The sequence below is a fragment of the Phascolarctos cinereus genome, unplaced genomic scaffold (assembly GCF_003287225.1).
Source record: "Phascolarctos cinereus isolate Bilbo 61053 unplaced genomic scaffold, phaCin_HiC Scaffold_9;HRSCAF=440, whole genome shotgun sequence".
NCBI classification, from domain to species: domain Eukaryota; kingdom Metazoa; phylum Chordata; class Mammalia; order Diprotodontia; family Phascolarctidae; genus Phascolarctos; species Phascolarctos cinereus.
The window spans coordinates 146,011,702-146,083,790 of NW_027556402.1; the positions used below are offsets into that span (position 1 = coordinate 146,011,702).

A 72,089-nucleotide genomic window follows, 5' to 3' on the forward strand; every position below is an offset into this window, starting at 1 on the left:
GCACATGGCAAACCACTGCAGTATCTTTGCCAAGAAAATCCCATGGATGCTATCCATTGGGTCACAGAGAGTTGGATATGACTGAACAACAATGACGATGTGATCTTGGAGAGATGACTTAACCCCTCCAGACTCAATTTCCTCAGATACAAAATAGTGATGATTATAATTGAACTCATTTTCTTCACAGAATTTGAGGGAAAGTGCTTGATAAACTTTAAAGTGCTATGAGGAAATGACATTATTATTCTCCTTCTTGCTGCTAACTCTGCCATCACTACAGTCTGACAGAAGAAAGGGAGTGGGTGGTGAGATGGCATGGGATGGGGGCAGTCCTGGCAGCAGCAAACCTTTTCTCACCCCTCCTACTGGGGGTAGTAAGGAACAGCTTTCTCTTTTCCACAGCAGAAGGGTTGTGAAGCCCCTGTTGCCAGGGCCTCTTGTAGGGCTGGGGAAAGAAAAGAGTACTGAGCTTTTTCTGACTGAGAAGCAGCAAAAAGCTAGGGCGTCCATGATGCCAGAGAGAAAGCAAACAAAGCCTTAGTTTGTCCAGGACCAGACATCGGGGGTGTCGCAGCTGCCCCAGTAGTCTTAGGCCATGTTTAAGAGCCCAACAGAACTATTTTGGGAAACAATTTGGAATTAAGTGAATGAAGGCAGCAAACTGTTCATACCATTTAACTCAGTGATCTCACTATTAGGTATAATATATCCCCAAAGAGATCAACGATGGATGGGAAAAGATTTGTATATATACCCCAATGTATTGATAGCAGCAGGTTTTCAAGGAAGCAAAAAATTGGAAACAAATGGAAAACCATCAACTGGGGAAATGGCTTTACAAGTTGTGCCAAATGAATATCATTGTGCAGTAAGAAATGACAAATATGAGGCTACTCAGAAGAAAATAGCATGTTAACTGCTGCAAAGTGAAATAAGAAGAACCAGGAAACGATATACACAATGACTATAACAATTCAAAAGGAAACAAGAAGAAAACAATTGAAAGTAAATCCTGAGAAATTATAATAACCAAGTTTTACCTTAAAGGACATATTTGAGAAGACTTCTCCATTCCACTGCACCACACACACACACACACACACACACACACACACACACACACACACACACATCACTCCCCACACCTGTTTCTTTGCAGAAATTGGAGACCATGATTATAGGATATTGAACATAGCATTAAATTTTTGAAATATATGTTGTTTAGGTTTTGTTAAGCTTCTTTTCCTCCTTCCTTCATACCTTATTATAAGGGACAGTTTTCTGAGAGTGAGGGATAGGAATATTACAGGAAATGCAGGTGACAAAAATACCCCAAGATATCAATAAAAATTTATTTTAAAAAATAACAGGTAAAATTTTTAAAAAACCGCTAATGACCAGGTGATAAAACACACCTCCCTTCTCTTAGCAGAGGAGTAGGGGATTACTGGTATGGCATATTGCTTACATAGTCACATATAGCCACTGTGTTGGTTGGTGGTATTTAACCGTGTTTTCAGTCTTGCAAGATAGAATTCAGTTGGGGTGGTGGATTATACTGGGAAAGAATTGTGAAGTAAAAACAAAACCAACAATAAAACTTAAAAAAAAAAATCCCACAAGCCCACTTCATCTTCCAGGTAATTATTGAGAGTAGTTTTGATAACTATGGACTGAAACAGCAAAAAGACCTTTGCAAAATTTTGCTTGAAGCCCCAGAATTTCAGATTATGTCACTCGAGCAAACTAGTCCCACCTATTTAATCTTTACTACTTTTGTAGTGAGAAATAGGCTGGCAATTGGATAAGGACTTACAGTTTGTGCCAAGTTTCCATAATCCAGATTTCATCTCAGAACACCAAACCACAGATCTGAAGACTGCTCTGTGAGTATGCCTACAGAATCAGGAACAAGTATGGCACTTTCAGATGGCCAAGGCCAAGCCCCCTCTAAGCATCCTCACTTCTAAATGAGGGCAGAAGGGATACTGCCCAACTTTCTTTCCATTAGGTTTTCACTACCTTCTTTTCTCTGCTTACACAAAATCCTAGCTTAATCAGAAAGTTTCCCAGTTACTTCAGAGAAAGTTTACATTCTCTTTTAATACTTTTTGCTTTGGTTGGTTGTAAGGAGGTAGGTTGAGGGAGAGGACGACAAGGTGCCTCTAATTTCCACAACTATCTGTTCTTGACCTGTGCTATGGAGTGCTGGTTCCAGCTTCAGGTGACTGGTTGACCAGAAGGATCCTTCCTATAGCCTATTAAGCATTCCAAAGACATGGGAGACCGTGGAAAAGTCATTTTTGTTTTTGTTGAGCAATCAAATATTTCTCTGACTAAATCACTACATATTACACTTATGTTTTTTACCTAGAGTGGACTCCCCATCCTCCCAGTATCAACCAGAATACCACAAACAAGCCAAGGAGAAAAAGAGCACAGATGAATAGTTAAGTGTTACATCCTGGCGATTACTGGCATATCAACGAAGACCACAGGCAGGTTTACCTAACTTAATGAAATTTACAGAGTACATTATTCAACCAGGATAGCACCTAAGACAAATAAAAAAGGAAGCTCCTCCCCCCTTAAAGAGTTAATTAATGCAGACGTATAACACTTGACCGAGCAGCCAATTCTCAGCCTAGGCACCAGACAGAATTCTGGAACCAATTCTACTTGGAGCAGTCGGCATGGAATGTAATGAAATTCAAAATAGACAGCATCCACATGCTGCAGAGGGAAGTCATTAATATCCATGAATAATGATATAGCAAAATACCATCTGCTAGGATAATGTGGCAAATCTTTTAAAAAGTCCAATTAGCCCACAAACCAGAAACATGGAGCAAATAGGCTCCCCGTGCCATGTGAGACCACGTATCCTTAATATCTCTATCAACTTTATCTGCAAGCGAAACCATTGGTGACAGAAACATTATCAATTTAGGAATACATTTTGGATAATGTATTCATTATTCATCAGTGCATGGGTGCTATTTATGGGTAGAACAGAATGTTATAGTTTGCTAATTAAGACCACATATGTATTTTCACATATACTGCGTTTGTAGAAAAAAAATAAATGTATCCATTATGAACACAGTATATTAATTTTGCTGTAACAATGTGGCTGGATTTGGGGCTGGATTTTATCTTGGGTGAATGAGATGAAGCATTTCTATTACCCTGATTATCCTGGGGAAAACTGTCTGGCTTGTGATGAGTTCACATATTTTAAGCCATTTCCTTGAGCTGTACTTTAAGGAGCATACAGCTATTAAAGTAATAAAGCCTGTGATTGTGACTATTGTTATCATTATTCTGAAAAGAAAAGGTTCTCATTTACAGAGATGTTGAATCGTTCCTCTTCAGGCAGACTGGCCCGTTGCTTCCTCCTTTGGGAATAAATCTATAAGGAAAGCAACTTCCTTTTGAGCAACATGTGTCATTATAGCCCTTAATGGATAGAAAGCAGAATGTGGAATCAAGAAGCCCTGGGTTCTAATCACGCCTCAGGTGCACAACTAGCTGCGTGACCGTAGACAAGTCATTTACTAGATTAGGCATCGGCACTAAGCAATAACTAGGCGGCAACCAGTTCCTCCCTCACTCTTACCCAGAACCACCATCGTCAATCCACAAGTTGCTCTCCCAGGCCAGTGGCCAACTAATCACACAGCAGGCATGTTCTGGCTACTTGGTGCCACCAAAATCCCCACCATCTCTCCCCCCTTGCCCATTGCTCTGCCTCTCAACTTCTGGAAGCTGGAGTCTGAAGAATTTGGAGATCACAGACAGCACTATAGTGACAAAGGTCACACTCTTGAAGGCAGAAGTTCTTAACTTGTCATCCAATGGATGCATAGATAGATTTCATGGGAGAAAGTAACATCTTTATTTTCTCTAAACTCTAAACTCTCATTTCCTTCAATCCTGAGAATGGGTCTACAGACTTCACCAGACTGCCAAAAAGATCTATGACCCCAAAGAGGTTAAGAACACTTGGTCTAGGGAATGGATTCTCCCTTCCTCCCCCATGATTGCACCTGAGTGTGTGAGGCTCTGTCTCACTGTCCTTCTAGTGGCCTTCCCAGCAGTGGTCCTAGGATGTTCTGAGATTTCCCCCACACCAACAGTGTCCCAGAACTTTGTTTTCTGAGGCCCAAGGTGTTACCCTCCCAATGGTCTCTTTCCTCCCCGTTTGCCACAGGAGCTAAAATTATCAATTACAGTTCTCAGTCAAAGGATATAGGTTCTAATCCACTTCTATTACTAGTACTCTTGGTGGCAGCTGACTTAAGATATCTATGCCCCAGTTTCTTCACCTATAAAAGACCTTCTCCACCTCTCTTGAAGGATTTAATGTGTTAATAGATGTGAAAACTCTCTGAGGACATTAAATGAAGTACAAAAGCTTGAGGTATTGAGACCAACGTATTGGAAAACACATGTTACCAAAGCATCAGCCGAAGAGGAGCAGATAAGCATCTGGATTCAGCCAAAAGAATCTCACTGAAAACTCCTGGAAAACTAAGTTGCTGGAAGCTTAAGCTCATTCAGTAGTGATTGAGTAGGAAGAAAGCAAGGTTCACAGTCAAGAGAGCCTTAGTCAGAGTACGTCATTTACTCCCTGGGGGACCTCAGGTAAGGCACCTGATTTCTCTGGGTCTCACTTCCTCACCTGTAAGGGGGTTAGACTAGAGGTCCTCAAAGGTACCTTCCAGCTCTATCCTATGAATGGAAACGAGCTATTATTTCTGTTTGTAATAGGCCAATGAGGCTTCTTTACAGGTCTCCTAACTACCTCGTCTGCTGTGTGAGCAGACTTCTACTGTGGGGATCACCCTCATTGTAAATGACCAGATTTGACTCACAAGCCATTTGTTCTATTTGCAGAAGAGCTTTTGGACTTGAACAATACGGTCACGTCTCATTTAGTCACAGGTGTAGTTAGTCAGATGATGCATGTGTCATTTAAAAAACCCATACAATCCAAGTCATTTGTTATTTGATTTTGGAATATTGTAGGACACCCAGATTCCTATGTCTAGATATTCACATAATCATCTCCTTGGTCAGCTGTGGCTCCTGCCTCAGGAGAGATGCCCTAAGTGTAAAACAAAAAATCTCATAAGTAATCAAGAATTTCATATAATTCAGATTTATATAGCACTTCAAGATTTATAGAGCTCTTTGCTCACAGTTCTGAGGTAGGTAGGTCATCCAACTACTGTCCCTGTTTTATAGAGGTAGTGAGTTGTCTATAGTGATAATATCCGGTGGAGCTGGGATTCCAACCCTAAGCTCCAAGTCTTGACTCCCAAGTTCAATATTCTTTCCACTGTACCAGTTCTGCTCACTTATGATAGTAAGTTATTTCTAAGGTTTCGATATCCATAAAAAGGTGCCTGAAATGGAGTTTTCACTGAGATGAGGGACTCTTCTTAGAAAGCTAAGTTGCATATGATCTTTGGGCCAAACTCTTATCCTTTAGAAAACCATCTCAATTCACAGGAGATGGTTCAGAGACCACCCCCAAATATCAGAAACTTGAAACTCTAGGCTGAGAGAAAAATCTTTATGGTTTTTAATCACTTAATCCCTAAAGAATTTTTAGGAACTAAATGAAGAGTTTTCTGTTCAATTGTTAAGAAAACAATTTCAGGGCCTAGTTAAAACTGAGCTTATTTTTCACCAGTAGCATTAAGATATGCAAAAGGGGATGGATCAGTCATCTACAAGTCCTGGGCGTAGACATGAAGTGACTTGGCTAGAGATCATAGCTAATAAATGTGAGAGGTGGGGTTTGAACCCAGGTCTCCTTGTCAGGACAATACGAATTATTCAATACGAATTCAATACATATTCAAATACAAACTATTTCATTCATTGTACCTAGCATAGTGCCTGGTACACAGTGGGCACTTAATAAATGCTTATTGATTCCTGACTCTAAGCCCAGCACCCAATCTGAAAAATCCCACTGCCTCCAAAGTTTAACATGTTACTTTGCAATTAATGTAACTTGCTTTAGAAAAATGAAGCTAGACTTTCACAATAGCTTTAAATTACATATCATTTATTGAAATATAAAGATCTGAATTTATACATTTTAAAACAAAATAAAAATGGGACATTTATATTGCATCTTATACTGGTAGTCTCTCCCAATCAAGTTTGCCCTCCTCACATAATACACCACACCATTGTTTTGGAAACACTTTTTTTTATTATTCTAAAATATAATTTTCGGACATTCAAAAGTGCAACAGTTAACGTGCCTGTGGGGTATATCACAGTCAAAAAATATAAACAAAGGCAGTGATACAGCTTGTCATAAATGTTTTGGCAGTATTCTCCGTCTACATAGAAATACATATATACATATGGATGTATAACATCACCTTATCTTACGTCCCTCTTCACAAAACAGGACCATTTTGTACAAGTTGTCAGACCACATTGTAAGGAAATCATTGACCATTAAAAACTCACAAGTCGCATTTCTTAGGCTAGCTTTTGATTGTCATCATACAAACGGAGAGCTGGTAGGATTGGCGATTTTCCTTCTGGTGGCTTCTCACAAGGAAGCCATAAAAAACAAACATACAAACAAACGTGCAATACACTGAAAACACACACAACAAAATATTGTTCCAAGCCACAAATTGGAAATTGTAGCCCTGTGGCTAAGCTTTTGACAAATGGGACTGGGAGCCAGTGGTCCAAGAGCTCAGTACATTTTGCCAAGAGACACGACTGTAGGTACAGAGCAAAAAACAAAAAAGCATCAATGGAAGAAGGCTACATGAGAATGAGTGATTGGTTGATAAACAGAGAAGGCTTAAACTGTGATTCTGGAAACACAAATGCATTTCAAGTCAGACTGGTTGTTCTAGAAACTCCAGTTACTTTGTCCTTTTTAACAGGCCTCTGTGGGCTCAGGCTTCAAGCTAGGAAGAGCACCCATGAAAGGAAGGGCTGATGCTGAGTACACACCAACCAGCAACCTAGTTGTTGCTTACACATCTTCCCACCAGATCACCACAGGCCATGTTTCATTCATACGGTGTCAGCCATTAAAAGATATTTTAAAGACAACTGGTTCAAATAGTTTAAACAGATTGACCATGTAACAAAAAAAAATGAGGCTACTTATTCCAAAATGCCTTAAAAAAAATAAAACAAACCATCCTATTTAAAATGTTGAATAGGATTGCATGAATGGCTTCATTTTACCCACTTTTTTTTGAACCCAAGGCCTAATCACAGTAACTGCTGTAGAAGGAAGAAGTAAATATACCACTGGAAGCTCCAGAAAAAAAAAAAACCTAAAAGTTAGCTTTCTTGGTATCAGCTAATATAGAAGAACTATACAAAGGAGACCAACTTGCCAGGTATGTGGTATGATTTGGTTAATGTGAAACTAAAAACTTTCAAAGGCAGCTAGTCTAACTCCAAATTGCAGGTTGCTTTTTTCTCCTATTCCTCAATTCAGTTTAATTTAACATTTATTAAGCATCTACTATGTGCAATGCATTGTGCTAGGCAGTGGGGATACACACACACCCACACACACACACACACACACACACCCACCCACACACACACACACACACACACACACACACACACACACCAAAAAACTCTGTCTCTGCCCTAAAGGAGCTCACATTTAACCTTAAATCAACTTCCTATAATCTGATGCATACCACACAGTTCCCCAACCAGCAATGCTATCTAGAAGGCTGAGGAGTTTTAGATTGTTTCCAGTTCAATTCAGGGTTTTAAGGTTTCTTCTGATTAAACATTTTGATTCTGGGAATTACATAATGACAACAGCCATGAATCCTCCTTGTTACTGATGATAGTATGTTCCATGAGAAGCCTGGCCAAGCATAGACTTGTCCATTTACATAGGTGGAACATTTACGGCTTTCTAAGTTTCATTACTTCAAGGGGAGTTATTTTTTTTTTAGTACAATTGATTAGACAATCTCTTCAGTACATGATTTTACAAAGAACAAAAACCCAGAACTTGGAACTGCCTGGGTGATGCTACATGGTTTTTTTTCTTCTATGTTCAACTAACTTTAATCTGCTACTGCTATTATCATCTTATATAGCCAAAGGTTATTCAATATAAATGCCCCAACTCAGTAACTTCATTACCTGTTTAGTACAGCTGATCTTCATTGTTGGATTTGTGTTGATGTTTCCAAATTGTGCTTTGTCTGAAGGGAAATGTGTTCTAAATGACACATTAAGAATTACTGATGACAGTAGTCATATTATTAATGTAGTTAGCAATACGTAAGACTTGTTAGGCTTCTAAACAGCCCAATTCTATCAAAAGAAGGTTTGTTAATGGTTATCTTTCTTCTTTTATTATTCAACACTAAAAAAAAAGGTAACATGCTATAGTACCAGTATCCTTGAAGTTTCAAAAGTGGTTTTGCACATACTTCCACGGTAGCCCAACAGCAGCTGACACAGGATGTTGTCAAGGGGGAAGTACACAAATGTTTTTAAGTGGTCTCTTCTGAAGTCCAGAGAATATATTCAATACAAATCTAAACACATCCTCAGATATTTATTTACATAATTACAGGATGGCGTTAGATGCAATGAAAATTCTGTTCATCAGAGTCATCAATGCCCTTGAAGCACAAAGTTGGTCTTGTACTGCCTTTCCTTTTGTCCATCCATCTGGAAAAAAGAAAAAACTCTGCAATCAATACTGAGATGCTACAGAAGTATTGCAAGGAGCAACACGAAAATGGTCCATTCCAACATATCTCACTCATTCGTATTCAGGATGGTCCCTGGGCCTTTGACTGGGAGATTCTCTTTAAAAAATGAAATCTCTTTGCATCATTTGCATTGCAATAAAGTGGTTTTCTGAAGGGTGTTCAGTCTTTAGACCGAATGGTGAGTATTTTTCTTTCCAGAAATGGAATACATCCACTACATGCTTGACCATTACAGGAAGCTGTCTTCAACCAGGTCTGAGGAGTCTATCCCAATGTCATCCATCATGTCGATGTCCTCAATGGTTTCATCCTCTCTCTTGATGAAGGTGGAGCTGCTGGAACCTGTCTCAATGGCACTTTCCTCAGATGTCTGGGAACTGGGGAAGAGCAAGAAAAAAGAAGGGAAACTGAGGCTCACAGTTAAACCTGCTGGGTTATAGTTACATAAGATATGCCCTTCTAGGATTTGTTAATACTACACTGGCTTCCCAGTTGGATTTGCTTTTATCAGAAAGCATTAGCAAACTGCTAATAATTAATTGGGATTACACAAATTAAATGAAATTGAAAAGCAATCTCCAAAGTCATTTTGTACATTCTTTTTACCTCTTATCTTCCTAAACTTTTCTTCATGGTGTTAAACAAGTTGCCATGGTGATGGATCCATTTCAGTAAATTCTACAACTACCCAACTCCAACCGCTTAGCTCTTGTAGAAATGAAAATGAGCATTGACATACCCCAAAGGAAGAAGGGTATCTAGAGAAGGGAGAGTCACTGCATATGTGTTGCATATCCCTGACTTACCAATACCTCCCTCCCCCAAACCAATAATAATCAAGCTGGAAACAAAGACCATCAATCTCTAGGCAGTTAGCTGTATGGAATATGATACTGGACAAATCACTTCCTTTCTCTGGGCCTCAATTTCTTCATCTGTAAAATGAATGAGCTGGAACAAACAGCCTTTCTGTCTTCCTCCATCCTCCTCAGCTCAAAATCCCCCATCACATAATAACATAGTCCATGGATGCCACCTACCTGTGTCTGTTTCTCTTGCCTAGGTCATCTTCAGGGATAGGGTCAATGTCAGGCAGAGGGATGATATAGCCACTGTCAGCACTCAACCTCTGTTCGTCATAGGTGCCTTCCCAGTCCTTTAACTTGTCTTCATTTTTGTAGGTGACACCAATGTAAGCGTTATCACACTCGACTCTCATGCGAGCAACAGCAGGATGGTCACTCTTCAAAAAGTCCAAGTGGATTTTCTCATAACTCTGCAAATATCAATTTTAACATTAATCACATGCTGCTGGCCTAATTGCAGAAAGAGAGAGCAAGGAGGGAAGGAAACCTTCATTTATGAAGCACCTACTATGCAAGAGGCACCCGGCTATGCACTTAGAAATTGTCATTTGATCCTCAGAAAAACCTTATAAATTAAGTAATTCCCATTTTATAGTTGAGGAAACAGGCAACCAGAGATTAAGTGACTTGCTCAGGGTCACCCAGCTAGGAAGTATCAAAGGCCAGATTTGGAGTCAGGTCTTCCTAACTCCAGGCCCAGCGTCCTACCCACTGTACCACAGAGCCAGATAGAAATAAAGAATGAATAAACTTAGAACAATCTTTCAGATTCATTTGTCACTCTCCTTACTTCCTGATAATTCATAAGGTAGAACCAAAGGCTAACGACACAGGAGATTATAGATCACAAAGAAACAAGGCACCCAAAATGTATAGTCTAGAAAGAAAAAAAAAAGACTCCCTTCTACTGGATCATGACACTTCAATTGGTAGATCTTGAAGACTGGCTGCCACCACACCCTCACTTCTCTTCTTGTGGCTTTCGAGGGCCCCTAATGTTATAGGGCAAATGACCTCTACCAAGACAATGGTACCCTCACTCCTCTCCATGACTCTTGGAAATTCCCAATAGAAAGGAAAAGTGATGGCAGTTCCTAATACTCTTAGCTCCTCCAGAATCCTCCTCCTGGCAATCAATCCTAAAATTTCATCGATGTCAGAAATAGAACTCCACCAGGAAATGCTCCCAGACTCTCTGGCTAAGTAAGGCTCATTCTGGACCACAGTTTCAAACTCTGACCTCATCATAGTTCTAGTTGAGCTAATAGCCGATAGTAGTACAGACCTGTCCCAGGTTCTTCCCTTTCTAGTTCCCCTAATCATCCTCCAATGCATAGCAAAAGCATTTGTTTAAAAGCATCTGTAATTTTCAGTCCATGAATGTCTAGAAAACTGGGGTAAAGGACAATGAGTATGAAGAATCCAAAAGCTGGATAATGAAACTAAATATTTGGGAGCTGAGTGAATAAGTATTTCTGTATTCTTCCTCAGCACTCATGAAGAGAGTTATTTCTTTCATATAAGTGGCATGTCATACTATTCCTTGAAATTTGCACTTGTTACTTTGGACAAAGCTGCCTATACTACAGAGAATCATCTGTGGTAACAGCAAGCCACAGACAAGTATTCCTCCAAGGCATTTGGTAAAAACCAGTTTTCGTGGATTTAAGTGGATTCAACTTAGCAGTTTAATGAAGTGTGTCTGCCCTGAGATAGCTAACCACACTGTCATTTCAAATACTCAAACATCTGGGGCATAAAGTATTTACAGGTGTTGCTAACAAAAGGAAAAAAGATGGAAGAGGAGTCCCACTGGAAATGGGAAGTTCTGCCTTCAGCAGAAGACTTGGGCTAAGCATTTCCACCTGAGACCTGAGGACCATCCTCTGAAGCCAGAAGCCTCTTCCCTTTCCACCATTTTGAAAAGATTCTTTTATTCTAGTGTCATCCCAAGGGAAGCTGCATCACTGGATTTGCCCCTAGCTTTCTGCCAGCTTTTCTCTTCTGCCCTTTCAAACTTTATACATAACAGATGCTTTAAAAATGTGATGCAACACAGTGTAGTGATTATAAAACTGGCCTTGGAGTCAGGAAGAGCTGAGTTCAATCTACCTCAGATACTTGCTAGTTGTATGACCATGGACGAGTCACCGAGCCTTGGTTTCCTTATAAATCAAATAGGGACAATAATACCTATAGTACTTACTTCAAAAGATCAAGTGTCTATAGTTGGAAGGGACTTTTTAAAGAAGTCATCTATTGAAACCCCCTTATTTTCATATGAGGGAACAAAAGCCCTTAGAGGTTAAGGAATTTTCCCAAGGTTACAAGTGTTTTAAAGCCAGGTTCTATGACTCTATACTTAGCCCTCTTCCCACTGTGGTTGGGAAAGCCAAGTGAAATAATATACCTGAGGTGCTTTACAAACCTTAACCCATTATAAAATGTCGGTTATCATTATGCTTGCTTGAATTTCCCTCCTTCCCCAATCCCCAAGGAGACCCACTCACAGCCTTCCCAGATTGCTGAGAGACGAACCTTCTTATACTGCCCAGGCAGCAGATTTTCCACAATCTCACTCAGGTGGTAAAAGGATGGTCTCTTCTCTGGCTCGCTGTTCCAGCACTTCACCATGATCTCATATCTGAAGAGGGAATGGAATCCAGTGTGAGAAGGAACAGAGCCAGTCCCCACCCCAGCTGCAGCACCACAAGCAAGAAGAGACACCCAACCACAGATTCAGAGAAAGCTTACACTTCACTGGTGGCATGGTCGGGTTTGGCCATCCGGTATCCACTTTTGATTTTATTATAGAAAGTAGAATCCACCATCATTCCAGGGTAGGGTGTGCCTCCTAAACACAAAAACATCCCCAAAATAACATTACCAAACAAGGATGTGAGGTATTAATTTAAGCATTGTAGGAAACAGTGGTGCTTACACAATAAATCACACTGGTGATGCTGGGTCTATACTGGGAACAAAACTGATCATATTCCAAGCTACGTGGAATTAAGTCAAATTTCCACTTCAAAAAATCCTAATTAAAGTAATGTGCCCCTGTAGCATAACTTAGCACTTAGCTAAATAAATAGCTCACTTGTTACGGAAACAACAGAAAGAAGAAAATGGTTTTAGAGATCTGGCCAATGAGAATGGTCCTAAAAGTGTCATAAGCAGCTGCAGACTGAGTGAACAGTAAATCAAATGATGTTCCTGTTTGGGCTTGGCATGAGCCCTTTGGGAATGTCATTGATGTCTAGGTTTGATCCCACAAGACCTGATGATGGCTCACATACTAGGTATGTAAGGAAAGGGAGAAAAATAATATGTGAATTTTCCTTTGACCTTTCAGAAGGGAAAGAAGGAGTAAGAAAGAAACTGAGAGGCCTCCAGTTTGTTGGCTCCTCTCAATCTTATTTGTGTTGGTGTGGACAGAGTTCTGACACTATCTAGCTATCAGTCCATGTGGTTACTCATGCCTACTTTGTAACTCTGAAATGACTGACTCAAGTAACCCTTAAACCCTAAAAGGCCAAAGGCAAAAAAATCACATCTTCAAGAAAAGTGTTCTAATGATAATCATTTTGAAAGGTATCCCAACATGATATATTATTTGGTTTACATTTGTAGAATCAAATGGAGAACTAAAAAAATAATTTGAATAAGGAGGAAAAAAAATTTTCACCTAAAATTTTCAGGTAATTAAAGAAAGTAGGATTTAAGCCTTGAATGGTTTCCATCCTGCCTCAATTCTCTGCTTTCATCAGTAGACACAGCCAGAAGCTGCACTACCCAGGTTGTCCAAGATAAACTGGCATTGTTAGATACTACCATGCATTATGTTAGAGGAGAAGTAGGGTAATTTGGGTAACTGAGGGAAGAGAAAGCTAACTTTCACCATTCTATTAGAATAACATGGGAATCTGTGAGAATTCCTACATTTTTATGCCACTCACCTTTCAAGGCCCAATTCAAATGGTCCATGACTGACTATTCTAGCCTTCAGCCATTCCTTCATTTTTTGAATAACACCCTCATTTTTAATCAATAGCAGAAATTAAGCTCTTGAGGACAAAAACTGTTTCATTTCTGTCTTTTGTAACCTGAGCACTGAACACAGTCCAAAGACACAGTAAGTACTTAATGTTTATTGTATCAGTACCATCGAGTGCACTGGCCTGTTCCACATTTCTTTCATGTGGCTTAATCTTATCTAAATTGTACCTCTTTGAGGTCAAGGAACGTGACAATAACATGGTACCGAGTAGATACTGGGCTCATGACAGAAATTCCATATCTACTGACTAAGAAGTATTTACCACAAAATGTTGAAGAGGAAAGTGAATCAAAACCTTCCACTCTCCTATCCCCTGATGTTCCACAGTTGGCAAGTTGTCAAAAGACCTAGGGTCTAATCCTATTATCTGTCACTCACTGGGTGACCATAGGCACTCCCTGGAACTATTTCCTCATCTATAAAATGAGAAGACTGAAGTGGGTGACCTCTAAGGTGCCTTTCCAGTTCTAGTGCTGTATCAGTCTCCTACAAAGAAAGAAAGAGACAGCTGTCCCCATGAGAGCCCCACTCAACTCAAAAGTCAACAGCAAAATGGTAACTGAATAGATACGGTCAGGGGTGTGACTAGTAGGAGAGTAGAGTAGATAGTTTCCTAGCGTGTACCACAAGAGGGGGGAAATTAGGCAAAAAGTGGGGATACCTTTCCACATATTATTACTAAGAACATTCTCCTACCATCTGGTTAGGTGTCTCTCTCAGGAACATGGTGTGCAGGAATGTGGAACCTAGTAGCACTAACTATGTAGTGTCTTAGTGGTCTGAGGGGTGTTCTGAGGAGCAACTTGCTTCTTTTTTCTCATCTACATGAAGCCTGGACCCACTCCTTAGGAAAGGGCTTCAGATGACAACCTTTGCTCCAATTTATCATGATTGCCCATCTTGTATTTGTAACACCCTGATACTCTCCTGCTGAACTGCCTCAAGGACGGAAGGACTAGTTGGAATTACAAGTTCATTAATGAGTCGTTTCAGGCACATACCAAGGGAGAAAATCTCCCACAGCAGGATGCCATAAGACCAGACGTCGCTCAGCGTGGTATACAGATTGTCAAAGATACTTTCAGGAGCCATCCACTTCACTGGGAGAAAAGTCTGCATCAAAGGAAGGCAAGGCAAAGAGATATATACATGTTTTTTTTTAAAAAAAAAAGCACATGACCATGTTTTTACTACCAGAGATGAAGATGAAGGACAATAACAAAAACAAGATTTCTTCTTTTCTGGGTACTTGGAGACTTTTTATAATAATCCTTGTTCTGTAACCAGTTAGAACTCTGAGAAATGTGCTTTCTGCTGCAAAGAATTCGTCTCCAGGACTACTTAACATCCAATTTTCATTCTCTCTCTTTTTAAAAATTGTTGGGGTTTTTTTTTGCTTTGACAACTACATATTCCTCCCCCTTCATCCTCCCAGAAAGTCATCTCTTATAATAAAGAACTTTTATATGAAATAGAAAAAAAGTTCTGCAAAAATGATCAAACATAAAAAATAGTTTGATGTTTTATATGATATCCTATATCCACTCCCACCCTCAACCCCATTCTCCAAAGAAGCAAAATCCCCACTAGCAGATTTGAGCCTAAAATGGGTACTTTTCTGTTCTTCAATTGAGAAAACTGAGCAACTGGTAATTTACCCAGTGACTTTTGGGTAGATGGCAGCCAACTGATTTAACCCACTGCAGCTCAGAACTCTGAGCTCAAGAGAGCCACCTGCCTCAGCCTCATGGCAGCAGAGGTTATAGGTGTGCATCCACATGCTGGGCTTACTTTTATACTTTTAGAGAAGGGTCAGGGAAAACATCAAAGGTCAATTTGCATTGAGGACCCTTGGTAACATAAGAACTTAACCCAATTGTAGGGGGTGACTGCATGGATCCGAATAAGGACAAAGTTTCTATGTAGTCTCATTAGTACTCACGGATATTACTAGGAGTTAATGATATAGATTACTATTTTTATTGGCTCACAAGAAGAATAGAAACCTCAGAAAAGTCAAGTGATTTATCCAAGATCAAAGCTGAAACTGTAGATTCCAGACTATATTCTACCACAAAAATCAAATTATGTTGAATCATTGAACCAAATGTTCTGTGGTCTCTCCAGACATACCCTAACCCTAAAAGATATTATCTAGAATTGGAGGGGAGCTCAGAAATCATCTAGAAACAGACCCAGACAGGGAAATTGGTATGCCCAAGGTTACATATTATTACACATTTATGATGAAAACTCAGAACTTTTGACATCCAGCTCAGTACTTTTTCCAATATATCATGTTAACTCCTCTTCAAAAAGAATTAATTTGAAAGGCATATATTTTAGCCAAGGACTTTCTCTATTCTATCTGAATAGATAGTGTATGGCTACAGAAACAAAATGGCATGCGCCATCCATGTTTTTTTTTTTACATACAACAGTCCATGTGAATTGCCATAGAGCCAACTTAACTACAGAGACTGAAGCAACACATTAACATGACAGAAATGACCAGAGCATGGCATAAAGTCATGCCTTAGTCCACTCTTTCTGCTGTACCCAATGGAACTCCATTCCCAATATGAAATATTATCTTTAATTTCCCTGAAAAGCTAGGATCTGTATTCTAGCAATTTCTAAAGAAAGGGAAAAGCCAACTGAATGGGCCAGATACTTACACTGCCCTTGGACACATAGTTGGAATCATGCATGATGTCTCTGGCCAGGCCAAAGTCACAGATCTTCACAATTTTCCCTTGAGCCAGAAGCACATTGCGAGCAGCCAGGTCACGATGAACACACTGTGTAGAGACAGATGCACCATTAAATGGCTGGTTCATGCAATGAGCTGAGAACTTTACTACTTTCTACCCAATCCTAACCATGACCCTAACTTAAACAAAAAACTATCCACTTTTCTAATGACTGTCAGAGAAAGGCTGACCATTCATAAGAAGGTACCCTCAATCTACCATGGTTTTCATCATAGAGACTGACATCAAAGGGAATGAGATAGCTATATAAATGGCTCAATCTACCATGGTTTTCATCATAGAGACTGACATCAAAGGGAATGAGATAGCTATATAAATGGGTATTATACATAGCAGGAATTCTCTTTCTACCTGCACTTTGATCTGTGCAGTACTTTCTCTCTATAGGAAAGAAAAAAGTAGCTACTTTTACCTGGATTCTCTTTCCCCTTCCCCCAAAGACACATTTCTTAAGGCTCTCCTCTATCCGCATCTCAGGACTGGACACTCATTTTTTGTACCCTGTTCTCCTGAAGGCACTTACATTTTTTGAAGCCAAAAATTCCATTCCTCGGGCAACTTGATAGGTGAAGCTCAACAGATCCAAGAGACTGAGACCTTCAGAGCTGTCATCTGAAAGGAGGTTTTTCACTTCTGGATCTGTTGTAAAATAAGTGAAGCTATTAAGGATTAATTGAATGACATGAGGCTAAACAACAGAAGTGAAGGAAGACTTTCTTCCTATAGAAAGAACACTCAGACCACAATATGGGCCTCTCCCCAGAGAAAGTCACTACAAAAATGTCTCCTAGCCACATGGTCTCCTAGTCCTAGTCAGTCTAATGCTCCTCAAGAAGGGCTAAGTTAATGTCCTCCAAATGTTTTATTATCCAATTCCCAAATTTCTTCTTCAGTCTTGATTATCAAATCCTCCCCAATAACTCTTACCAAAAAAAGAAAGACAGAAAGAAAATATACAATTGCCCCCTATGAAGACAATTGAACTATTGAAAAATATTAAAATGTGCTATTTTCATGGTATTTGGTTCTTTTCTTCTTTCCATATTTTGTAAAAAAAAAATCAAATGCCAATTTAGATACGATAGCAATCCTCAGGTCTGTGTTAAGTCTGTTTTGGTTTGGTTGAAACTTTTCCATTTTTCTCAGTCAGTGTGACTTGGAATATTCCCAGGATTTTCGAGGAGGAAGGAAGAAGAACCATGCCAATAGTTCCTAATCCTTCTTTTGAAATTTTTCAGGAAAGAGAAGAGTGAGTCCAGCCATCCACTGATTTCTGCTGGCTAACTGAACTCTATAAAAGCAGGCTGTCACTGCCAACTTAGCTTAGGACTTAGAGTGACTCAGGTTCTCCTTACACTTAGAGCCAAGACTACCAGCTCTGCCTGGCGAGCACAGGAAAGGAAGTGCTGGCTTCTAACTATCCTAGAGTAATCTTTAAAAGGGAGTTAGAAATTCAACCATTTGGCATCTAGCAGTCAATGCTGTGAAGCTCGAGAAATAGAAAATATTACATGGGTATATTGTGTTGCAAATTTTACAAATAAGGATATCTACATGAGGCTCAAATGAAGTGACACATATAAAGTGTTTTGTAAGCTTTTAAACATATAAAGGCAGTTATTATTATTGTAGCTTAACATCTCAAAATCCTGAGTGCATCTAATAATCATGCTCAAAATCCGATGGGGTATGTCAGTACTTTTATTATCCATTTTAATGAATAAGAAAACTGAGGTCCAGGTAAGTCAAGATAAAATGATGAAAGATAATTGCCATTACCCCTACCCAGGGTGGATCATTTGGCCAGAAAGCCAACATTTACACTGTATTCAAATAGTACAGAAAGGCCCTTTCCCATTTACCTGATACAGATTTCTTCTTGTACGATGCAGGTCGGTCATACATCGATCTTTGAATATCTGAATATTTCGAGCCCTGTTTTCTTTCCAGCATAGGGACATACTGTGTGGTATCAGCTTGCTTCATGTCCATATAATCCCCATTGTTTTCAAAGGATAAAATGACATAGCTATAAAAACATAAAAGCAAGTGTGATCCAATGTTCCCCTTCAAATAGATCAGTTTGTGACAAAAACTCTCTATGATGCTGCTGCTGAAAACAGCATTTAGAATCATACACACAGATGTCCACTAAGAGGATAGTTCTTAAGTACAGAGGGGACTCAATGAACTCTCACTTGGCATTTCAGGGCATTTCACATCTGGTCATGTAACTATTGCTTCTACAAAGAGAATCACTTCTCTTGGCACCACTATAGACTCTAGGGCACAAAGAGACTAAATGTCCCTGGCAAAGAAACCCAGTAACAGCCAGTCATGGAACTCAACATCCCAAGTTATAACTAGCCTCTGTTTTGCCTCCTTTAGCCACACTACATTTGACAGAACTTAAGTTGTCTCTAAGTGGCAACAGTCAAGTGACTCCAAGAATCCTTCTAACTATCATTTCTATTCAAACCAGTCAAGGTCTTCGCATATGATGCCATGATCAGCACATGTCTGGAAAGACTGGTCATTCAAATCAGGCTGAGTGGCTGTGGCAGTCATGGTTACACCATGGTCCAAATTTTGTTGATAGAAGATTACCTAGTAATGGTATCTATACTCTCAATTTGGAAAGACTTACAAATAGGTGAACTAATACTCTGTCTTCTCTCACCTCCTTGTGCTTTCATCGGCTGAGTTCATCCCAAAGATGTCTAGTTCCTTCTTTGTCTTCTCTGGATGGTGGCTCAGGAAGTTATCTCTGTTCTTATGCAGGTAGTTGACCAAGTCCCCATAGAAGCAGTATTCAGTGATGATATAAATGGGCCCTAGGAGAATTAAAAAAGAAGTTGAGAACGACTCTAACAACAAGGAACAATTTCCAGGACAAAAAATAAAAGTATCGAATAGTAATCTCTTGAGGCAACATTCTGGTTTCTGTTCGAAGACAATGAACTTTAGCATATGTTATAAAACCTCAGGCAGCCCACTCATGATTAATGGGGTGTGTGTGTGTGTGTGTGTGTGTGTGTGTGTGAGAGAGAGAGAGAGAGAGAGAGAGAGGCTGGGTGGGAGAGGAAGAGAGGCGGGAAGGAGATTGCCATGCTCAATCACTTTCAATACCACAGACAAAATATTCATTCCCAGATCATCAAGCCTACCTGACTTGGTACACGCTCCTAGAAGATTTACAATATTTAAGTGGGGTCCCAGATGAGTCATTATCTTCAGTTCCGACATGAGGGCCTGTTTTTCACTGGATCTAGCTGTGGCTGTTGGAAAAATAAACTGCATCATTTAGGTTGAGCTGTACATCCTCTCTTCTTACCAAAGGTCAATAATACACCATTAAAGTCAAGAATGCATCAATTCTGTCATCATGACCTCTGTTTTATTTATGCTCTGTCTAAAGAGGGAGTGGACAGAAGTTCAATTTATGGATGTCTATGGAGGGAGGGGAAGCTAGGCATCTAATCTCTAACCTTTATGGTAAAGAGAAACCATTTAAACCAACATTTGATTTTTCATGATATTGATGGAGGTGAAGTAAAGTAGGAAAAAGACAGCCAAAATCAATGAAGTACATTAAAAATTGTAAATGATGTAAAGAAGATTCCAGGCTCCTAGCATGCCCTAGGGTGGTTCCCCTGAGGCAAATGTTTGGGAGGACAAAGAGCAAAGTCAGACAAGCATGGATTACAATCTGCTTTATTAGATGGAACATGCAAATTGATGAGATCATAGAACCATTGAGGTACTAGAGAACATTAACGCTTTTCATCTTTCCCCAACTTTTAACAAGAGCAGTGACAAAAAGAAAAACTGATGTATTTGAATTTCATTTCATCAATTTTCTCTGATCACCTTGGTAAATGCAAGTCATGAAATGTCAAAAAAGAGAATAGAAAAGAAAGAAAATTTCAGACAATCCATAACGTGGATGGATAATTAATCCCTTTTCAACTGAGATATGATCACATCGTTAATGTAACAATTGACCAATACTATTGCTACTGCAATATACTTATCTAATCAAAGTGATAAAAGTTTCCCTAAAATGTACAACATTAGTGGGGTTTTTTGTTTTTATAAAACACTGGACTTCCAAAAGTTGGTAAATTTGCTAGAGGAGAAAGAAAGCTCCAGGTGAGGAAGACCCCTGAAGTCTTGTTTTGGAGTAATTACTGCAACAGATAGACTGACTTAATGATGAAATTCTCCTTATATCAATTTCATGATCACAGAAGCAAGCAGAGCTAAAAGTACAACTTAAAAAAATGTTGCCACACTTACGTTTTAGCATTTTCACTGCCACCTTCATCACAGGCTGGGAACGGCTTAATCCATATGCAGTCCCTTCAACCACTTTTCCAAATGCACCTGAGCCCAGGATTCGACCTAAAGGAAACATAAATCATTGGTTCGCTCAAGTGTTACACACACACACACACACACACACACACACACACACACACACACACACACACACACACATCACCTTAGCTTTATTTACTACCCCTCAACATTCCCACAAGTGTAAGTGATGTGAGGGAACATAATTATTCCTCCAATATTCCTCCAACATCTTATGTCAAAAACAGAACAGAGACCTCAGAGAAAGGTGTTAGAATAATTGCTTTAATCGTATAACATCTGCAAGAAAAAAGACAGCAGAGAGAAATGAGGCTGTAGTCATTACCAATGGCAGTACAGCACCACGGGCTGTAACCAGCTGGGACAAATGGGGCTTCTTCTCAGAATGCTGAGACCTAGACAGGAGGCTCTCTGCTCCCTGTGGTGAATGTCACCTCCCACTTCTACATGAAATACTCATCACCAGCCTGAAACACCATGCAGAGGAACTGCTCCAAGGTCCTACTGCTATGCCCTCGCTCACAGAAGGCAAGGTCTTCCCAAACTATAAGGGGGCAAGTGTCAGCAGGTCCCTTCTCTCAGCTCAATCAGACTCATGCCACTGCCACCTTGATGAACAGTTTTTGCTCCAGATGAAAATATCCTGTTACAGCTTTATCCCTGGGTCAGGCTTCCATAGACCGGCCTGAGCTACTCCTCATTCATCTAGTACCTTCCATGTGAATCCTGCAAAAAGTCCTTTGGTTCTCCCTACCCCTGCTTTTCTTCACAAAAACAGTGATATTTCTTATTATATTCCCTCACTGGCAATAGGCACATGACGGAGAACCCATGTTTTCTGTTCCATCTAAATTTCTCCACCTTTTTCTTTTATAACAAAACCAGAAAAGCCTTTTTATTTTTAATAAATATTTATGCACAATTTCAGGTAGACACTTGACTTCCCCCAATACGTGCATCCACTCCCTCCCCACTTCCCAGTGTACACAGGATCACACTAATCACTATGGAGGAATGTGAAAGTGTGAATTCCATACCCTGGAAGAGCTTACAGTCTAACAGGAAAAGTTTCCAGTGATGAAACAGGCAGCAGAGGGCTTCTGGTCAGGGTATACTTTGCTTTACATAAAGATGTGTTTGTATTAATGTGTGTGTGTGTACATACGTGCATGTGCATATATACACATATGTGTGCATACATACATATGTGCATATATACATACATATGCATATATTTGCATTTTAAATGCCTAAGGAACTTGCTATTTAAGTGAATCCAGTAAAAAGAATCTTGTTTATAAATGTGAATAATCTTACCTCATTAGCACTTTATCATATGCTGTCTTGTTCTCTAATTATTTGTGATGTGGTTAGCTGCTTGAGGGACAGGAGCTGTCACATACTTATTGCCTTTTTTTATATCCTTCACAGTACTTAGTTTATAAATTGAGATTTTAAAATACACTGGACCTAAAACTGTGGTATCTGCATTTGCGATTCTCTAGTAGCTGTGTAAATTCTTACAGACTTAATAGCCTAATATCTTATTATTTCAGACAGGCATTAGTAAACTATAGCTTATACTGCTACTGTATTTTAAAATGTAAAAACTATCCCTGGCTCAAGGGACCATAAAATATGTGGGTTTGACCCTTGGGCAGTAATCTGTCCACCTCCCCCCCCCCGCCCCATCTAAACTGATGTCAAAGATTTAAATTCACAGAAATATAATATAGATTGTCTGATAGAGTGTAAAAAATTATTTTCTTTATAAACTTTGGGGGAACTGTTAACGGATATTCATTGTAATCTGCTCACAATCAGAAATATGTGGGTTACAATTTGACCTCTGATACTAGTCCTCTGACACTAGGCAAGTCTCTTAAACTTTATGTCTATCAGGCAACTTTGTAGAAAATCTACTAAGTGAAAATAGATCATGAAATAGTTCCATATTTTCTGCAATAATCTATGTGCTGATTTGTACCTTGTGAGGGTGATGGTAATAATCATATGACAGAATCGAGTAAGGAAAAGGGAGAATCAGAGTTCTATTTAACCAAAGTAGATTGACTAAGGCTATTGTAACATATCAAGGGTGAGCTGGGTGGTCCAAGGACTAGGGCAAAGTTTCCTAGGAGAAGGAAGTTCTTAGAGGTTTAGGAGCTATGGGTTCCTGAAACCTTCATGTCAAAGATCATGGAGTTGCAAAGATAAGGTAGCAAGAAAAGACTGGACTAGTTTAGGAAGTTCAATGTTGGCAAGTTTTCATTGATCAGCTAATGTGTGAGCTTTTGAGTAACTCTATTCCTACTTCATGTTATAAATGCTACTTCTCTTGTAAATAAAATCCCTACTGAGGTCCATTGGAAGTTGAGACTTAAAAGGGAGAGGTCAGGTGGATATTTTACACAGGAGACATTAAGGCTGGCAGAGAAAATCTGATGGGAGGTGGGGGAGAAAGAAAGCAGAGTGTAGTGAGATATCCATCTATCAAGCCCCAGAGCTAGTCTCATTGATAGAACCAAAGAAGAATGAACAAGGGACATGACCCCCAAACCAGATTGCTTAAGGTGATCTGTTGGCTCCTAGCCTGTCTTGGAATAATGGGATCTAAGGGGTTCCTTTACAGGACACAGTACTATCCTTAGCCATTACCTTCAATCATTCCCTCAATTTTTTTTTTTGGGGGGGAGACACGGCAATTGGGGTTAAGTGACTGGCCCAGAGTCACACAGCTAGTGTTATGTGTCTGAGCCAGATTTGAACTCAGCTCCTCCTGACTCAAGGGCTGGTGCTCTATACACTGTGACCACTTTTGCCACCTAACTGGCCCTCCTCAATTCTAATAGCTGTGGTTCCAGCACTGATGAGTAATTGGCTCCAATTCAACCTAGATTTTAGATGGACAGAGAGATAGATGAGATTTTGAACCCAGGTTTCTGTAGAGGGCAGTTTTAAGTTGGTAAATCATTTGAATACAACAACATATCAATGCTTAATTGAACTGGCATCAGCACAATTGCCCATGTTACTGGGCTTGCTACAGATTTCAATCAATCAGCAATTTATTTCTGTGAGATTAAATTTTTTCATATTCTCATTACTTTTCAACTTTCTCAATTAGAGCTGTAGCAAGGGCGAGGAAAGTGATACATTTTCCTTTGGTGCACAAAACTGAGGTGGACAGAAAATATAACTACTATCACAATCAGGGCATGCCTAATATGTGGTTGAATATACGTAAAGATGGTCTAATTAATGTTCGAATAAGGATAAAGAGGTACATCTTGTGCTGTGTGTGTGTGTGTGTGTGTATCTACCTATCTACCTACCTACCTACCTATCTATTGAGAGTTTGTTTCCTATGAGCATATGTTTGAAGAGGGGACCAGCTAGAAAATGGTGCTTGGCAGTCATCAAGGGTCAAAATTAAATTCAGCATGTGATTCATAAATGTAGCAAACAAAACCAATGTAGGAAATGCATTAGTATCCTCACATTAAGCACCAGCTGAGTACTTATGGTAGCACTAATAACTATGACAGTGAGGCTTTCTGACGTCCTGCATTCTTTCATTCATAACTTGATAAAAATATGTTCTCTTGGATTAGTGTCTTTCTCTTCATCTAATCACAAGTTTGAAATGGAAAGATGGTAATGAGTTTTAGCTTTCATTTTGGCTGTTTTAACTTTTCTTGCTTAAAAAATTTCCCACAAAAAAATTTTTTCCCGACAGAAGGAACATAGACATGTTCAGAATGCACTGGATCAGAATATCTTTAGTGGTTGCCTTCATTTGTATATCATCTGTTCCTTTTTAGTTACAGAAATACATTTTATTTCATTTTCTGTTATTCCCAATGAAAAGCTATTGGATAAATGTTTTGCCAGGCCTCCACATAGTCTCTTTCCTTTGTCTGAATTTTCTTAACTATAATTTGCTTGGCAACATGATGGAAAAAAGATTATTTCTGTCATTCAATAACATGGATCTTTCTGAAGGCAAATTTCCACAGCAGGATGCAGCCAGGCTTTTCACACATCTTGCTCAAGAGTATGTATTTCCCCACATATCTTCAAGGAGCACAGTGGAAAGTCCTTTGAAGTCAAGAATCAAAACACACCTCTCGTGATTGCTACCTGTGAGACCTTGGTCAACTTATTTACCTGTTGGGTCTTCATTTTCTCAACTGTAAAAGGACGGGTGTGGCCTCTCTGAGTCCTTCCAACTCTTAATCTATGACCCTATGAGATGTTGAAGCTGTTTCTCAATCCTAGGAAGGTTAAGATGTTGGGCAAAGAAAACACCTACCAAGGACTAACCCATCTCTAGGAAACTCCCATCTTGAGTCATAAGGCAGCTGCATCGGATCCACATAAATGTACTCATGGCCATCAGGGCTGATAGATTCGATAACTCTCCACCGAATTTCATACCTGGGTTTCTGCAATTGAAAGTCAACAGTTTTAGAAGCTGGTAGATTACTAGAAGAAGAATATATCTAGGTTTGATAGAACTTTAGCATCATCAGCTGGGGCTGCTCCCCCTTATTGGTACTCACCTGTTTCCATATGACAATTAGGATAATGAGGGAAAAAATGACAATCACTAGCAACACAAGGACTGAAGCAGCCACTGTCAATTCTGAACGCATAGCTGAAGAAGAAGAAGAAATATTTACTTAGAATTTCCTCATGGACCTTTGTCACATTCACTTCTTTTTGGAAGATTACTTGACTTTATGCTTATGTAAGCTATGCAAATAAGCCCAAAAGATTTTACTATTCCATCAATCCTTTTTTCACTCATCCCCCATCCATAAGGAATAAACTGGAATCCACATTCTTCAACCTTCAGTTTTCTTACAAAGTTGCTCCCTATTGTAATACTCCCCTGTAACCCCCACCCTGATAAGGTAGGCACATCATGGATAGACAAAAAGATACCAAAGTTGGAGGTACTAATAAGTACCCTAAGATCCTCATTTCCAGGGTTCTTCTAACAGAGACCCCTCAAAAGGCAAGCCCACAAGCCCCAAAAGTACACAATTTTGCTGGCATTTTATGCCCTTCCTCCAACTCTTAAAGAGAGAGAGAAAAGGGAGGGGAGAGGAGGGGAGGGGAGGGAGACCCTCTTGCATATCCCTGAATTCCTGCTCTATAACATGTACTGTCTGCTCATGCTACTAGTTTTCTCCTACTAATAATCCTGACCCTAGTTACTTTTAACCTCTGTCTTGTTGCAGAGCTATGTACATGTGGTAAATATCCATGTTAAGTCCTGATTATTTTTTAAACGAGAATTCCAAAAATTTAAATTCTGATGGTTACAAAGGAATCATCAAAAATGAAAGCGACTAAAATAAGACAGAATTTTAGACCTCCACTCAGGTGGTAACAAAAGGTACAAAACTGTCCTTGAAGAACAAGTTTCTTATTCCACCTCTGACACTTCCTGGCTATACAAATGTACACAAGTCATTTGACCCCTTTGAGCCTCGGTTTTCTCTTCTGTAAAATGGAAACATTACCCACAAACCCTACTTCACTTTGAGGAAAGAGCTTTGTCAATTTAGGGAGCTCATGGGGATGGGAGATGAAAGCTGCAATTCCAGCCAATGAAGCTTCTCCCTCCAATTCCATAAGATTGATTAGAGAGAAAAAGCATGCTACTCAAGGCTATTCAAGTTTCTACTAATGGAGCACCAACTAACTCACCAGGAGCCACAAGTTTCAGTTCCCGGTTCACTGCTCCAAGTGAGTTCTTTGCTAGGCATCGCACAGCCATAGTATCTTCAATTTTGTTGAAGGTCACTTGGCTCTTCACCATACTACCATCCTGTTTCTGTGTAGTTATGTCGGACATGTTGCTGGCCAAAAGTGTCCATGAAGTTTCATTACTACACCTGTTTAAGAGAAGAATACATATAGTTGAATTTTAGTAACCAGGGCTGATAGAGCAGATAATCCAAAACAAATTGCTTATCTGCCTTCCCGAAAGACTTTCTGGAGGCCACATGATCACCTTATTTTATACTAAGAAAGTATAATGAGAGGCAGGTAAGTGGATCGGTAAATAGAGTGCCAGCCCTGGAGTCAGGAGGACCCAAGTTCAAATGCAGCCTCAGATATTTACTTGTTGTGTGACCCTGGGCAAGTCACTTAACCGGATTGTCTCCACACACAAAAAAAGTATAATAGAAACAGTTGTGTTTGAGACTGACTTCAGCCATATACTATCCACCCATTTGAACTTGTACATGGCAACCTCCCAAGGCCTTGGACTCCTCATCTATAAAATGACTACCAAGTCTTCCAGTTCTAAATCTAAGCTCCTAGGAGCACTGAGAAGGAAGCTTTCCTGCATTGAGTTCTGCCTGCCAATTACTAAGTGGAAATTAATTTCTCTAAGTCTTTATTTGCTCATCTCTAAAGTACCTGTCCAATATGTTTCCCAAGGTGGAAATAAGTTTAGGATGATATGAAATTGCTATATAATTATTAGTGTTATTAACATTACTAAATACTAATATTATTAATATTACTATTAAAACTAGTTTTTGATCTCTGGATTTATCAGTGGGAAGTGGGAAGAAGAAAAAAAAAAAGAAAAAAATTATTTACCTAGTAGAAACAAACTATATCCTTTGACTGAAAGACCGGGAATATACAGGTCAGATAAGCTACATGCCATGTAAAGGAGAGCTAACAATATTGAGAACCAAAAAAAAGTTTTTAAAGGTTGAAAGAAAAATTACTGTGCATTCAAAGTCTTGTAATTCAAATATTTCTCACCCTTTGAAGAAAGCCTCTTGGTTACCTTCCTCTCCATCCATACAATGGCCAACCTGTGTCTAGTCACCCATTATCCAGATTCAAGGACTGATCCCTTAAAGTCACATCAGATGGCTGGTGTTTTCTATCTGCTGGACTACAGAGCTGCTTTTTTTTTGGCCCCTTCTTACACACAAGTAGGCCAATCATACCGAGTAGTCTAACAGTTAACTTCCACTTTAAGCAAGAGTTCAAATAGAGATGGGACTGAGGTCAATAAGACTTCTTCAATCACAGCCAGTGTGATTCTGAGGCTTCCCAGAAGTCACACATGAGAAAAGAGCTGACAAAGTCAGGTGCAGCTAGGTGGCACAGTGGATAGAGCACCAGCCCTGGAGTCAGGAGGACCTGAGTTCAAATCCAGCCTCAGACACATAACACTCACTACCCACGTGACTATGAGCAAGTCACTAAACCCCAATTGCCTCACTAAAAAAAAAAAAAAAGCTACCAAAGTTAACATGGTAGATATTTCATTCAAGAAAGGAAGAATCTCTTCCTATTGGTTCTAATTCTTACTTACAACATCACTAATGTGAAAATATGTTTAATAGGAATAAATATGTATAGCCTATATCAGATTGGGCACCATCTTGGGGTGGGAGAGAAAAATTTAAAACTCAAAAGCTTATGGAAGTAATTGTTGGTAAATCAAAATAAATTAATAAAAAAAATTGGCTCTGAAAAAAAAAGAGGAATCTGATGCAAAGAGAAAGAAATGATTGGTTTCTTACTTTGTAATATCCTTGCAAATCATCCATTCCACAACTGGAAGTGGTGTCCCTTCTGCTACACATCTGACCGTCTGCCCACCTGCAGAGCCATGGTTATCATCCTCCAGGTCCAGAATAGAAGCTGGAACTAAAAGACAAGGTTGAAAGATATCAGTGATTGCTTTTAGTGGCCCAGGCAGATGATGAGAACAAGAGAAAACAAATGTTCTGAGCATATACATTCCAATATGTTGCCCTCGTAGAGAAAAGATGAGAGTACTAACTACTCATCGGTGAAAACAAACCCAGCTGCAGAGAAAATTTTCAGTTTACTACTATAGAAATACCTTGGAAATATGGCCCATAGTTCTCTTCATCAGAAAGGGCAAAAACTTAATGGAGCTGGGATTGTTAAATTTGAAGGTGGCATGGAAAAAACAATTTCAGATGTTTGTGTCACGGTGCTCAGCTAAGCTTTTTGGAGGAAAATTGTTCATGTGTACTGAGGTCCCTCCCAACTCTGCAATTCTATGATTCCATGACTTTCAATGCAGCCAGAGGAGCTGGATAATTGTGAGAAAATAATTTTCAAAGAGCATTTAAGTGAAGCATTAAAACTTCAGTTACAAAAATAATTCATCCTTGCCCAGCTGGAATTTCCAGGGTTGAAAAATGTAAGTTCATTACAGGAAAACCAGCCAGTTTAGTAGATCAACTTGTGTAATTCCAAAAGAGTGGTGGTTCCAGAGGTGGTCACCATACCTGGCCCACACCCTGGCTACCTCAGAAAAGTCCCAATGTCCTTTTATGAGCTCTGGGAGGTTCAGATTTGTATCGCGGTAGGTTTGGGAGAGCCATTCTGGTCAGTTACCATTATAGAATGTTCATTTCTGTCTAAGCCTAGTGCTAGGGATTTTCAGAAACACAGGAAAGGATAGTACCAAGGCTCTTTTCTGAATTCTAAACTATTCCACAGGGGATCTAAGAATATTCATTGGAGGATGAAGGACCCTGCCCAGGGTGTCTACTTTTTCATCTAGCTAGTGGGCTCTAGAAAGAGGCTGGCAGATATTTTAGGTTTGTACTGGTGCTGACACCCTGTCTCAGAGTGGCTCTGGGTCTAGAAGACCTAGCAGACATCTCCTAGCACACTGGTGTCATCAGTCCCTGGTGCCCTGCACATGGTGGCTGGCTGTCAGTGGCTGTGCTCTTCTCTACCTGAGAGAAAAAAAGGCAAGAAGCCAGGCATTCCTTGAGATTAAATGTCATTATTCTTATGCCATAACAATCCCAATCATAGTCATTCTCTTGACTTACCTTGAATTGTAAGTTCAAAAGTATAATTCTTAGTATCATCCTCATTTTGAGCCATAATAGTATAATATCCACTGTCTTCTTCCTTAGCACGAATCAGTTTTAACTTGCTTTGATATCTGTAAAGAAATGGACTTTTTAAAGATTCACTTCTACTTCAAACATTAGAAAAATAAAGCCCAATCATCTTTATGAAAGTAATAACAAACAATTATGGATTTCAATGAATAACTTGTTTGAAATATATATTAAAAAATAGTCAGATCGTAAAAATATTTTGCGTGTTCACAGCATCTTTCCCAAGATTCCCAGTGTGCTTTGTACATACTGAAATTCACAGTATTGGAGAGCAGATACTTAAAAGACTAGAGTGAATGAGTACATATGGGATTGTGTTGGAAAGAAGCTCAACAGGGCATGACTTGTGAGGGGGTGCAGTTTAACAAACAGAACACCTGACTCAGAGGAAAGCAGACATGTTCAAGACCCACTCTGGCCACACGTGAGATGCGTGACAATTCATTCAGCCTCATTCAGAGGCTTGTTCTCACCTGAGAGGTATCATGGTGCACTGGAAAGAGTACTGGCTTTACAGTCAGAGGACTTCAGTTTGAACCTCAGCTTGCTACTCACTAGCTATCTGACATTGGACAAGTTAACTTCAACTCTGGGTCATTTCCCAATCTATGAAATGAGAGGGTTGAATTGGGATGCCTCTGAGGTCCCTTTCAGTTCTGAATCTATGATCCTGTAATTCATAAAACGGAATAACACTTGCACTACCTACCTGCCTCACAGCATTATCAAAGGAACCATACCAACCTTTGATTTTTACCTTAGTTCCCTCCTTTCTTTAAAGATGTGTTTCTCTTCTAATGTTTTCATCTGTTATGGTATTCTTCTTGACTGCCAAGATCCCTCCTGACTCCATAATTGCACAATTCTGATTTTCTATTTAAGATGCATCATGTCATGTGGTGTAACATGCTGATCTAAGTCTAATTTCTGCCAGACTGCTTTTCAGTTTTCCCAGCAATTTTTATCAAATAGTGACTTCTTTCTTCTCTCTTCAATTTTGGTAGCATGTAACTATTCATAATGGGGTAGCTAGGTGGCATAGTAGATAGAACACCAGGCCTAGAGTTGGGAAGACCTAAGTTCAAATTTAGCCTCAGACACTTACTAGCTGTGTGACCCCAGGCAAGTCACTTACTCTATTTGCCTCAGTTTCCTCATCTGTTCAATGAGCTGGAGAAGAAAATGGCAAACCACTATCTGTGCCAAGAAAACCCCAAATGGGGTCATGAAGAGTTGGACATGACTGAAAAATGACTCAATAACAACTGTTCATAGTAGGTTCTGATCATTCTAATTTCTTCTAGTTTAGTTGTGATTTCGCCTTGTTCTTTTGCTATAAGTGTCTTTTCCATTGTTCTATGTAAGCTTATGCTACTGATGATGATTGATACATAGGTGTGACCATGGTTGACAAAAGGCAAACCTAACTGAGAAAAGTTCCAGGTGCTTTACACACTGTCAGATGCAAAGGATCCTTTTCTACAACCAACTGTCCTCTGAGCCTCTTCTTCACTGAATCCCCCCACCCTTGCCTTTCTACCTCTTCTAGCTCCTTATGTAAACAGGGCTACTTCAGCTTTTGACTGTGATGTGCTAGATTGGTTTCTCTCTCTCCATGGCTTCTGGGCAGTCCACAGGGATGCCATAATTGAGCTTATGACCTCCTTAAAGATCTTCCCTGTCCACCCTGCTGCTGGTGGTCACTGTGCCTCTGTACTCCATAAAGAGACCCTGCTATCACATGCTCCCATATATGCTCATCCCTCAAGATGTGGGGTATACCATCTATCACCTGGAGGTTGGCGAACCTGTCTTACCATTCAGTATTAATTTTGCTTATACATTATATTCAATTTTTCAGATGTGATATCAAGAATATGTCCAAGGTCTCCCAGCTGGGGGTAAAACTGGACATTTTTACCCCGTTTTGATCTCTGATATAGAGATAACAAATGTGGGGTATACTTTGTCTACACTCTGTCCCTCAATGTCCTAAGAGACATTCTGGCATTACTGATTGTTTTTCACTCCCTTTTCAATCACTGTACTGTCTGGGTAAAAGAATTCAGATATTTTCTATGCATCCTGGGAGCTCACTTCCAAAAGCATTTCTTCTCAGGAATTTTGTTTAGGCGGGGGGGGGGAATCACACCTGAGCATGAAATTTGTTAGATATTAAAAAGGGCTCTTTCCATACAGAACTGTGCTGTTGAGGTTTATTTCCATTTCTCTCTAGGATGTGCTGTGATCTTGACTGGATACAAGGGTCTGGACTAATTGACCTTTCTAATTTTAGAGATGCTAGAAGAGCCCTCAAAAAAGAGCGTGTAGTCTTTTCTCACGCAGCTAGGTGATGCAACGGACAAAATTCTGGACTTAAAGTCAGGAAGACTTAAGTTCAAATGTAGCCTCAGACATTCACTAGCTATGTGACCTTTGGCAAGTCACTTAACCTGTTTGCCTCAGTTTCCTCATCTGTAAAATGTGAATAATAATAACACAAACATCCCAGGGTTGTTGTGAGGATCAAATGAGATAATATTTGCAAAGCATTTTATAAACCTTAAAGTGCTATATAAATGCTAGCTATTATTGCTGTTGTTATCATTATTATTACTTTTAGGGTAATAAATTATTATTATTCCCTAGTTTACAGATAGTACCCAGATGCTAAGTGATTTAGCTAAGGTCCCACAACTAGCTGAGTAGCACAGAGGACAACAGAACCCAGATCTCCTGCCTCCTTTGCCATTCTTCTACCATGCCATGCTGCCTTGTGCTAATTAAGCCAGTGAAACCTTCTCAATTGTTCATTAGCAATGCAGAGCTACCATATAGTATCGATCTATTGTTCACATAGGCTGTGGGACCTTCGATAATGTTAAATCCAAGTGCCTCAAACCTGCTGCCCTTCTCTAGGCCAAAACTCCATGAGACAGCTGGATCTGGCCATCTGTCTTCAATTGGAGGAGAGGTTTTGCAACTTATGGCTTTTCCTAATGTAATCATTAAATACTTACCAGGATGCCAATGCCTTATTACAAGGTTTGAGACAAAAGAATCATCCTTTATGCTTCGTAGCCCAGCTTACGTATGGCTCTTTGAACTGATTTCATTTACAGTCTGGTTCATAAGATATGTACAATTCCCTTACTAGGAACACACATATAACATCAGAGGCAACAGTCATGAGGAAAGACTTACTTGGGAAAGGTCTTTCTTTACCTTATTTCCTGGATCTTATCTAAGCCAGTGATGATTTCAGTCAGATTCTCAATCACAGTCATATTATCCTTAAGCCAGGATATCTTTGGGGGTGGATACGCTTGCACATCCACTACAAAATGGCGGACTTCATGCAAGTTAATGGTTTCCATCTGGCTGAAGTTGGGTTTGAGCTCAATAAATCCCTTCTCTATAAATGAAAAGGTTTCCATTAAGTAAGGATTGCCACAAAGTAGAGGGGGTTTCATTGCTGAGTGAGACTTAACAGAAATAAAGGGTTAAATCATACCATGAACAGAGATGGTAACTTTCTTGATTTCTTTAGTTTCCTTGGTAGCATGACGGGCAGCACATTCATAGTCTCCACTGTCTTTCACTGTCACCTTTGGGACAGTCAGTGTATACACCAACTTGAGAGATGGAACTTTGATTTCATCAACTTTCAAAATGCCTTTGTTTTTCTATATCAGAAAGAGAGGGAAATTGCCTTAAGATTATTTACCTCCAAAAAATGGAAAGAGCACTTTTGAACTGTAAGGATCAAAAAAGCAAACTGGTAACCAAAGAACAGGTAGCTCCACATGATCTGTTTTACCCAGGTGGGATTACATACATGGTTGTTGAATGAGACATGAATGAATGAATGAATGAATGATACCATTAAGCTAAGAATCTCTTTAATGTATGGGGTTTTCCCTAGATTAAATGTGAAAATGTCTCATTCTCTTCTTTCAGCTAATCTGCTTGCCACAAAAGCCCATTTCTTTAACATCAGATTAATCAAATGCAATCAAAATTGTAGGCCACCCAAATGGTCAATGAAAAGTGCATTATGGGTAGAAGCAATAATTAACTGACATCTATACAATAAACTGGTATCTGTTTTAAGGTTTGAAAAGCATTTTTTAAACAATATTTTATTTGATGCTAATAACAACCCCTTTGAGGTTATAAATATTTTGTTTTCCACTTTACAGATAAGGTAATTAAAGTTCAAGGAGATTCTGACTTTCCCAGAGTCACATAGCTTGCAAGAGTATGAGGCAGGGGGCAGCTAGGTGGCATAGTGGATAGAGCTCTGGCCTTAGAGTCAGAAGGACCTGAGTTCAAATTCAGCCTCAGACACGTGACACTTACAAGCTATGTGATGCTGGACAAGTCACTTAACTCCAACTGCCTAAGCAAAAAAAAAAAAAAAAAGAGCATGGGGCAGGATTTGAACCTAGGTCTTCAAGACTTCAGTCAAGTATACTTTCTAATATATGCTTTTGATTTTGCTAATGCTAACTTGTGTGACAGATAGCCTAAAATATATCAAAGACACTAAAAAAAAAAAGGAACAAAAATGGAGGTACACTGAGCATATAGCAAGAATGAGAGATAAGAGGTAATCAAAGGAAGACCTCTAGTTTGCTGGGTAAATAATCTATGGAGTATTTAAGATAGTGGCAGCAGATGGAGCAGCAGGCCTGAAATCAGACCTGAGTTCAAACTCAGCTTCAGACACTTACTAGTCATATGACCTTGGCCAAGTCATTGCCTCAGTTTCCTCATCTGTAAAATGAGCTGGAGAAGGAAATGGCAAACCACTCCAGTATCTTTGTAAAGAAAACTTCAAAATGGGGTCAGATAGAAATGAAACGACTGAACAACATTTATGGCAGGACATAAGATATAAAGGCAAAGAGGATGCTTATTCATCACAGTGTAAGGAGGACCTAAATCAGAGAGATGACAGATTCTTCAATCTAGATAGGTCAGATAAGAGTTGAAATCATAAGGATCAGTTCCCTAATGGAAAGACTATAAATAAAGGGAAATGGACCAAGGAAATGGACCTTGAGATGTGCCTACAGATTAAGGGGCAGAAGGAATGAGAGATGGGAGGAGGGAGCAGAAACAGGAAATTACCATGGCATGAGAGTTAAGGGAGCAGTTTCAAGAAAGGGATTATTAGCTGTATCGAATGCCAAGAAAATGTGTTCAGAGAAAGGAGGACTAGTGTCTGTGATCTTAATGACCAACAAATTGATGAGTACAATTACCTTTTACTTTTTTTACATTTCCAATGTCTTTTTTTTCTTTTACATCGTTGTAGAAATTACAATCTTTAGGATCTTCCTTTTTGAATATTTGCCACTGCTTTGGTTCTCAAAAATATAATGCATTCTGAACCTTTAATGGGAGAGGGGACTGACTGATCTTTATCAAATCTACACTTTGTTCATTCAAACTCTTTCACAGACTATAAAATTTTACAGCTTAAAGAAACCTTTGTGATTTCGTCCAACTTCCTCATTATGTACATGAAGAAACAGGCCTAAGAAGTGACTTGTTCAAAGTCTAGTTAGAGGCTACCTTGGGACTAGAACCGAGGTCTCCCTACTCCTGGCCCCTTCCTCTTGCCACTATACCATGCATCTTCTCCAGGAGTTAGGAAATGTTACTTTCATTGTCCAATAAAAATCCAAAGGAAGGTACATACCACTTTTCCAGGGTAATTCCACTGAAGGTCAACCACCTCATTGTGCAAGACAGCACAAGTTACAACAAGAGTTTCTCCTGTTTTATAAACAGTTTTCACTGCCTCTATCTCAACTTCAAGCTCTGGAGTAGCTACAAGAAAAAGATAAGTAGCAGATTGAAATATAGTAGAATAAGCAAAGGGAATTCTGAATGAGTACCTGACAAATTACTATCATTATTTGAGGTTTAAGGTCTTCTTTAGATTTAAATAGTTTTCAATGCAAATTTAATTGGTTTTATTATTAAAGTAGCTATTTAATAATTTTCTATTTATCACCTATTGTGCAAATAAATATAAAATGATAGAGAACTTTTAAAAACTATGTGTACATAAGTGTTTATACATAGATATGTGAGTGTGTGTGTGTGTGTGTGTGTGTGTGTGTGTGTGTGCGTGTGTGTGTGAGTGTGTCCCTGCAAATGATCTTGTCATGGCAAAATTCTAAAAACTCCTGAAATTGACTCTCCTGGCTTGATACATATATCAAATTTATAGCTGGCCCTAAAATGGAATACTATGATTTTTTTTGTGCACGACACACTTGGCATAACCATCCAACGAGAGAGTGTAGCTTCAGACAAGAGCAAGAGATAAGCTTAGGGGCAGCTAGGTGGCACAGTGGATAGAGCTCTGGCCTTGGAATCAAGAGGACCCGAGTTTGTATCCAGCCTCAGAAACTTGACACTAGCTGTGTGACCCTGGGCAACTCACTTAACCCCGATTGCCTTACCAAAAAGAAAAAAGAGAGAGACACAGAGAGAGATAGGTTTAGAAAGTAGGAATGGGGCTCTCCTTTCTTCTTTTACATGGGAAAATACGCTGAGCTTAAAGAAGAGAAGCAAATTATTCAACAGTAATTTTTTAAATTTTTTAAAAATTTTATTAATTTATTTTGATTTATCAACAATCACTTCCATATGCTTTTGAGTTTAAAATTTTTCTCCCCCTTCCTCCCCACCACCCTCCCCAAGACGATGCACAATCTCATATAGGCTATACATTTACATTCCTATTAAACATATTTTCACATTAGTGAAGTTGTAAGTAAAAATTAAAACCAATAGGAGGAACCATTAGAAAGAGGGAAACAAAACTCAACAGAAGAAAAAAATGATAGCAATTCAACTTCCATAGTTCTTTCTTTGGATGTGGATAGCATTTTCCATCCCGAGGCCTCTGGAGATGACTTAGATCTTTGTATTGCTGAGAAGGGTTAAGTTTATCAATATTAGTCATCGCACAACGTGGCTGTTATTGTGTACAACGTTCTCTTGGTTCTGCTCACTTCACTCAGCATCAGACCACACAAGTCTTTCCAGGTTTTTCTGAAGTCAGCCTGTTCATCATTTCTTATAGCACAATAGTTTTCCATTACATTCATATACCACAACTTGCTCAGCCATTCCCCAATTGATGGGTATCCTCTCAATTTCCAATTCTTTGCCACCACAAAAAGAGTTGCTATGAATATTTTTGTACATGTGGGTCCTTTTCCCATTTGTATGATCTCTTTGGGATATAGCCCTAGAAGTGCTATTGCTGGGTCAAAGGGTATGCACATTTTTATAGCCCTTTGGGCATAGTTCCAAGTTGTTCCCCAAAATGGTTGGATCATTTCACAACTCCACCAACAATGCATTATTGTTCCAATTTTCCCACATCTTCTCCAACATTTATCATTTTCCTGTTCAACAGTAATTTTTAAAAAAATAAATTGAATCCTGCTATATCAAGACTTGAATCTGATTATTCCAGGTGAAATTGGCACAAGTCTTAACCTGTTGCTATGAATAATGTATAACATAATCTACTAAAATGACAACCTTGACCACTAATATCAGGGAAGTGTCGTCTCACTAATCAAAACCCAAAGTAGATCATTCAATTAATTATGTTTAATATGTTTCTATACCCCAGGTTTAAGATATCAGGATGAATGAATGAACCTCCAGATTTTCCATATAAAAGAATTAGTTTAGAAATAAAAGCTACTTACAGGATTTTAGAGGGAAGAGACAGAGGCAGGAAAGGAAAGAGAGAAAAGAAGGAGGGGGAGAGGAGAGGGGATGGGATAGGGAAAAGGGACAGAGGAGAAGAGAGGGGGAGAAAACATACCTGTTATTGTATAAATGTTGAATGGAACTGTCTGGAACTTCTTCCCTTTGATGACTGTCTCACACTTGAATTGTCCCATAGCAAAGTTTCCAACAAAGCCCTGTCTGCTATCATAGAATGCATGGACCACTTTGTCATCACTGTTGAGTAGGATCACTTGGGCCTGAGGATCAGTTGTGCGACATGGAATAGTGACAGAATCATGTTCCTCCGCAAAAATTAAATGATCAACCATGGCTGAAGGTACAAAGGCTACATCTGGATCTGTTGTAAGCAACAACACAAAATATTCATTTTAATCACGGCCCAAGCATCCAGAAGATGTAGTTTAAAGGCACTGGCCATCACAAATGATGGGAGAAATTGCAGTCAGTTGTCAAGCATAAGCTATAACAGTCTACTTATAATCTAAAAACACCTATGATCCACACACATATTAGCCAGAAATTCATCAGTAATCTTCAAAATTAAGCATCATGTTCCATTCTGCATCTTATGAAATACAGGGACCTCCAACAGAAGCACAGAAGGATTTAGCAGTAACTAAGAGGACTTGAGTCAAGATCACATCTAAGGCCTTGAAGAGCAAGGCAAGGAGATGGGAGATGGACGGTCATGTAGAAGGAACAGCATCAATCAGGATGGTCAGGTCACAGAATACCTGGAGGAAAGTAAAAAGACTGGAAAGGTAGGATATGGCCAGGATATGAATCACAGGACAAAAGCACTTCATATTTGATCCCAGAGGTAATCCAGAGCAACCATTGCTAACTGAACAGAGGGATGACATGGTCAGACCTATAGGAGATGGGTCAGGGTGGGGATAGATGTGAGGGAGGAAAACTCATTAGAAAGGTATTACAATGGTCCTGGTAATAGATGTTAAGGACCTGAACAAATGGTGACTGTGTGAAAAAAAGAGCATGTGAATGTGAATATTTGGCAATGGATTGAATATGTGGGGGACTGAGGGTGGGCAACTGGTAAGCTGGTGGTACTTCAACAATAATAGGGAAACTGGGAACAGGGGAAGATTCGAGGGGAAAAGACAATGCATTCTGTTGTGGATGTTGAATTTGAGGATAGTATATTTGGCTTGAGATGTCCAAAAGGCAGGTGGCATCGTCAGACTGTGATTCAGGAGAGAGAGATGAGGCTAGATATATAGATCTGGGAATCCTCCCAGTAGAGATGATAATTGAACTCACAGGAGATATTGAGATGACCAAGAGAGATAGGGAAAGAAGAGAAGAGGACCTAGGACAGAGCCTTTGGAAATACCACAGTGAGTGGCATGTCATGGATGAAAAACTACCCAAAGAGATTAAGAAGAAATGGTCAAACAGATTGGAAAAGGGCTAAGGGTGAGCCAGAGAGGAGAGTACCTAGGAGGAAAGAGAAGATGAACAAAGAATGTCAAAGGTTAAAGAAAGATCAAAAAGGATAACTAAGAAAAGACCACTAGACCTGGCAATTAAGCAAACACTGGTAACTTTGGAGAGTAGTTTCAGTTGGATGATGAATCAGGAGTAAGAAGCAGAGTAAGAGGAAAGTAGAGAAGGGGGAGCAGATGTATGATGGTAGCTAGTAGAGATGGTTAGATCAAGTGAGGTGTGTGTGTGTATATGTAGTGTGTGTGTGTGTGTGTGTGTGTGTGTGTGTGTGTGTGTGTGTGTGTGTGGTGTGCTGTGGGGGTGGGGGGTGTTTTAGGGATGGAGAGAGATGTAGATACATTTGTAGGCAAAGGGAAGGAGCCAGGAAATAGGAAAAGATCTTCATATTCTTTTACACATACTTGTCTCAAAGAGGAACTTCATAGATCCAGGGCAAATGTTTCAGGCTTGAATATTAGTGCAAAATAATAAAGGCAGAAGAAGAAGGCAGCACTATATCAATCAGATTGCAAGCCACCTTGGGGACAGAGGGGGAGAGGGAAGGGGAGGAAAATGTAAAACTCAAAAGCTTATGGAAGTGATTGTTGATAAATCAAAATAAATTAATAAAAGAAGCAGAAGAAGGCAGTACATACCATGACCACATGAAGTGAATTAGAGAATAACTGAAGCTGTTTTAATATTTTATGAATTTATAAATTTTTCATTAATTTAGTTATAAATCATTACTAAGCAAGTTTAATTTAATTAATTGTATTGGCATTCAATAAGTTTTTTTTAAAAATATATCATTTAATTGTTGATGATTCCATTACACGTTATCAAAACAACAGGCATCAAATACTACAACATTTCACTTTGGTTTGGTTAAGAACTTCTGTCCAGCTAAATTAATAGCAATGGTATTGGTAAAAAAGAGATAATTTAGACCATGAAAAATATTTCTTTCCACCATTATGAACCCCATGACTAAGAGGCAGGATAGTATCCTAAAAGGAGCAACGGGTCCCACTGTCCATCTTATAAAAGAGAACGGTTCTGGCTTCAGAGTTGGAAGACCTGGGTTGGAATCCCAATGCAATCACTTTCTAGCTGCAGGACCGTAGGCCAGTTACTGTTATTTGCTATAGTTTCCTCATCTTTAAAATAGGGACAATAAAGCATGTACTACATACATACAAGACTGTTACGGGGTGGGTGCTTTTTAAATTCTAAAGAAGATTGTAAGATGCGAACTATTCAAAAGATGAGTATTAGAGAAGTCAGGATTTCTGATTTCTTGTCTTGGTTCTATCTCCATACATGTATGTGACCTTGGACAAGTCATTCATTTGGTGTTCTCGTGCATAAAATGAGAGAGCTGAAGTAGACGATCTGAGATTCCTTTCAGCTCCCAATCCATATTAGAATGAATAAGCCTTAAAAAAAAAAAACTCCCTAGGAAAAAAACAGCTAAACTGCCTTTGAATCCTAACAGCAAGAAGGATAATAAAAATCTGTTTTGTTTTGAAGCCTCAGTTGCCTGTGGCCAGGTCTGTTGAAATAAGTACAAATATTTTTTTATTTTTTTAAATAAAATTAAGTGGCAAATAGGATTTATAATTCTGACCAATCAATATTTAATAAGGTCATGGCTAGCACACCACTAAGTGGCTAACATTGTACAATTAGTGAGTATTTCCTTTTCTAAAGAAAACTGTTTACTTAATTTAATCTAACATGGTCACAGCTAGAATTTTGGACCTTTGAGCAAAAATGCCAGAAAGAGTTTGCCTGCCCTTTCTTAATGACAAAACAAAACAGACCTCTAGCTCCCTGTGTCAAGAAGGGTCTTCTTGGGTGGTGTTTATGCCCCTGAGGAGAGAAGAGAAGGATTTTGAAGTTTTCCCCACTCAGACAAACCTCCCCCTCCATGAGTAATTAACACTTAACACACTGGTGGGCTGAGTAACTGATCTGCAGCAAGGGGAGCCTCCCCAAACATTTAGAGGGTTTAGCTAGGGTGAGCAGTGCATGGAAAAACAACATGTTACATATAAATATTGTCTTAGGGGGCAATAATAAAACCCAAACTATCTCTGGCTGAATGAGAACTATGAAATTAGTAGGAGTCTCCTTCCAAGGGAGTTGTTCCTATCCTGTGACATGTTGGTGGGTCTCTTGGGGCCCTTCAGCCTCTGGTCACCAAGTCATATGGGCACTGCCTGCGTTGGCATCTTTTTACTTGGGCTGGAATGCCTAGAATTTATGATTGAACTTTTATGACATTTGTTCTTTAAGCAAAGGATTTTAATCACTTCCTCCGCCTCTACCCCGCCCAAGAGACCCCTTTTTTTCTGTGTGACTCTGACATTCCCTTTCCACAAGGATGCCATACTTCATACTAGTAGCTTGTGTTTCTAAGAAACATATAAAAAGCACGTTCACACCTATTATTTGATTCTACCCCATGAGGTACCTTAGGCAAGCATTATCCCCATTTTACAGATGAGGCTGCTAAGGCTCAGCTATTCAATGACTTCCCCAAGGTCACACTGCTCCTAAGTGCTTGAACCAGGAGGGCTTCAGTTCCTAAGACTTGAACCCAGATCTGCCTTCTGATTCCAAATCCAATGCTCCTTCCACCATATCATATCACACTGTCTCTTCTTTTTTGAAGGTGTGTAAGTTAAAAATAACGTTAGGTAGTAATAAATTAGACTTAAATTAGTCTAATTTATTTTTAGTACATTGAATTCTATTGTATCTCCATATGGACTGGGTGAAATTGACAATATGAAATGATGGTCCACCTCTGTCACTGTTGCTATTTCTTGGTTCCAGGTAGGTTATGAGATTAGTATGGTAAGTACAGGGAAGGAAGTAGTCTAAATGTACTCAAGCTCCCTTCCAAATCTGAGCCAGTGAATAGGAGGGTTTTTTCCCCCTCCTAATCCCTGATTTCACAACTATAACACAGCAACAATAATAATAATCCTTTCTCTTTTGCAGGCTCAAACCCTGAAGTTTGATAGGAGAATGATTGGCTATGCTCTTTGTACTGATTAAGTCTGGAAAATACCATGGGAATAAAGATCTTGGGATGGTTGCATTCCAAGTCCTGATTTTGTCTCCCAGGGCTAATGGGTTCCCCCAAATCAACATGCTTCCTGTAATTCCACTTGAGTTAACATATGAGTTAGGAAAACGATAAAACTGCTTGATTTTCAGACTCACCTGGCACATAGATGTAGATGTCTTTGCCTTCAACCTCAGTCTCCTCTGTCTGAGTATGGTTATAGTAACAAGTGTACAGCCCTGTGTGTACAGCTGAGGCATTGACCACTTCCAGGACTGTCACAAAAAGGCCACTGTTGTTCTCCTCATTTCTGACTTCTATTTTTTGGTCCTCTTCATCCTGCATGGGGTACTGCCAGCTCACTTCACTGTCCCCAGAGCATCTTAGGGTAAAAGATGAATGCAGCTGCACAACCTTTTCATCCTCATTCGGAAAGACAGTGGGTAATGGAAGCTGGCAAAATGTGAGCCACGGCCCTGTGAAAGGAAACCCTTTCTGAATGGGATGTTTCAAGAAAGGACAGTCTCACTGAGGGAGACTGTGGGAAGCAACAGGAGCAGCTTATCCCGACAGGGACCCCTTCTATGTAAAGTTCGTTAGCATGGAACCCTACACAAGATCTAACTATAGCAGTCGCAGCATCTGCAAGTAGGGCTCATTAAAATGTCTCCGAGATTCCCCTCCCTCCAATTCCCATGAAACTTCTCAGATTCAGACCCACTCCAAATTCTATGTGCGTGTGTGTACAAATTAAACATTGACACTTAATTTTATGTTATTACAGAATGACCAATGAAATAATAGGAGCAAACATTCATGGCCTCATTATGATGGAATTCTGTAAAGAGAATCCCAGGGTCACATGGGATAAGAATTGGGCCTGATGGACTCCAACTGAACAAGCTTCATTTGTGTTTGCAAATTACACACATTATACTTGTTACAACTAACTTTGGCAAGCCTGCCCCACTCCAATTAATTCAAGAGAATAGAGCAGGGTGATAGGTCCTTTAATTGTGTGGTTCTACAATTAGTCCAAAAGGGAGGCCTAAACACCTGGGTTCTATTCCCAAATTCAATTCTCTGCCTCTACTTTCAGCCTCTGTTCTCCCAACTACAGAACTGATATGAAATGAGACATTTTTAAAACGTGAATTGGCTCTATCCTTCTCCCTGAAGTCTACAGATGGAATTGCACCCCAATGAAGGATTTGGTGATTTCTATAAGTGGCTATAAGAGCACATTTACAGGCAGCCCCAAACTCACACAAGCACAGCTGATGAGATGCAATAAACCACAGCCACTAAATCTTTTCTCCTAATTAACTTTACCTTATGGACAAAGCCTAAGGCACTGTCTGCTAGAGGTAAGTTAGGAGCTTTAATTCTTTCAGGCTACAGGGAAAATGGAATGTTCATTCACTTTCATTACATGTTCATTACATTCACAAAGACCAAACATCTGGGTGGGAAAAAAAATTATATTTAGACATTCAGTCTAAATGTCATTTTTCTGCAACTGTGATTCCCCCAACAGCCTCACTTTCCTCTACCAGTTTGTCATAAAGGTGTTGGTGGAAACCTGTCTCAGTGATTTTGAAGTTTTAAGAGTCTTTCTTTTACAAAAAATTAAGATAGAATTGACAGAGATGATAATGATGATGATGATTTCTGAACTAGTTTTTTTTTCCCCATTATTTATCTCCCTTGGATATCTTAGCATGCCTGGTTGAGCTGCCTTCAATAGACTCTGGTCCAAGGAGATCAGGGGAGAAGTTGGCCCATTATTATCATTGTCACTTCAAATGTTCTGGTCATACATATAATAAAATTGCATTTTGATAGCCTTCTTTGAAATGAAAACTAGAAGATACATCTGTATCATAACAAGCAAAATGAACTATCAGAAATAACTATCTAGAAAATTCAGGAATGGGAAAAAACTAATATGGGAGGAGAAAAGGAGGCTGAAAACCTGAGTTTTACAATCTCCTGTTCATACTTCCCTGGAATCGCTGGATTAGCATTGATTTCTGCCCCCCCTTTTTTTTTTGGCCTGTATGAACAGCAAGATGAAATTATCTGAAAAGCACCAATCTTAGCCAAGACCCACAATAAAACACTAACAAGGTAAAGTTGTCATCCTTACCTGTGAAGAGACATCCCAAGACCAGGAACGCCCATGGGGAGGCACCCATAGTTACGGAAAACTGAAATAGCAAAAGACCAAGCAAAAATACAGTTAATTCTTCGAGCCCAGTGTGATATCCATAAACTTTCTGCTCAGTGGTTTTCCCCTAATTCTTGTATCTAGAAGCCACACTACAATTCTGACAAAACCAGGCTAAGAGATGAACCCAGGAAAAATTCAGGAGATTCTTTCCCACCCCACCATTTCCTTTGCCCATGGAAAACAGCTTTTTTTGCTATTTGTTCAGGCTGGAAGGAAAGAAGTAAGCTGAATATGTTTAAGTTGAATCTTACATTCTATGAAGAAAACTACTGCATTGATAAGTCTTTTTCTCAAATTATAACAAATTTCTATATCCTCTTAATATAGGGTGTACGGGTATAATCATTCCCATTTTACACACACACACACACACACACACACACACACACACACACACACACACTGAATCTCAAGATAAAATGGCTTTCTGAGATCACACAACTAATAAGGATCAGGGAAATTCAATCCTATGTTCGCCCAACTACATACGGGGCCTGGGTTCATCCCACAGTACCAACACTGACTTCCAATAAACTTACTAGAATCTTCATGTACTGATGCCTAATTAAAATGATTTGGTCTCCTCAAATACTGAAACAAAATACTGTTCTGGGTTTCAAACTTTAGTCTTCAGCAATTGAGTGTGATTTTTAATGTAGCCATTGAATGAAATATATTCCATTAGACGCTAACTTTCTTGACCATTCCAAATTCTTCTTAAGTGCAAAATGAAGTAAGCAGAGCCAGAAAAACAATATGTACAACATCGCCAATGACGACAATGGACATGGGAAGAATCGGTACAAAGTAATTGAAACCAAATTTTGTGAAATTCTAAGAGCTATGGTCCCAAAGAAAACCTGTGAAAGAACATCTTCCTTCCACGCCTTTGTGGAGTTAGGGGTCCAGAAGGCATGGAACATTGCATGTAATGTCAAGCTTTTCCAATTTGTTGAAAGATTTTAATGATTTTTTTTGTATTTCCTTTTCTTTTTAAAAAATTATTTTGTCATAGGGAATTACTTTCTGGGAAGGAGCAGAAAGGCTATGAGAAAAATCTAGGTGATGTTAGAACAATGGTTATTCATCAAAATCTTTTTTTTAAAAAAACTGAATTCTCTGGCACCATAATAGGAAAGCAATAGAGATGATTTGTTTCTACATTTTATACTTTCTTATCATTTTAATCCAAATAAATAATGTAAATACTTTTTTAGCCCACACATGGCTACAGAAACATCCAGATGTTCAGGTTCACAAAGAATGTACCCCATCATGCCATAAAGAGTATAAAGAGCAACCAATTCAATTTAATAATAGTTTAATAATAATAATTAGTAATACCTAATACACACAGAGTACTCACTGGGCTAAGGGGTAAGGTAGGGGTACAAACTGTAATAAATAAATTGCTTTACTGCCCCTGATTTCCTGGAGTCTACAATCCAGGAGAAAGATACAACACATGTCCAAAAAACTAACAGAAATCAAAATACAAATGAGGTCTGAACTGGGTGTGGGAGTCAGAAGATCAAAGACCTTGAGATACAGGAGCTGAATCTTCAAGATTAAAGATAATCTCAGCTAGTAGAAATTAGGCCTTCTTCTAATCCTAGGAAACAGCATCAGGAAAGACAGTGGCGCAAAAATAGTCAAAACATATAGGTGAGTGAGATGGTGTAGACTCCAGTTTGACTGGAGTGTAGAGAAAATGCAGGGTGTTCCAAATATCTTTAAACTATTAAAGCACAAAATAGGACCAAGCCTTGTATACAAGAAACTTATGAGGGGTGGGTGCAGATTTTAGAAGGCTTTGAATGCAAAGAGAAGCTTAGTGAAAGCTTCTCAGCAGAAGGTACATGATCAGAGTTCTGTATACGAATACGTAATAATTACCATGAATAATAATTTGGCAGCAGTGTGATATGTGAAATGGGGGAGGGGAAGATTAAAAAACACTACAATTGATTTCTTTTTCAAGTTCTCTTAATCTCAGTTTTTCTTGCTCATAAGCTTTGCAAATCTCCCAAATTGTGGACTAAAATTTTCCATGTTCATTGTCATAGATTACATCCAAATGTGGAATGTGGGCCTTCTTGACATACTTTAATGAAGAATTTTTTTAAAAGTCTAAATTTGCTTTGGGAGTATCACTTAAAAAGGGGATCTATTCTTTCATAACACTGGAAAAGTTTCCTTGGAATTAACCAAAAGTTTTGCTGCCAGTGTCCAGATTTGTTGAAAATTTCACAAACACATAAATCAGAAAAGCTCAAGGCTTTCTAAGTGAGTGTTCCTTAAAGACTCCTGTGACACAGAATGTTCTTATATGTTCCAGGTACATTTGGGGCCTCAGAGTAGAACTTGTAGCACATTCTGTCAACATTTTAGCCGGGAACTCTATATCCTGAGTCCTAAACAATGAATGAATACTACTTTTGCCACAGGAAGACAAGGAGGCAGTTTGAATTATACCCCAAGGCAGAAGCAGGAAAGATGGAGGAAAAGGAGAAAGATGACTGGGGAACAGAAGAGGGAGAGAAAGAAAAAAGAAACAGCTGAATAAAGAATGGCCAAATGATAATGACAGTCACAGCTTCCCTACCCCTATTCCCCTATTCTTAAAAATTCTATAAAAATCTTTATCCCTTCCTTTTTTTCTTGATTTTTTTTATCCCTCTCTCTCCATTTCACTGCCCTCCCCACACCTGTCAAATATTAATTCATCATACAAAAGCAATAAAAAGGGGAAGTAATGAGATCTTCAAGCACTAAAGTTCTGATAAAAAGTCAATTATTGGTACTGATGTTAAGGTGTGTTGGTACTCTAGGTTACATGGAGCCCGGTATCTAACTGACTTTAGAGAAATTATGGCTTTGAACAGCATACATTTGCATGGTTGATCATCTCCAAATGAATCCTAGAATCCTAGCCTTATAGCTGGAAGGACCTTAAAGGACAATTAGGCCAATCACCTATTACAGATGAGGAAACTGAGCCCCAAAAGGTGAGATTATTTGTCCAAGGTCACACAGGGAGTAAATGACAGAGATAGAATTTGAACCCAGGTTCTCTGGCTCAATACCACCCAGTATCCTCGTGGTATCTATGGCTTATTTTTCATACAAGCATGGAAAATTTAACTCAATCAATTCAACATTTAGTTATGTGCCTATAAAGTACAGGCATGGTCATGGGTGCTAGGCCAATGGAGGAGTTCATGAAGTGAAGATGAAAGATAGCTATCATTGCCACAGATTTATAGAGTCTTCTAAATACAGTATCTTATGCCTAGCTAAGACACAGAAACTAGGAACAGTAATGGCCATGTTGTTATTCGTTGTTGAGTGATTTCAGTCATGCCTGACTCTTCGAGTCTTTGTGTCTGCAGCTGGATTGGAACTCAGGAAGATGAGTCTTCCTGACTCCAGGCCTGGCATTCTATCCACTATGCCACCTAGCTTCCCCAGCAAGGGCTATGCTGTGGTATAACTGGATTGTTTAACACAATTCATAATTACTACATGGACCCCTGATGCTCAGTAGCTTATGGACTGGATTTTTTCTATTGATTTAACCATTTCAGGTATCAAGCAGATAGTAGCCTTAATGCATCTCTGCTGAAGCCTGATCACCTGTTTTTCTCCCCCATTATAGCCACATAGTTGCAGAAGCCAGATTTCTAATTGGCTGATTTCCAGGAGGAAAAATGTGTTTCTGTTTGTGTTAGAGGCTGGGGGGCGGGGTAGGGGAAAGTGGTTCCCTAGTATAAAATAATAGGGTCCTCTTGTTTATTCTGAGCAGAAAATGCATGAATGATAATCTAAATATTTCAGCTATGCCCCACACTATTTCCTAATGTAAATTGTGGTATTCTTTCTCTCTATTCCTCACAACAGGGGGAGAAAACACAATACAGTCACACAGTGTTAGCTGGCTGGCAATGCATTCAGATGCTGACAATTCTCTGTGCAATGGGGCTTCCACACTGTGGCCAGCACAGCATGCCAGCCAAGCTGAGCCTGGCTAGCCTTATTTACTACAATTAGCAGTAATGGCCTATGTGTTTATGTATCAACCTCCCACTGATAAGAGACTTAGGAAAACTTCAAAGAGGTCCTCCAGAGTCAGCCTCCTTTCTGGGTTTTTATCACATTTTGATCCTGTATTTCTTTAGATAGACTTACCCACTATACATCTTTAAAGCATTCCCAAGCTTAAAGGAGTGACTGATTGCTCATGGGCCCCTCCCTGCTCTGAAGATAGTTTTACCCTTTCCAGACTCTGCCAGATTTCCTTCTGCTTTTTTCAGATTGAGAAATTCTGATGCCCTGGGTGTATTATACAAAAATATTGAAAACGAGGCAAGGAAACAGACCTCATTGGAAAGAGAGATAATGCTCTAAATGCTCAACATCAACATATGCTTACTTTAAACTTGTTTCCACAATAGAACTGGTAGACCTCAGAGAAATCTAAGCATGTTATGAAAACCTTGTATTCACAGATGTGTCTCTAAGGTAAACATTACTAGAACACACTCCTAGCTTCCCCCAAGGCTAATGAAAATCAATAGCTGAGACATTAAATTAAATCATGTACCTGATGATAACTGAAATCTCTGGGGAGTTATGACTCTTACTATTTCACAAATAGGGATAAGACACTGTATTTCAATTACTTTACAAAGCTTCCTTGCATCTTCCTTTACAAATTCTTCTATCACACTGCCCACTTTAGAAGGAAGATGCATAAAATACAATCATAAAGGGGGGAAAAAAAGCAAAAAAATACAATCATAAAGCCAGAAAAGTAAATGCTATTGATTTGTCTAGGATGTAAAATGATGTTTCAGAAATTAGGATTACCATCAGGATTTTGTTTTAAAAGCTTTATGATTTCTCTAGTGCCAGCCACATGCTGGACTCCATGTAAGATATGGTATAGAAAAGATCCAAGATCCATTCTTGAGATGTCAGAGACAAAGAGGCAACTCAACTTTTGGGAAGAAAGTTAGATTTCTGTCATCATTTAAGCTCTTTGGTCTTTGTATGTCCCCCTCTCCCATTTCTCCTGTCCTTCTCACTTTTCTTTCTCAGTGAAAAGAACGCTGGACTAGAACTGAATTCTTAGCCAGCCTTTCCCAGTTGTTTGCTGAGGAGCTGTTGGCAAGGTACTAAAACTCCTTTTCACATATTTGTAAAATGCAAATAATGAAACCAGTCCTGACTGGATTGGGGTGAGGATCAAATGTGATGATGTATAATTTTCAGCACTATACAAACATATGCTGTCATAAACATTGTAATTGTACTGATCTACGTCCAGGTCTGAAATAGTCAATAAAAGAATACAACTAATGAAGTTGATAGAGTACTAGGCTTGGAATCAAGAAAACTCCTCTTCATGGGTTCCAATCTGGCCTCAGACACTTACCAGCTGTGTGACCCTGGGAAAGTCATTTAACCCTGTTTGCCTCAGTTTCCTCATCTGTAAAATGAGCTAGAGAAGGAAAACAGCAAACCACTCCAGTATTTTTGTCAAGAAAATCCCAAAATGGGGTCACAAAGAGTCAGAGAGAACTTAACTCAACAACAACAAAAAAGGTGAGCCCTTCACAGACCATCAATGGAACACAGACATGGAAACAAATGTGCTTGACACTCCACTGCCATTAATCTCTCTAACTCGTCAAGGAAACCAATCATCTCTGCTAAAAAAACAAACAAAACCCCGAAAAAATTCCAACTAAAAGTACAACTGACGATCTCAAACCACAAAAAAATCAATAGACATAGCTTATAAGAATCCCATTGTCAGGAAAAATAGTGGCATGCTTTGTAAAATGCCAGAAAAAGTAATTCCAAATCAATAACTAAGTAAAGAGCAAGAATACAGGGACTTACACCCCCCACCACCACTACTGACAAGAGCCATTAAATTCCAAGGGAAACTATGATTTCTTTAAACAATGACTTCATCAAGATCCAGATTCCCAAAGGTTCCTCTAATTTCAGCTCCTGAGCTAATTCTAAATGTGAAAATTATAGGGCTTTTGTTTTGTTTTGCTTTTTTTCAATCCAAGTATCCTGCTCAATCTGAGACAACTTCAGAAAACTGCAAGCCAGGCTAGGTTAGCTGCTGTTTGTCTGATCTACACATTAATCTACTTGCATGTTTTCATTTTGTTTTGTTTTGCTATCACCGAGCTCCTGTTATACATTCCAATGATGGGCAGGGGTGGGGTGGGTCCTGTATTTTTATGCTGAAGCATTTTTTGGAAATCTCTAAGCTTGATTCTCTCCGCTGTCACTCCAAACAGTTCAGCCTAAAAGACTAGAATACTTCTTTTGAACTGAATCAACTCTGTACCCCAAAGAGAAACGCTGGTTATTAACAATTTAGGGGAATAACTAAGCACTCGGAATCAGCATATAACAGAAAAGACGTAAAATGCCTTCTTCCCTATGATCGCGTAAAATGAAACTCCCATCATCATTCAAGGTCAAACTTTTACTGAACTGGTCATTTCCCCTGAAACAGTTCACCTGCTGTTCATGCAAATAACCACATGATGGCAGTATTAAATCACGAATATGTGCAGAAAGGCGTTGTCGCAACTTCAGGTAGAGGCGAAAGGAATGTTAATTTAGGTGGCTTTCTCCTAGGACTCAAATTCGCCTCTTTTTGTAGACAAAGCTTTAGGTTTTAAAGGAAACTTCAAGTCAAATCCCAAGGTAAAGATTAGAGCATGGGAACGAGAGAGCCGATTGCGAAGTCTGAAACCTCAAGACGGTCCCGGTAATATTCTCAATGGAATGCAGCGACCCTGGGCTCCCCGGTGACTCGGTAAACTTCTCTTGGGCCGTCATCAGGAGAGGGATAGAGAAGAGAAAAAAGTCCACAAGAGAGCTATCGCTGCTAAGTTTTCTTCCTAACTGGAGCCTTCCTTGACTGGAAACCAACGACTGGGATCCCCGTCCCTCCCATGCCAACTGCATCCTTGTCTAAACAGCAAAACAGAAGGGTTTACCCATTAGCCCATTCACGCGCCCCATACTCCCACAGTAAAAACCAACCATCCGAGGTCTGACTGGGAGTCTATTCCCACAGGTCGGATTCTACACACCTTCCTTCACCCCATTTCAGCAGCTTGAAAAAGCAAAGGAAGGTGAACGTTTGCATATTTCCTCTCTCAAGGGAGACAAGAGACCAAGATTGGGCAAGTCTGGGGTTTGGGGATTTGTTGTTGCAAAAACTTAAAGACGCCGCTTCCCCTGGAGTCCAGGAGTTACCCAATCCGTTTACACACCATTGTAAACCGTAATAAAACTACGCAGCGGGAGACGGGACAGGCCGCGCGGGCCGACTCCAAAAACCGCTGGTTGATTGGAAACGACTGCTCCCGTTGCACAATAATGTAGGATCGTTAAAAAGGAACCGGCTGACGGAAAAGAGGAGAATTGGAAGGAACTTAAAAACAATATTGGAAAAGAAAAAAAAATAGTGGTCGTGAACTTCAAAACCCCCTTTTATTCCCCAGGCTCCATTAATACCTCCTCTACTCCTTCCCCTCCCAAGCGATTCCAACACCACCCCGGCACTCTCCCACCCCCTCCTGGAGCTTCCTGGGACACTTTTCTGTACGCCCCCCAACCTTTGCATTCACTTCATACCAACCTGGCCACAGTGACTGAATTCTGTGTCTCAGTGAAGAGGAGAGGTAAATAAACCCAATTTCTTGCATTTATTCAATCCAGTCCACTCCACCAAGAGCAGAATCCAAGCGCACCTATACCAAAATCTAGGACTTAGGGGGCTGCCTCTTCTGGAAAGAAACAAGGTAACTCGCACTAACTGGACCTCCCGCTAGAGGGCAACATAGTACCACGGACCTTACCCCAGGATAGCTCGCTCTCCAGTCCTCGACAGCGAAAAGACCGGACGACAAACCCACAGACTGCCCTTTCCAAAAGAAATAACACGCTGGCACCGTCCAGCCGCGCCACCGCGCCACATCAGCCAGGCACCAGCCACACAGCACTATCCTCCCCCCCATCTCCACATTACTTCAAGCTGCCCCCCTCCCACCCCTGCCTCCTTAGAATCCCCGCTCCCCTCTGCACCGCCCTCTTGCCTCCTGCGGTTGGGCTCAATTACGCTGGCTCCACGGTCACCCCCGCACAGCCCCCGGGCCACCTCCTGCACAGCAAGTCCCCCCGGCCGCTCAGAGCCGTCTCAGCACTTCTGCTGCCGCGCCTTAGGCAGGATGTGTGCAGTTTGCATTGTTTTCTGCTGAGACCTAAGAGAAAAGAGATTGGACGGTGGAGGGGGGCGGTCGAGTTTAGGGTTACATCTCTGTACACAAGCGCCTCCTGTAGACCTTAAAGCAATAGGAATGGGGGTGAGGGGGACTGCAAGAGAAATACTGTTTGAGACCCCAGCGAAGCGCTAAGCTAAGCCAAGAGAAAGGCAAAAGTGACCTCTCCATATGAGGAGCCTGTGGTTTCTCGGATCGCCACCCTTCCAAGTACCCTATAGCCATCCAACGAGCATTTATTAAACTCCTGCTATATGCACTCTACCCTTTCCCTCCACACCTGGATACCCTCCTCCCCAAGCGAAGTCCTTGAGAGCAGGAATTGTTTGTTGCTGTTTGCCTTTCTTTGTATTCCCAATAGTGAGCACAGTGCCTAGCACGTAGTAGGCTCTTCACGTTAGTTGTCTGACTAATCATCACCCACAGTTTATATTTTCCTGTTCCAAGCCTTCTCCAAAGGGTGTAAGGGTAGTCTGGCCTATTTTAGCCAAAGGGAAGCGTTTAACATTCACATTTTAAGTCCTCCAGCCCACCTTCCAAGAGACCCAGCAGGGTCATCGATTAGCTTGAGACAAAAGGGAAGATTCGATCAAATTTAATCGCCATCCGGTTCTAAGGTAGTCTAGCAACAGGAAGACCCAGAGCTTGATGAGTTTAAAGAGTAAGATTCAAGCAGGTTTAAGAAGAAGCAAGACACGCTGGACGACCCACACCCGCCTCTATGAGAGGGGGGGCGGAGAAGAAAGCCTGTAAGACCCTGACTGTGCCTGCCTTAGATGCTGGCCTTCTCAAGGGGATAAAATCCTCCTACAGCTGCTGCCTCCTGTGCTACAGCCAGGCTAGTGCCAGTCTCACCCTGGGTTGCTACATTTTCTTTCCACAAAGTTCGTGACTTCCCAATAACAAACAAACAGGACGAAAAGGAGGGTTCTTTTTACTCGGGTTGGAAAAGCAGCCAGAAAAAGGACCCGGGGCTCTGGCTATGGCCCTACCCGCCGATGAGCCCCAGGGGGCGCACTTCTCCACCCCATTCGGCGCCAGTGGCGTTCCCTAACTAGAAACTTGCTTACTCCTCCCTTCCCCTCCCTATCTCGGGTCCCACAGCTGGACGCGTCTCAGAGCTGCTGTGGTTTGGACGCTCAGTGGGGGGAGCCCAGAGTTTTTATCTGCTCAGCAAAGAAACCGATTCTTGTCCTTCGAAGGGCGGGGGGGGGGGAATCAGGCATCACACTTTTCCCCTCTTCCCTTTAGTATTCTCAGTCTCAAATTTAAATTGCATTTTAGAACCAGGAGCCAGCAGGAAGCTGGGTCTGGACAGAGAGGAAAAGTGGAGGTTAGGCTGCCCCGATTTTTGAAAGCAATGAGGAAAGAAAAAGAATATTTTGGTTGTCTGGCTGAAGGCTGCATTTGAATGTGGGACGGCGGGTGGGGTATAGGGAGGACTGGGGGAATCTAGCATTTAAGATGTCTAAGGTATCCAGTTGCTGAGTGGGAAAATTAAGGCAACTGATGTTTGTGGTCACGCCAGAACCACCTCCTTCACTCTATTCTCCTTCCCCCACCCCCACTCTGTTGTTCCTTCGTTTAGGGGCAGGGAGGGACTTGGGTGGCTAAAGCCTTTGGACTGAAGTCTCTCCATTATACCTTGTATCCCTTTCCACTCAGTCCAAATTGCTGTCCGATTCTATTTCGGAGTGATCATAGACCCAAGGCTATTCGGTCCAAAAAAGTTGAGCAATCCACTGGCTGAAGAGCCAAAAAACCCTATTTCCCAGGCCGCCCTGCCGTGAGACTTTTCCAAGGAAACCCATCTCAGTAGAAGGGGCACAGTTTTGCCTCACCCCAGGCACGGTTTTGTCCAAAAGAGAAAGGTCGTAATCCCGACTCCCACTCCTTTCTGCCTTCCTTCCCCCCTACAATCCAGAATCGGAATCTGACAAGCTCTCCTTGTTGGTACTTTGGTAAATTCCCAGTTCCCCAAAACAGAGGGAATGAGTTCGAGGTGGTCATGTAGACAAGGCCAGAAAGGAGGCTCCCAGAGACCAGGGCTTGACCGCCCCAGAAACTTGGCCACCTCAGTCAGGGCAGCCACAGCACAGTAGGGTCTGTCCCTCTCCCTCTGCTGCCTGCGAGCCTCTCAAAAAGAACAGCTGAGGTCAATTGTTTCCGCCTGCAGCGCCCGCGCCCTGGCGCTCCGAAGAGAAGTTAATCTCACGTGTAAAACCCGATTTACATGGGGATAGACGACGGAAAAAAGGAAGCGCGGCGGCGAAAAGAGGCCAAAAGACGGGCTCTGGGGAGACTAAGAACGGACGGCGGCGAGAGGGGGAAAAGGGAGGGAGGCTGGGCCAGGGACACCCGGGTAGGCAATGCCACGAGTCTTAGAAGAGACGCGCGCAGGGGCCAAGGCCAGGAGCCCTGGACCAGGGGTGGGAGGTGGGGGAGGTTTGGTTTTTGTTTGTCGTTTTGTTTTTTTTCAATGGCTGTGTAGGCCACAGAGGCCCGCCCCACCGTCCATCTCTTACCTTGCGCAAAAAGTTTCTCAGCTCTTAGTCCTCCCCTAAACTCCCCACATGTGTTGCTTGGAGAAATTATCCGGCACTTTTCTGGCGATTTTCCTACTTTCCTTCCTGTTGCCCTGGTTTGCCAGAGGATCCCAGAGAACGGCAATACTCCAGGATAAAATGTTTTTAAAAATACACTCACAGTAATAATAATAATGACTCCTGGAAAGGAGCCTGATCCCAGCTCGAAATTCCTCAAATCCTAGGTTTCTGGAATGCGGTGCGACGACGGCTTCTGCTCTGTCTTCCAAATGTGTTTGTCATTAATGCCAGAACTCCTTCCCCCCGCCAGTCAGACAGCCAGCCAATGCCGCTGCCTCTTCCAGACCAGATCCATCATCCATCCAACCATTCCTCGGAGTAGAGAGCCCTCTATCTCTGCAGAGTTGCGACCTTTTTCTTTGACGCCTTAGAAGTTCCTGGCTATCGGGCGGCAGAGTGCCCCCCCCACCCCCAAACCTCGGCACACCCCCTCCCAGCCCTGCGCAAATTACCCCGGAGCGCCTTGCAGCAGCCGCTGTTCCCCCTGGGTCTGAGTCCTTGGTGCAGAGTGGAGCGCCGTCCAGTAATTACGAACGCACCCCTGGCGTCCCCAGTCATCCAACCAGTCAGTATATCCGAGGTCCCAGGATACCTCCAGCAAAGCCTTTCTCACCCAGTCACACCACTCCCTCTATCACTCTTCTCGCAGAATCTACCTCCCTTCTCCAAATACCTCAGAACTACTCTGGACCTCCCTCGACAGAGCGGGCAGCTTAGATCCGCTAAACTGCCGAGAGGACTTAAAATACTCAATAAAAACTCGCCATCTCCCAGGAATGGTCACCAGGAGCAAGGCGAAAAAACCTATATTCCTTCCCAATCCGTCCCCACAAAAGAAAAGAAAAGGAAAAAAGCAAAATACCAGATTAAAGCGCTTCAGTGCCTTCTTAAATAATGCCCTCTCCCTACCTCAAAATGAAGTTTAAATAATTTCAGGTTTTTAAGGGGGAGGTCCAGGAAAGATCCAGGAAAGGAGGCTAGAAAAACACAATTTTTTTTAAATCCTCAGTCTCTCTCTTCCTTCCAAGTTATTTTGCTTCCCGACTTGTTCAGGTTTACTTAGGATAAATTACTCTCTGAATACAGAGATCAGCTCCAGCATTTTTTCCCATCGCCAAAGTTGGTGAAATTACCACATTTCTTCCAGCCTCAAGACCTAACTTCCCCTGAAAGGAAAACAAAGTCGAAAATTGAAAAATTTGTCCTCCCTTACCTTCTCTCCTCTACGTTAATCCGCAATGAAAACCATACACAGTAAAAATATATATAGATAGATGTAATTATATATATATATATATAATATATATATATGCCTATCTCCTGTAACTTTCCCTCTCCGTTTCCTCCTGTTTCTTTCTCTCTTAGTTGAAAGTGTAATGCGCTCAAAACCCGCGTTTTGTAATAGATTCAATGTTAAAGTCTATCCGAAAACTAATCATTTGCTCTAAGTAAATAGCTGTCAGGAATGAAGCCCCCCTTCCAACCCTCTTCAAAATAAGAGTCTCCCTCTCGCATTCGTAGTTGGAGACGTTCTGCCTACAGTTTTGGGTGTTCCCTGTCGTCTTTTACTCAGGCAGGGGGTCCACCTCCAGCCTCCAGTCTTTATCAACAACTGGGGGTGGGGAGGGACGAATTGGCCATATGGGGTGCAGGGTGTGGGGGATGTATTTTGATAGTCTTGCGCTGCAGGGGGAAAGTTTCATTAAAATACAAACTGCTCACAATTTCATGAATGAGCTCTGCACACTTTTGGAACTTTTCTCAACTGCATTTTTGGAGTAATTTTTTAAAATGTTACTTTGTGGATACAGCCTCCAGAGAAAACAAATTACATTTAGGAATACTATTTAGTGGGGCTCGCTAGATTCTGGTCCAGGAGGGGGAAAGGTGGGGCAAAGATGGGATCCCTCGTAGGTCGCACATAGTCGCTGTGTCATTTTGACCCTGAGTCTTTGGGAGAACAGGTAATGTAGGAAAAAAAATGCTTTTGGTACTATCTGCCCCTAATGGATGTTTACAAGTGCAATCTGATAGGTCTGAAGAGGACATAAAGAATAGAGGGTAGATGTAGGATCTTTAGCTCCTTTAAATCACTTATCTTTCCGTGCTTTGTCTTTGAGGGTAATCTGGAAGAGATGGGTTCAGGCTTCTGTCTCCTACATGCGAAGGCTGAGATTTAGGCATGTGGGAAATCCTTCGTAAAATGGGCATTGGGAGAAGGAGCACTCTGACCCCTCCTCCCTCGATCCCTTCTGCAAGAACAGATCGGGAGGAGGGCATCTCCCCTAGTCCCCGATTTCCCCACCTCGGGCGCAAGGGAGGAAAGCTGAGGGCCATCTGCACCCTTCTCTAGCAAGCTAGCTCCGCACGAGGTTCCTTCAAGGACTGTTATCCTGCTTCTGTGAGCCAGGGGGCGCTGCCGCTCCAGAAAACAGGCCTCGGTCTCTCGGGACGTGGACTTGGGAGTGAATGTGTGAGTGTGAGTGGGGGGGGGAGAGAGAGAGAGAGAGAGAGAGAGAGAGAGAGAGAGAGAGAGAGAGAGAGAGAGAGAGAGAGAGAGAGAGAGAGAGAGAGAGAGAGTGTTCGTGCTCTGGGGGAGGGGAAGGTGACACGAATGTATTTCGAACAATGTTGGCACCCAGTCTTTTCAGGCAATGTTTTTGAAGAGAAGGACCGTGATTATCTCCCCAGCCTCGCTGCCCATTTTTCTCCCTCAGCCCAAAGCAGGAGATTGGCAACACCCCCTTTCCCCAATCTCCCTACTGAAGTGTAGGGAGAAGCGGAATAGAAAATTGACTCCAGCTTGCACCCAAAAAAAATGGGGAGGGGGAGCTGACGTGCGAAGTTCAGCGTGGCGTGCGAAGCTTAAGGGGTTCAGTGGAGTCATCCAACGGAAAAGAGAGGAGGGGGACCCTAGGGCTGAGCCTGAGAGTTCCTGCTGCCTCGAGTCCTTTCTGCATACTCGCCTCTAATGCGTCTTCAGCTTGGGTGACTGCACAACCCCACTATTGCTTCCACATGTTCCTTCAGGAAATCATTGGAGGCAAATAGATGAACAGTCCCTTGTTCAAAATGCTAACAGGATACCGTAATGTTTGTAGACAAAGAACCAGAGAGACTCGCAACCCTCTCCACCTCATCCCCCAAAAGAAGGGGGATCATGAAGAAGAAAAAAAAAACAATGGTAGGTGGTGTCATTTGTACTTTTTCTAAAAGCAAGGTTGGAAATTAGGAAAAGGGACGAGAACAATAAATCAGAGTTCCAGACTCTGCTTTGCTTCAGCTAAACAGGCATCCAGTTGCGCCTTCCTCTCAAGCTGAGGGCCCCAATGTTGCCCGCCCACAAATGGTAACTTCACAGTTCATTTCAGAGCCTCCTTATTGAGCCCCGGTTTTATTCGCCTAAATGGAGACCCAGGCGGGAGTGTCCGGCGGTAACCTCACTTTAAAGAAAAAGAAAATGGATGAGCAAGCCAGCACCCACTTGTCCTTCTGTTTGTAATTACCTGCCTAATTTGAATGATGTCTTTGTTATGATCATTAGCAAACATTTGCTAAAGGTTTCCATGTGTGACATTCTCAGAAGGTTTAAAGCCAGCTAAGGTTGACTGGTGATAGAGCTAAGGTAGGGGGTTAGGAGGAAGGGGAGAAAGCAAATGGAAGGACCCTTGCTTCCAAGAGAGCCAATTCCAGAGACCAAACCGAGAGGAGATGGGAAGAAATCGATAATGCACTCCAAAAGTAAAATAAAATAAACCCACAAAAACCTTGAATTTGGGCCCTCTGCTCAAACCTGAAATGAGGCCTGCCAGAAAGACAGCCATTTTCCACCGCTTGGTGTCCGTGGCTTCAATTTCTCCTGCCCCCTGCGGTCCCTGTATTAAATTTCAGGGACGACCTCGGTCTATGCCTGTCAATCAGCTTGGGTGGCTCGCTGTGAGCTGGAGATGGCTAGGATGGACCTTTCCCTTGTGTTGTTCTAAGATTCTACAAGATTGCTTCCTCGACGTGCTCGGGTGTGCTGTGTGGTCTGCAGGCTGGGGAATAGGGAGAGAAGCCTCCGCCTTTACTAGGCAGGCTGCTGTTTATTTGTTTCTTATCTGTGTGTCTGGCTGATAGAAAACATCGGAGGTGCCATGCACTCGCCATATGTGCCCTTAGGAGGAATGACCTGCTCTGGCCCGGTCCCCATCCCTATTGCCCTCTTTAGGTCGTTGTTGTGTGTGAAGGTCCCAACCCCCTCCCCTGTTGTCTTTTTTTTTCCCCTTACTTTTTTAAGAGAGAGTATAGGGTAAAGGGTTAAGAATGAAGTTTTTCAACTGAGGGACTTGGGGTCTGGTAACATCTATGCTAAATCTCTTGGATCCTCCAGGAGGGTGCAAGAGTTCTGAAGTCGGCTAGCCTGAGATTCAGAGGTTCAACAAGCGAATTAGATAAGTAAATGGAAAGTGGAAAGGGCAGGGAGGGAGAGAGAGAGAGAGAGAGAGAGAGAGAGAGAGAGAGAGAGAGAGAGAGAGAGAGAGAGAGAGAGAGAGAGAGAGAGAGACAGAGAGAGAGAGACAGAGACAGAGACAGAGAGACAGAGAGAGACAGAGAGACAGAGAGAGACAGAGACAGAGAGACAGAGAGACACAGAGAGAGAGAGATTACACCAAAGCCATTCATTCATCATCCCTATAAACTGCTCGAATCCAGGTTTGGTGTTACAACAAAGAATTAAAACCAGAGCCCTCCACTGCTCAGAACTTCTCAGTTCTGACCAAGAGATGGCTGTTTGAGGCGCGCCCCCCCCTTCTTCCTTTCCCCTTTTCTTCATTCCTTCTTTTCTGCTCATCCCCAGTCCCACCAAAGGGAACTTCACCTGTGACGTCCACAAAGTTTCTTGGCGCAAATGACAGAAAGAATGCACGGACAATAGTCGTGGAATCATCTGAACAAATGACAATAATTTAAAAGCTCAATTGGGCTGATGTGTTGGGGGTTGGGATGGAGGTGGAGAGAAGGGAGAACACTTTTCCTTTGTTGGTTCAGGTTTCCAAAACCAAAAACCGTTTGGTGAGATTACAAACGAAATGTCACTACAGCCCTCTTCCTCCGCCCCCCATCTCCCACTCCCAAACAAACAACATACAGGCCCCCCCTTCTGCACGCTGCGCAACAGAGTCGCTTCCCTGCAGGGCTGGGATGGTGGAGGCGAGTTGGGGGTGGGGAGAGGATCTTTTCCTGGGAAAACTCTTCGGAGGCTGTGCGGATGTGGCGCACACATGTGCTGTTCTCAGCTCAGAGGGAGAGAATTGGGGCCGGGAGGAGGGGGTGCAGAAGGGATCTGCCCCTGCCTCAAGCAGTCAGGCCCTCGGAGCCCGAGGCTCCAAAGGCTTCCAGTTGCCTTGGGCCACACTGCACTTGAAGCCAGTCCTCACAAGAGAGGAAAGCTCTAGGGGAACGCGTTTCTGTAAAGACTGAATTGAGGCTAGTGAGGGACCAAAGATGAGCCCCACAAGATGCAAGGAATTCCTTAGAGACCCCTTATTGCGACTCCAAGAGGGAGGGTTGTTGAGTCAGAAGGTACAGCTCAGCCTCTAGAAACTCTGGAATGCATCTCAGGGCGGGAAGGGAGGCAATTTCAATATGCCCCACGGAGGTCAAAGATGCCTTGGCTAATCTGACTTCAGGCTTGTGCTTGTGGGTGTATATTATTTTAATTAATAATCCAGTGGCTTAAATAATCAGTATTTGAGGATTTTTTCTGTTCAGAATTGAGTTAGGCACTCTCACAAAACCTAGGATAGAAATGGCCCGTGGATTGTGGAGTGTTTAGTATTCATTCACTCAGTGTAATTCCCTTTTTCTGTCAGGTATAGCCAGCCCTAATTCCAGAGAAAATATTGGGTCTTACTCTTTCCTGTTTCACGGGCCTTAGTTTTGAACTGCTTTTAATTTGAAAACCTCATGAAGGGGAGGGGAGGGAAAAGGAGGGGAGAGGAGGGGAGGGGAAAAGGACGTTGGGTTTAGGAGGTCTGCTCTTTATTACAGTGGACTCAGCTTTCAGACTCACAGCAGTGACTTAGGAGAACAGGCCTGTCAGAGTGTGTAGGCCAGGGTGACTCCAAGGAAGGGTCTTGGTCTCTGGAAGACTCCAAGAGGAGGGCTCAGGCAGAAAAGGAACTTTTCATCATGTTTTTTTCCTTTCTCAGGCAGAGTCTGTATCATATGGATTTCTAACGATGTGCTTCTCTTTGGTTAAGCAGGTAGTTTCCACTTCACATTCTCTTGCATTCATGCAAATCAAATTCCGATCATAAACACTGCTCATAACAGACTTGTGCTTTCATGTACATTATGTTTTGGTTTGAGTTGATTTGGGTTTGGGTTGCACCTCTGAGTGTTTGTGCTTGTTCATGGTCACTAAGTCTGTAATTAAAACCAAACTAAATACAGCTAAAAGAAAGGACCCCCCCCCTACTGTTTGCCCACCCATCTGCCAGACTCCTAACAAAAATCTTGTCCAAGGATAACTAGATAAATTGAATTAGAGTTGGAAGTGATCTCAGAAGCCTGCTAGTTCAATCCCGTCTTTTTCCAGATGAAATAACTGAGGCGCAGAGAGATTTAAATGTTTTGCACAAGGTCACACTGGAAGAAAGTAGTAGAGGTGAGATTTTAATACATGGAGAAAGTGAAGTATATGAAATTATATCTTTACATCAGAAATCATGCCTGATTCCACCCAATGCAGAGTCTATAGGAAAGAGTAAAGAAAACAGATACAGCAGAGTCAATGAAACTTGATTAAGAAAAATATTTATATAGCTTAGTAGTGATAAATAGATATTTTAAAGGAATTGTAGACAAGAGGCAAATGGGGAAAGATTTCCCTGCACTCCACCCCTTCAGCCTAAAACTCTTCCTGCACAAACAAAAACAAAAATGAAACAAAAACCCTTTATTCTTTTTTTAATGATTAGAGTCAGCTTCATCATTCATGAAATAATAACAAATATATAGCTATACAGCAAACACAGCAGATGCAGAAGATGATAAAGTTATATTTTACTTAACATATATTACCTTATTTGACCCTCATAACCTTGTAAGACTGTAGATAGGAAACTGACGGCCAGATAGGTTGACCTGCCCAGTCTCAAGTTCAAACACAGATATCTCCTGAATTGATGATATTAAACTCAAATAGAAACCAAGGCTACTTATTTGAACACAAGGATCCCTGTGGGCCAATATTGATTTAGTTTTAAAATGTGATGTTATCTATGTTTTATTGTATTTTTATTTTATTAAATATTTCACAATTATATTTTAATTTGGTTTGGGCCCTTGGGAGTGTCCTAACTCCAAATTAAGCATTTGTTCCCCTCCACCAGGTTGCCTGTTTAGTCAATCAACAATCAAAAACTACTTATTAAGTACTTACTGTATACTGGGCAAGGTACTAAGCCCTGATTATACGACGAATACATACAGAAAGACAGTGCCCTTGAATAGCTTACATTTGAATGGAGTAAAATAATACATAAAAAGGGAGCTGAAAAGTGGTGGGGGAGGGGAGAAACAGGAGATAAGGAGGAGCATGATGACTAAGTCCAGAGGATGAGGGATGACGTCTGGACCTTCCCTAAAATGGAGGCTCCAGGTACAGAAATGTTCATAGGAGCAGTCAGGAAGCAGCTGAGTCATGATGGCTAAGTGCAGAGAATATGGCGAGCTATTGATGCTGCTCATGCAGACTTGGTCCTCCTAGTAGGAGAGTATGCACATAACAAAAGTATATAGGGTAACTGGTGAATTCATAAGCTCTAATCAATAGGAACCAGAGAAATTATACCAGCTCAAGTTTGCATTCTAGCTTACTTATTATAATTACAAGTAATCTAATTATAAGTAGTTAGCATTTTCTTTCTCTACATTTTGCTTTAGTTAAGCCTACTCAATGACTGCTCATAAGGATAAAGGAATAGAGATATGATAGAATATATCAGATCACTTACAGCCAGTCTGTAACTCCAGGCAGACCTGGGTGTGTGCAACGTATCCTTGGGTAAGAATGATTTGGAACCCAATGGTGGCTACATTTTCTGATTTATTATCCTTATATATTCTTTGACTTGATACAAATGAGTTTTGTTTTGGTAGGTGCCTGGAGTGAGTAATGTATCTGTCCATTGAATCTATAACTCCATGAGAAGAGCTATAAAGAATATTTTTTCAACACTTATAATGACACTATCAAACATTAGGCCATTAAAGAAGGCATTGCCTTAGCTCCTAGGGAGAATCGAAATTCATAAAGAACATCCCCCAAATTTCCTGAATTGGAATATCCCATGTGGGCAGAAGAGAATAATGCTGAATGAACTCCAGCACCACACTAACTATGCAGCATATATGTAGAAAGGAAGCATATTGTGGTATATTAGATGCTAGATTTAGAATCTCGAAGACCTGAATGCAATCTAAGACATTTACTAATTGGGAAACCTGGAGCAAGTCACTTAACCTCTTTGAGATTCAAGTTCCTTATCTGTGAATTGAGGAAATGATTAGATGACCTTTAAAATCCCTACTAGCTCTAATCCGTGATCCTATATATCATCTAAAAAGGTTTTTAGTTAACTTAAAGACATGCTATCTACCCTCTAGGAGTTTATAATCTGAGGCTAGGACCTTTAACATAGAGGAGTTTTTTAGGGGGCAGTTAGATGGTTTGGACCTACAATTTCATCAATGTCAGGAACTCCAGGTGTGGAAACAATTGACAGCAATGCAGATTGAACCTCTGCTGTGATTTATGGTCTTAGGAGGATACCAAAAATTTGAGTGAGCTGGCAACTGCCACAAAGCTACCATATGTCAGAACCGAAACCTGAACCCAGGACTACTCGTCTCTAAGTCATACCTTCTTCCCTTTACCAGACCCTTATTATTATTGTTATTAGTAATAATAAATGTCATATAAGATTTGCCGATTCCTTACATACATGATCTTTGAGCTTCCCAACAATTCTGGCAAGACACTTTGTAGCTGGTTTTCTTTTAATGTGTGATAATGAAAATAGTATCTAAAAACCTAGCATCAGTAGTTACTATACAACTGGCAGTGGTGGATTAGTGCAAAAAGAATTGGGTGAGTCTATTTCCAGAGAAGAAATACACAGCTTTTATTGTTCCCCTTGAACCAGCAGATGTCCGTTTGCAATTAAGATTGCAATCGAGCTCCTGATAACACCACTCCTCTGAAACTTCTCTCCAAGGTTACTGGGGATCTCTTAATTGCTGGATCCAGTAACCTTTTCTAGGGCCTCATCTTTCTTGATCTGTTTGCCATTTTGGATGCTGCACATCACCTCCACATCAACCAATCAACAAGCATTTACTTAGCACCTTCTATATGCCAGATGCTCAAATAGGTATTGGGAGATACAAAGACAAAAAAAAAATAACATGGCTCCTCTTCTCAAGGACCTTACATTCTACTGGGGAAGAAAACAAAGAATATGTAGAATGAATTTTAAACAAGTAAGAGGTGGTTTGGAGAGGCACTTTGGGCTATTCTCTCTTCCTTGGGTTTATGTCACAGTATTCTAATCACTCCTTCATCTTCTTTGCTGTATCATCACCCATGACCTTCTTCCTATGCCAAGGTGAAACCCAGAGCTCTTTTCTGGGCCTTCTTCTCTTTCTCAACCCTCTTAGTGTTCTTATCAGCTGCCATGGGTTCAATCATCATCCTAATGACTCCTAAATCTATAAAAACCAGTCCTCATGCCCCTCCTGAGCTCCATCAATCAAATGCCTGCTGGATACTTTCTCCTGAAATTAACTATTGCATCTCTAACTCAACATATCCAACATGTAACTCATGATCTTCCCTTCCCTCCCCTCTTCTTTCAACACTGTCAAGGGTGTCAACATCTTTTCATCCAGTTTCACAGCCTTGGAGGTATCTTCAAATCTTTTTTCATCCCTCGTTTCCAGTCAGTCACCTGGCCCTAATGATGATACCCTCCACAACTTCGCTTACATGTATCCCCACCTCTCCGTGCACATGGCTACCACCTCTTCCAGGGTTATTATAACAACTTCCCTGCCTTTTCTCTTTCCTTTCTGCAGTCCATCCTCAACACTGCTATCAACTTAACATTACTATACACAAGCCTGACCATGTCAATACCCTGCTAAAGATGTTCCAATGGCTCTGTATTACTTCTAGGACAATAACTAGCATTTTTATAGCACTTCACAATTCCTATCTCATTTTGTCCCAGCACCAACCCTGGGAGGTAGATGCTATTCTTACTCTCATTTTATAGATGAAGAAACTGAGGTGACATGAGTTGCCCAGGGTCACACACCTAGCAGATGTTTGGGGCTGGATGTAAACCTGAATTTTCATAATGCCATTTCCAGCACTGTCTACTTTGTCACCAACTCTGTCTTTGGATAAAATACAACATTTAAAGCCCTTCACAACTAATTTCATACTTCATCCCCTCACAACATTCTGTGTTCTAGGGAAACCAGCCATCTTTCTGTTTCCCATGCAAACACTGTATCTCTGGCCTTTGTGCATGCAGGCACCTGTGCCTAGAGTGGGGGTGGGGGTGGGGAACTCTTTCTTCATTTCTGCCTCCAAGAAGCCCCATCTCCCTTCAGGGTTCACTTTGAATGCCACTTCTTACATGAGGCCTTTACTGAACCCTAAATCAGTGCTCCCCTCCCCAAATTACTTTCTATTTCTGAGTATGTATTTTGTATTTATTTATCTATATATTAGACAGGGGTTATCCAGGGGTTCCCAATATCATTGAAATCCCAGGCCCAGTCTTTAATCTCCATCACAGAAGTCCTCAAAGTGTGGTCTGGGGTTAAAGTCATAACTATTTTCATAATAAGACAAAGATCTTTTAATTTCAAATATAATAAATATCAATAGGTGTTGGCATAAACAAAAATTCTTTGGAGGAGATCCTTAATAATTTTTAAGAGTATAAAAGGGGTCTGAACCCCAAAAGCTTGAAAAATGCTGCTCTATCATATCTTTGTTTCCTTACAATTAAACATAAGCTTCTCCAAGACAGAAACCTTCAGTTTTGTCTCTGAATTTTCAAATCCCAGCACAGTACTTGGTATACATGGGTGCTTACTAAATGCTTAATGAGTTTACTTGAATTAAGGTTAGATTCCAAATCAATAAAAGGCCTGAAAAGATAAACAGTAGCAGGCCAAACAAGTCCTTGGCAAGGGTGGATGCCCATCATTCTACCCTTTGTCCCTCACCATGTTCTAAACTAGGGATTCCTAACCTTTGTGTCAAGGACACCTTTATAAATATATTGAAATCCATGAACCTTTTCTAAGAATAATGTTTTGAAATGCATATGATAAATACATAGGATTACAAAAGAAACACATTTTGTTGAAATGCATTTCAAAACTAAATTCGATGACCTGAGGTTAAGAACTCCTATCCTAGAGAGACTGAAGCAGAGTTTGGTATTTATATTCTTAAAACTACAAACATAACAATCCTCCCCTGAAAATTATAACTGTCTAGGGACGAGCTGGGTAGAGAGCAATTGGACAGTCTTTAAGCATGCTAAGGTTGGCTGTTCTTCTTGTCATCATGTGCTTCTGGGAGAATTGTCTCTGTGTCTCTCTGTGTATTTTTTTTTTAACAGCTCCAGGTTCAGTCATTCCACTTGTTCAATTTAATTTGGCTCTGAATAGAGAAGGAAAAGATTTGAAAGAGACAAAAGAAGTTAACTGTTACTTGTCTTCCCCAAACCCCCTTCTCCAGCTCCTTTTATTTCACTCATTATCACATTATTATACTGGACTATTTTCCATCTTTTGAGTTTGGCCTCCTCCTTTGCCTTCCTTAGAGCATTAAGATTTTATGCTGTAATTTGCCTTTTAATATTTTAAAAGGTCCCTTCCTCTCTTCTCCAAATTACAAATACTCCAGCTTATTATTATTATTTCTCTTCTGCTCTATTCCACTTCCCTTCCCTAAGGTGAAAAGATTTTTATGTAAATTTTGAGAAACTTAAAATGAAATTTAGTATTCTTTGTGAAGTAGCCTATGGATAGAGGCCAGCTTTCACCCAGCCAACAGTGTGGTAATGCAGCCTGAAATGACAAGGAAAAAGTGATTCCTGGTTGATCCACTTAGGTCTTTAAGTCAGAGATTCCTACAGCTCCCTTTACTTTCCTCTCAGCCAACCACTTAGGCAGCTGCAAATGGACTTTTCTCTGCATTTAACCTCTAGGACAGGGTGTTTCTGAAGGGCAAAGACTAAATCCTATTGTTAGCTCAGAAAAAAATTTGACAGGATAAAAGGCAAGTGAATAATCTCTGATTTCCTTGGTTGTGTGGAACTCCCACCACCTATGCAAATGGTAACCATTGAATTCTAGGATTCTAGAATTAGTAGATAGAATTCTAGGATTAGAATCCTAGGGAGTTTCCACAAGTATATAAAGCTTAAGTGTCAAAAGCAGAATTTGAATCTAGATCTTCTAGACTGCAAATATCACCAAATGTTGTTCACTCCTATCCCACTCTCTGTGACCCTATTAGTGATTTTCTTCACAAAGATACTGGAGTGGTTTAGCATTTTCTTCTCCAGCTCATTTTACAGAAACTGAGGCAAACAGGATTAAGTGACTTGCCCAGGGTCACACAGTTAGTAAGTGTCAGAGGCCAAATTTGAACTCAGGAAAATGAGTCTTCCTGATTCCAGGCCTGGCACTCTATCCACTGCACCACCTAGCTTCCCCACCACCAAACAACCACTTTACAATGATGATGATATTTATAGCAATAGTAATAGTAATCACAACATCTATTTCCCACAAGTATTTGTGGTGTTTACCACATTTGAAAGAGATTAATAGCATCTAATATTGGACTGGTAACTGATTAGATGGTTGAACACACCTAATATCAGACAAGTATCCAATCACAATAAAGAAATAGAGAGCTCCAGGGACTGAATATCTCAGGAAAGTTTAGGATCATGAAAGCTTTCTGCCTCCCAAGAAATGTTAAATTCTGCTGTCTCTGAATCCATAAGAGGGGAAATAAATGACATCCTTTGGAAATAGTGGGATTTAGCACCACCTCGGACTCAGCTGGTTGATGAGTCTTGAAATTGTGAGACTGTGTGCTAATGATTAAGAAACATTTTCAATCATCAGTCAGTCAATAAGTATTTATTGAAGAGCCACAAAATGCAGAGCATTATTATTATGATTATATTTTGGAATCCAGACTAAAGAAGAGAAGACACCCTATCCTTCAAGATCCTTCTAATCTAATTCTTTCTTGTTTTTACATTCTGTCCATTTGTTTATTTACAAATTCATTTCACAGTATAGATTGGAAATCAAAAGGCTGATCTTGGGGAAGCAGTTTGTCAATTTGGATTCAACACAAAAATCCAGTTTAGTGATGTTGAAACCACTAGAGGGCTCTCGACTCCAACACAGAGTTTAAGTCCACTAAAAGGCTATTTATGTGTGAAGCCAAATTGGTCCAAGTGAGTTGAATCTCAGACTAAGTCAGCCTGCTCCCTTCCTTCTTTTCTTCCAGCACTCTAGTTCCATGTCAGCCTGGCCCCTGGACTCAAATCTGGAATGGAATCAGTCCTGGGGTTCTGTTTCAGTCCAGGCCAAACCATGGAAGGCTTACCCAATCTTGACTCTTTTTCAGCTCAGAACATAGGGGGAAAGTAAGTTGCTGATTTTAGTTGCAGAATCTTCTAAGAGATGGTTGTCTACAGAAGTCTAATTCAGTCTTCACAGTCATTCTTCACACTGCTTAGAGCAGAACTGAACTGCTACATTAGTCCTGGAATTCAGTCAAGCCCCCAAGTGCTGCAAAGAAATAACACAGAAGATGAAAACTTAGGTAATGCTCATGTTGACATACTCAAGCTTGAGGCCTGAAAAAGTATCAGTATCACACAGTGCACATCCTGAATTTTCTTTCTTTCTTTTTTTAGAAATATAAATAAAATATATCTTTTGTTTTTACAATACCTTTCCATATTCCAATATATCCTCCCTCTCTTTCCCTTCTAGTCATCACTTAGAACAAATAATAAAAAAGAGGAAATAAAAAACAGTTTAACAAAACCAACCAACACATTGAAAAAGCCTTCATATACAGCGTTCTACACCCATAGAACTCCTCTCCCTCTGCAAAGAAGGACAGGAGTTACTCATTCATGTCTCTTCATTGGGGCAACCTCAATGATCATAATTTCCCAGTATAGTTTTAATTATTTGTTGTTGTTTTCCTTTTTCCCACTTACATTGCTGTGATCATTGTATATATTGTTTTCCTAATTTTTCTTGCTTCACTTTCCATCCATATGTCTTCCTATGCTTCTCTGTATTTTGATATTCATCCTTTCTTAAGCATAATAATATTCCTTTATATTAATGAACCATATTTTCCCCCAATTTATGGGAATCTACTTTGTGTCCAATTCTTTTTTAAATAATAAAATTTTATTGATATCTTTACTTTTACATCCTATAAATGTTCCCTTGTATTCCTCCCCAACCCCAGAAAAGAGCAACCCCCTCATAAAGAATTTCTAAAAAAGAAAAAAATCACCAAAACAAATCATTATGTTGGAAAAAAATCTGACAACATAGGCAATATTGTATACCCCTAGCTCCAAACTTCTGCAAAGGAGTAAAGTGTCTTCTCATGTCTCTTCTTTGGGCCAAGCTTGTTCTTCGTAATTTTCCAACATTCATTTTCATTGTTTTGTGGTTCTTCTCATTTACATTGTTTTAATCATTGTTATCTTCCTTTTACTTACTTTATTTTGTATTAGTTTATATAAATCTCTGTATCCGTCATATTCATTGTTTCTTACATTGCAATAATATTCCATTACATTGATCTACCGCAATTGCCTGCAATCTATGGGCAACTACTTTGTTTACAATTCTTTGCTGCTGTAGAAAGTGCTGCTACAAATTTTTTTTATGTGTACAGGGCCTTTTTTATCTTTGACCTCTTTGTGATATGTGCCTAACAATGGGATCTCTGAATCTTAGCCACGTTATCATAATTCCACATTACTTTCCAGAACATGGGATCAATTCACAATTTCACCAGCAGTGAATTAGTATACCCATTTTTCTATAATCTCTTCCATTAACTATGTTTAATCAGAAAAGAGGATTTTCCAAAGTAGCAAAATAAATATCTCATCTTTCTCCCAGACACTTAAGAAAATGATTAAAAAGGTTTTGTATCTGCAATCACAAAATGCAAAAGTATAGCTAAAGTACCACACCTATAATTTACAAATTGTGGATGTGACCTATTGTATACTGCTAAAAGTTTGGAAAATCTAATAAATGCAGATTGCAATCCTAGAAAAGCCCATTAAAAAATCTCTTAGTATTTAGCCTTCAGATAGCTGTCGATTTTGTAACAAATGGAAAAGCTACCTATTAAATAAATGTTGATTATTCTCCAGGGCAACTCTGTAACATGACAACATAACTAAGATAATTTCACCCATGTTTATGGGTAGGGACACCTAAAACTGAACCTGTGGGAAAATATTTCCCCCTAAATCTCTAGAACTGAAAACACATGATTTGACATTCACAAGACTGCAAAAATTTCAAATAAATACATTCATTTGGTACACACATTTTTGGCCCTAGTTGAATTCAACCAATGATCATGTTGGTTTTCACTTTGGGGAAGCCTTTTCCAAGTTTTTAATTTTTTAACTCTATGTTTTCAATGATCAAACATATTTTTGTCCCCACCTACCCTCACACATACTTAAAAAAAAAAGAGAGAGAGAGAGAGAAAGAAAACCCTGGTAACCCATAAGCATAGTCAAGCAAAAACAAATGCCCATATGGGCCCTGTCCAAAAATGTGTCTTATTCTGCATATCTATCATTCTCTGCCCAGAGGCAGTTGTCATTCAGTATCATCCATCTACCTAGAGTTGTTCATACCCACACCCTCTTCAAATTATCTGGTGCTTAACCTCTGTATAAAAATTGTGTGCCTTACAGTAGAATATAATCTCCTTGTGGGCAGAGCTGTTCTGTGTCTTTGTATTCCAAGATCTAGCAGAATCCTTTGTATATGATATAGATTTAGATCAACTAGGAAGTGAAAATTCTGTTAAAAGGAGCATTCTAAGATTCCTAAGGACTTTATTCAAATTTGTAAGAAAAAGAGCCATTCCTCAATAGATAAATGGTTAAAGGAAGTGAACAGGCAGTTTTCTGAGGAACAAATCCAAGCGATCAGCTACCATGAGGGGGCAAGGGGAATGCTACAAATCTCTTAATAATTAGAGAAATGTACAATACATATATGGGATTCTGCTTTATGCCTATCAGATTGATAAAGATGACAAACAAGGAAAATGACAGATGTGGGACAGGTTTCAGGGAAATATAACATTAATGAACTGTTGGTAGAGTTGTGAATTTTATAATTTTTTAATTCTTTAAATAATTTTAAAATTTTAAAAATTTTTATAATTTTTTAAAAAAAATTTTATAATTAGTATTTTTAAAGAGCCTACTGAATGCCAGATACTGTACTAAGCACTGGGGAAACAGAGAATGACGAAAGACAATCCCTGCAGTTGAGGAGCTGACAATCTAATAGGAGAGACAACATGCAAACAACAAAAAAATCTATGTACTAGAAGAATAGTAAATAAGCAACAAAGGGAAGGCACTAGAATTAAGAGGTATTGGGAAAGACTTCCCATAGAAGATAGAATTTTAGCTGAGACTTGAAGAAATACT

At 40.4% G+C, this 72,089-nt stretch overlaps 1 protein-coding gene across 5 annotated transcripts; it reads right to left on the reverse strand.

The window, feature by feature from the left end:
• Positions 1–6,064: 6,064 nt before the first annotated feature.
• Positions 6,065–56,777, reverse strand: PDGFRA (platelet derived growth factor receptor alpha). Of its 5 annotated transcripts, none has more exons than XM_020975332.2 (23): positions 56,474–56,777; positions 44,250–44,310; positions 42,259–42,576; positions 37,649–37,912; positions 35,492–35,622; positions 33,296–33,467; positions 33,007–33,196; positions 29,707–29,822; positions 28,411–28,537; positions 26,561–26,748; positions 25,405–25,499; positions 25,155–25,287; positions 20,759–20,863; positions 19,627–19,737; positions 19,140–19,293; positions 18,322–18,488; positions 16,983–17,098; positions 16,364–16,486; positions 14,687–14,798; positions 12,380–12,479; positions 12,164–12,269; positions 9,800–10,035; positions 6,065–9,136 (listed from the first exon to the last, which is right to left on the reverse strand). In XM_020975332.2, the coding sequence occupies exons 2-23, from the start codon at positions 44,296–44,298 to the stop codon at positions 8,989–8,991; spliced, it is 3,261 nt and encodes a 1,086-aa protein (XP_020830991.1). In that variant the 5' UTR covers positions 44,299–44,310; positions 56,474–56,777; the 3' UTR covers positions 6,065–8,988. The 5 variants fall into 5 exon arrangements, with proteins under 5 accessions (XP_020830991.1, XP_020830994.1, XP_078004862.1 ...); XM_020975335.2 differs by lacking the exon at positions 56,474–56,777 and adding an exon at positions 55,713–56,442; XM_078148736.1 differs by lacking the exon at positions 56,474–56,777 and adding an exon at positions 55,361–55,638.
• Positions 56,778–72,089: the final 15,312 nt, after the last annotated feature.

Bases quoted from the DNA above. Each gene is read 5' to 3' on its own strand.
- PDGFRA (XM_020975332.2), bottom strand. From the start codon at position 44,298: ATGGGTGCCTCCCCATGGGCGTTCCTGGTCTTGGGATGTCTCTTCACA. The intron at 33,468-35,491 runs GTATGTACCTTC...TTTCTGATATAG, and splicing joins GGAATTACCCTGGAAAAGTG to AAAAACAAAGGCATTTTGAA. The intron at 14,799-16,363 runs GTAAGTATCTGG...CCTTTGATGCAG, and splicing joins ACTATGTGTCCAAGGGCAGT to ACTTTTCTCCCAGTGAAGTG.